At 46.3% G+C, this 72089-nt stretch overlaps 1 pseudogene; it reads left to right on the top strand.

The window, feature by feature from the left end:
- The first annotated feature begins 30111 nt into the window (after positions 1-30111).
- LOC146785607 (homeobox protein Nkx-6.1 pseudogene) lies at positions 30112-66537 on the top strand (annotated as a pseudogene).
- Positions 66538-72089: the final 5552 nt, after the last annotated feature.

Below are 72089 nucleotides of genomic sequence, written 5' to 3'. Positions count from 1 at the left end.
AGGAATTAATTCCCCAACTTACAACTGGCCAGGGGGCGCGTTTGCAGAGTGCTGCAAGGAGGGGGCGTGGCCTCTGGCGTGATGCCGGTCTTTTATTTATTTTATTTTTTTAAGAAGGAGGGCTGTGTGGCCCCCATTCTTTTTCTAATTTATTGGCCCTAGGGACCCCATTCCCCAGGGCCTGCCCCCTAATTTTTTTCTTGGGAAAAAAAAAATTGGTAAGTGGGCCACGTGGCCCCCCTCCCAAGGCCTTAATCGGCCCCGGGGACCCCAACCCCCGGGGCATGGCCTTTTTAAAAAAAAGAAATCTTTAGGAGGGGGCTACGTTGTCACCCCTCCTCAGGCCACTTATGGCCCCGGGGACCCCATCCCCCGGGGTGGACCTTTGTTTTTTATTATTTTTAAAATATATATATTTATAGAAACACCTAGGACATGCTGGACAAACCGTATGTACCTATCACCATGACGATTTGTGTGATATTCATTAAAAGGCGACTATGCATACAATGAATCCACGTGGAATGTATTTACACGGCTAGTGAAGCTCTGACGTGTCTGACGCCTTACCGTGCCTAATCCCGGCGCCCCCGGTGGTGGGTACTCTCCAAGTAGACACACTTATCATTTATTTATACAAACATGGCTATTGACGGGCACATTTAATACACATGCACACCAAGCCATTCAAAGGGGATTCGACAAAAATTAGACCAAAACTATGCAAGAAACCCCCCTCACGGTTAATAAAACACACATCCACCACCGGATGTGTAATACTTTTTATTTTACTCTCTGGAAAGGAGACAAACCTCACTTGAGAGTCATAGTGCGCTCCTGGCTGAGCCCAATGCTGTGTTACACCCACCAGTGCCCACCGAGTGCCACACACCTCTGTGTTGTATTCCACCAGCTAGTGCGTATGCTATGACACTCTCTAGCCCATGTGCACTGTAACACCACCCCGTGAATATGTCATGCCACACTTGCCTTCGCATGGGTTATATTGCCCCATCTAACGTGCCTTCCTCGATGCCTATGTTATAACGCACAGCGCTATGCCATACATATTACAATCTGGGATCCATATCTTTGTCACAGTGCATATGCAACGTTACACTCCCCAGCACATATTTTATATTACAACTTTAGAAGACTAGTTAGGTTACACAACACTGCCCTGTGCATATTACACTCCAAGGCACATATCGCATAGCAAGCTGCTAGTGCCTGTGCTATCTCGCACTCTCCAATGAATCTGTCACTGCGCACAATGTATTGAATATTATATTTCACGCCCTGGTTCATCTTATATCACACTTTTTGGTGCATAGATTATACCATACACTATATCTAGTTTTCATTTTCAATCGTGCTCTCACCTACCCTTTTCATGGGCATTACATTTTGCGATGGGGGTGGAGAGACAGGGGTTGTTTCTGCCAAGTGAGCCCGGAGTCACAGTCACAAACGTCCTCTTCTTCCTGAATAAAAGTGAGATTATGCTGCATACTTGTTCATATTTTAAGTAGTTCGCACAGACACACATTTTGAAAAGAATAAAGTTCCTAATACCCACCTTCTCTTAACAGTTAGCTTGCTGCCCCATCCACCTCCTCCCTATCCTCTGTTGTCTGAATCCATGGACTAGCCTCCTCCCTCCTACCATGCATGGTCTGATGTGCTGCCACTGCCCTCCATTTAGCATGATGTACCAGTTCACTCCTACTGCCCTCCATTGCCAAATTCTATGCCCCATCATTGACCTCCTGCTTAGCCTCTGTGCTTAGCTTGCTGCCCCTATTCTCCTTCCCCCTGCCCTCCGATGTCTTTGTGCATGCCCCTGCTCCCTCCTTTTTGCCCACCATGATCCATGGACCTGCCACTCCTATCTACTCTGAGTGTTCTGTTGAGCTGCCACTCCCCTCCCACCTGCCTAGCATTGTCAGATGACTGTAACCTGTCCCTGCCACCTCCACCCTGCCTGTCCACATGCCATGCCCCTATCCCCTTCCTCATGTCCTCCATGGTCCATTTTACTGCCACACCCTTCTGCCCTCCCTGGTCTATTGTGCTGCAACTGCTCCTCCTGCCTGCCACGCGTGATCTATTGTGAGGCCCCTTCCCCTGAACTCTATTGTCTGTGCCCAGGTCCTGACCCTCCCTTCTATCCTCCATGGTCCTTTGTGCATGCCCCTGCACCCTCCTTCTTGCCCATCATCGCCATTGTGCTGCCACTAACCCTCCTGCTTGCCATGCATGGTCTTCTGTGCTGCCACTGCCCCTCCCACCTTCCCTGTGTGGTCAGCTAGCTGCCGCTGAGCCCCTCCCACCTTCCCTGCATGGTCTGTGTGTATGCCATCATAGTCTCACTGTTGCTCTCCATGGTGTGTCTTGTTTCTAGTGCCCATCCTGCCTGACCTCCATGGTCATCTTGGTGCTCTGGCCCTGCCCCTTGCCCCCAGCCCTCTGTTTCCATGTGCAGACCACTTTTCCCTCCCTCCTGGCTTGTCTGTTCCATTGTAATGCCCCTGATCCGTCCTTCCTGCCCTTTATGGTCTGTTATTCTGCAGCTTTCTCTCCTGTCTGTCCATTATGGTCAGCTAGCTACCATTGCCTCTTTCCACTCAGTTCTCTGTTGTCCATGTGCATGGTCCTGTCCCCCCCCCCTATTGCTTTCTATGGATTGTTGTGCTGTACTCCCGTCCTGCATGCCCTGTGAGGTGTATTGTGCTGCTGCAAACCCTGATGCCTGCCCTCTAGGGTCAGTTTGGTGCACCTCTCCATGTCCCTCCTCTCCTCTGTTATTGAAGTCCATGTCCCTACCCCAATTCCTCCTGCCTTCCATGAACCAATGTACCATACTTGCGAACATTTTGAACTTGGTAAGAGGGAGATTTTGAAAAAAACTGGGGTATTGATTTTCCCCTTTGAGTTACATTGAAAAAGAGGAGATTGTAGACAGGAGACAGATCAAATAAAGCCCATTTGAGCTTAAAAACATTGGACGTTGGGGGAAAACATGGCGGCCAGCTAGAGAGACTGGTCGGGAGTGCGGGGAAAGGTGGCGTGCTGGATGATCGATAAAACTCGTGTTTAGCGGAAAGAAGGACTGCGGAATACCTGAATCGACTCCCTTTTTGCGTCGCGTGCATTTCCTTGTCCTCTGTTTCTCATTTCAGGCAGATTTGTTGTGTTGTATGGAGGCGAAAATCACGGAGGAAATTTTGCAGCAGAAGGCGGCGTTATCGGAGGAGGGGCCTCCAGAGAAACTGTTGGAGTCGTCGGTGGAGCTCACTGCTGTGGTAGGAACGGCAGGAACAGAGCGCTGGAGCCGGGCTGCGGTGGAGAGAGGTAGAGGGAGGCGGGCGGTTTCCAGAATTCAATTCAGTGCGGGTGGGGCAGTTGGGAGGGGTACCGCCAGCAAGCAGGGAACTAGACTCACATCTTTTGATAAAAGCAAAGCCCCTCTGCAGAGTTTTGGATCTATGTCTACATGGAAGCAAAAAGTAGAGAGGTGGTCACCTGCCTTAAAATAAAAGCAAAATTACCGCCGAAAATAAATAAAGGATATGCACTGAGAAGTGCAAGTTTAAGCGCAAGTGCAAGTTCAGGGAAATCAGTGGGGGAGGAAAGTGCCGATACACGACAGATGAGTATAATTCACAGCAAATTAAGGAAGCATACTAGGCTAGCTCACACGTCGGGGGTATTAGGCAAGAAATTAACTGTCAACCCCTCTTTAAATGCATATTTCAAACCTGTTCCTAAGATACTTACACTCTCAAGAGGGTGTGCCCCAACAGATATGGCGTGTGGTGAGTCTGAGGAAAACGGGTTAAAGTTAGCAGATCCATTAATTGAATCTAACAGCAGTTTGGGGGTTTGGGCAGACCATTTGAGCCCAAACAGATATAAAATTTTGGAGATGGAAGCAGAAAATCAATTGGGTGACCATGCAGGCAGTCTTGAGCAGGGGGGCCCCTCTTTCACGGTTGAGCAATTAGAATGCAAGGGGGTTTTAGCGAGTAAGGGTGCTGAGAATAAAGTTCTGTTGGATACAGCTGAGTCGGATAGTGTGGGTATTGCCCTGTTAAAAAAATTAGATTTAGATATGCATAGGGGGTTTGAGGAATCTAAAGTAAAGCAAGATGGAATTAGGGAGGCAGTAGGGCTGTTGGAAGCTAAGTTTGCTGAGCTAAATCTACGCACAGAAACACTTGAGCTGGAGGTCAAAGCGATCCAAGGCAAGGTTGACGACAACAGCAAGGAGCTAGAGCAGGTCAGATGTAGGGAGAAGGCCTATGAGGAACGCTTGGAAAAACTGGAAAATATGTAGCGGAGGAATATTTAAAAAATTTGAAACTTCCAGAGGGGAAGGAAGGGGATGATTTAAAGGGCTTCATTGTTCACTTACTAAAATCTGAGTTACAGTTAGAAGAAACGAATGAGGAGATTTCTGCAGATATTCAGAGGATACATCGAGACCCTTTTAAATTGAATCCAAATCGCTTGAAACCTAGAAGGATTTTGATAAATTTCTTATCATATGGTTTAAAAGAAAAAATCTTAGCGGCTGCACTAAAGAAGGGCTTATTAACTGCTGGAGAAGCAAAAATTGAGGTTAGGTCGGATCTCTCTGTGGTAACTGCCAACAGACAGTGGGAGATGGGTAAAAGAATTGAACCTCTGAGAAGGTTGGGAGCTACGGTTCAGTTGAAATTTCCAGCGTTTTTAAAAGTAATGTGGAACCATAAGATGCATACTTTTAGAGCGGTGGAAGATGTTGTCAGTTTTTTGGACTATTGTCGTGATGGAGGTATAAAGTATTTAGTATATACTCGGTGGTTTCACGGGTCATCTATGTGAAAATAAGATTAAGGTAGAATCAGCACGTCTGCCGGAACCGACACTCGACAGGCCTAGGTTGGGCCTAATGTCACTGGTTGGGTTTTCCCAGGAGGGGGGCGGGGTAAGAAAGGGAGGGGGTGTGGGTTGGCAGGGTTCAGGGAGGGAGGAGGGCGAAAAAATATTAAAATCATTCTCATGGGCTACATTTTCACCTGGGTGGTAGATAGTATGAAATGGCTTGGTGATGGTGGAGGGTAGGGTGTCGACGGTGACTTGGTTGTCCTGGAATGTAAATGGTTTAAGGTTTAAAGCAAGGAGAGATCTTGAAATATTTGAGAGATTTCCCAGCTAGTATCATGATTCTTCAAGAGTCCCATTTAACTGAGAAAGAGAGCAAGAACTTTTTAGGTTCACTCCGGTGGTTAAATCTTGCTTTTTTTACGCCACAGACGTTGGTAACAAAAGGCATTGCTCTGTTGGTCAGAAAAGGTTTAGATTGCATGGTTGAAGGTAAGAAGGCAGACATTAAGGGTATATGGTTAATAGTGAATTTGAAGATAGGTGGCCTTATGTATAATGTTGGTCCAAATCAGGATGATGTGGGTCTGCTGGATGAACTAGTTAAAGAGATGATGGGTCTTACGGGGTTTATAGTTTTTGCTGGAGATTTCAATACAGTTTTGGACCCCAAGCTAGATAGATCTGCGGGCAGTAGAGCTCAGGTAAATAGCAAAATGGCATCTAGATTAAAGGGTTTGATGGATCAGTTTGGATTGTGTGATATTTGGAGGCAGAGGGCAGGTAAGGATGAAGGCTACACTTTTTACAATAAAAAATACCGCCACAAATCTAGAATCGATTACTTCTTAATAGATGTTAGATTAGTGAATAAGGTAAAACGTATTATGCATGTGGGAGTACATCTATCTGACCATTCAGCGGTTACTTTAGAACTTTCGGTTGGGACTTGCGACATGGACTCAGTATGGCGATTGGATCGCACGATTTTGTATGATCATGAGGCAATGCAGCCTCTACAGCAGGAACTTATAGCATTTATCGAGCATAATGTGGGTTCGGCTAGGATAGATATTGTATGGGAGACGGCAAAGGCTTTCCTTCGGGGTAGATTAGGCGTGATCGGGGCAAGCAGAAGAAGGGATTATTTTTATGAAGTAAAATGCCTAGAACTTGAAATTAGGAAGGGAGAAGCAGCTATTGTAAATAGGGCAAGTGCCCCGAAGGACGAGACTGTTAAAAAATTGGTAGAATTGAAAGAGAAATTAGCTATCGTAATTGATAAAAGGGTAAAAGAAAAATGGGAGGCCAGTAAACTGGCCCATTTTGAATATGGGGAGGCCACAAGCAAACTATTAGCCTGGAAAGCTAGAAAAGATCGGATAAGGAACACGATTAAAGAAGTGAAGGCAGGTGACACAGGAAATACCGCGACAGAAACTAAAGATATTGTGGAGGCTTTTTATAGATACTTTGAGGAGATGTATAGGGAGGACTTGGTCCCGAAGATGCAGCAGATTGAAGATTGGTTAAGGTTTTAAAGCCTTTAACCGATGATCTTCAGAATTTTTTGGACCAAGAGATCACTCAGGGAGAAATAGAGGAAACTATTAGACAAGTTAAGTCAGGTAAGGCTCCAGGCCCAGATGGCCTTCCTGTAGAAGTGTATACAACTTTGTCTGAGAGCCTGTCACCGTTATTAGTTAAGGTGTTTAACAGAGTTCTTTTTGGCACAATAGAACTTCCTGCATCTTGGAATCAGGCGAATATAATTGTTATTCCAAAACCTGGGAAATCACCTAAATATATGGAGTCGTACAGGCCTATCTCACTTTTAAATAGTGACTATAAACTGTTTGCAAAGATCATGGCAGATAGGCTGGCTAAGGTGATCCCTTGTATTATCCATGAGGACCAAAATGGGTTTATTAAAGGCAGGCATCTAAAGGAATTAACGTTTTCCCTGATAGCCAGTATTGATGTTGCAGTAGATCAGAAACTTCCTCTGGCAGTGGTTGCTCTTGATGCCGCCAAGGCTTTCGATCGTGTAAACTGGATCTTTTTGAAAGCTTTAATAACGCATTTGCAATTGGGAAGAAAATATTGTCAAGCTTTAATATCACTTTACCAGTCTCCCACTTCTAGAGTATTAGTTAACGGAGTATTAACCAAGCACATAAAGATAATGAGGGGTACCAGGCAGGGATGACCTTTATCCCCGCTTTTATTTGATCTCTATATCGAACCATTGGCCTGCAAGATTAGGCAGGCGGATACTATTCCTCCTTTTCGATTTCAGGGATGGATCAGAAAGATCGGCCTCTATGCAGATGATATAGTCATTTTAACATCGGACTTGGATCAAACTTTGGTATCGATAGATACTATTACAAAAAGTTTTGGCGAAGTTTCAGGGTATTGTTTAAACATGGACAAAACTGAAATTATGTCCTTGAACTTGGCAACAGAGGCCGCAATTCTTAAAAAACAGATCAGATACTTGGGGGTCCAAATCACTCAAGATATAAAGCAACTTGCCACAACTAATTTTGTCAAAACTAGGAAAGATATCTCAAAGTTAATGAGGGGTTGGAGTCATCTTCCTTTAACTATTCTTGGTCGTGTTAACTTGGTAAAGATGATGGTGTTGCCGAAGTTAACTTTTTTATTTGACTCTATCCCGTTTATGTTCGACAAGGACGGACTGGCAAAGCTGCAGAGTGAGATAGGTTCATTCATTTGGTCATTCAAGGGTTCACAATTATCTTGGAAAAAAATCAGGAGAAAATGCATTAAGGGAGGTCTTGCAGCCCCGGATTTTCAGATTTATTCTTGGTCTTTTTTGCTCAAAAACTGTAGAATGCTTTTAGGTACTCCAGGGAATTCGGCTATCGGGGAATTATTCTCGGCCTTGTTGAGAACTGAGAAGATTAAACAGGCGGGCTTTATGTATAAATTCGCGGACCCAAAATACTTTAAAAAAGTAAGACTGAAGGTCTTAAGAGATTTGGCTACTGTTTGGTATCGGGTCAGGAGGGCCACAAAAATTCCATATTTCAGTGCCGGAGCACCAATACGGGAAGCTCCGGGCACCCCAAGTTGGACGGAAGACGCACTGGCAAAGGCATTAAAATCGGAAGGCCCTCAGAAATGGGGCGAGCTATTTGTAGATGGAAGTCTATTGTTGTGGTCTGTCTGCGAGTCATACTGGGGTGCTAAGTTTTCTAAATTTAAATATCTTCAGATTCAAAGCTGGGCAGCTGGGAAAGAACATCTGATTGGGCATCATAATGACTTTGAGAAAAAATTGGCATCGGATGTCAATATGAAGAAAGAGGTGGCGTTGTGGTACTGGGCTATCATTGAGATGGAAGATGGCCTTTTTCAATTGCCAGAGACCCTGTGGGGAGAGTGCTTGCCGAGGATCGCGACAGAAGAACAATGGCAAGTAATCAATTGTTTACTCTCCACAGGGCTTACTGGACTCCAAAGAGGCTGGCTTAATTTAAAGACGGCGGAAATGTAAGATGCCCTAAATGCAACAGCCTAAATGAGGATGATATCCATATGTTTGTTACTTGCCCGGCTATCAAGGACTTCTGGGATGCTGTAAGTAATTGCTTGTCAGTGGTGCTAATGCGAAGTATTAAGGTAAGCCCTGAAGCGATCATTATAGGAAGACTGAACTTACAAGGTAAGGGCCTGGATGATGTAACAAAGTTGGTTTTTTATGCTATCTTGTTGGCCCGAAGGGAAATTTGTAAAACTTGGGTTTTTCCTGATCCTCCGACTGATCTGTCTTGGATTAGAGCTATGAGAACTATAGGCAAACTGGACATGGCAGGTCATTATAAAAAGAAGCATGGATTTTGGACTTTATTTTTGAAGCACTATGGGTGATGGGCAGGGATATAAGATATTTAAAAGGGGAATAAGGTCTTCTGTTAGGATGAAAAGCAAAGGTCCTATGATTAAGCTGCTTTGAATCTCTTGGAGAAAATTTGCTTTGGAAGGATTGGGTAGGGCGCCACAACCTTTCTTTTTCCCTCTGCCTTCTAGTAAGCAAGAATTTTTCTTCATAAATGAGATGAATACACCCTAGGGTGCTACAAAGAATGAAAGGGTGAAAAGTGGCAGATGAGGACAAAAAAAAAAATATATTGGACGTTTCCTGGCTCAATCGGGTCTGTTGGCATGTATGGTTGTACTGCCACTGCCTCTTACTTCTGCCCACAATGGTCTATTATATTGCCACAGCCTCTCTTGCCAGTCCTGTATTGTTGGTTTGTTGCCCCTGCCCCCCTTTCCACTGCCCTCCATAGTCTGTTGTGCTGCCACTGCCCTTCCTGCCTGCCCAGTGTGGTCAAATTGTTGCCTCTGCACCCTCCTACCTGCCTTCAATTTTCAAAGTCCGTGCCCCTGGCTTCTGCCTCTCAACAGTATCCTAATGAACAACTAGATTGCTAACATTCTATATTATTACAAAAGTGTGGAACGCCTGACGTCATCTTGTTGTAATCAAAACTGTAATACCTAGAGCATTTCCTTTAGAAATTACATATATGAGAGGGTCTTATTTGCATCAAAATTATGGTTAGTGCTCTAAAAAACTAAAATGAGGACATATTTTCTGAGTTTTCAAATAGCGACAAAGCACTTTTAAATTATTTGTTATATTTATGTTTTTTTATCCAGTTGACCACTTGATTAAATATTGCACTTAGGGGAGAGGATGTGGTGTTACTTCCAGAGCTGAAGACTTTGCAACTGGGGAACCAGGTTGGAGTTTCTGCTTCAGCTCAACATTCTGTGATTCTGGTCAAATCACTTAATCTCCCCTGCACTATATAAAACTGCAAAAACACAAAAAATAACTGTTTTGCACACTTCTGTCATTGGGCTACATGTGGGCTACATCTGGGTGATATTTGTGCTGCATTTAGGCTCTTTTGTCACTGGTGGCCATCTTAGGAGATTTATTTGTTATGAAGTTTCCTAATTTCCTCATTTACTGCAGTCTCCTCAGTAGGAAATGCTTTCAGTTTTTTACTTTGATTCCATCAAGAAGGTATTCAGATATGTCACACATTTGCCATAAATTCTGAATGTTAGCACTCTAGTTGCTCATTAGATCACTATAGTAAAGCTACTGCTCACCACGGAAGTCTGCTGCTGGTATTAAAAGTGCATGTTTCAGTCTGCATGTCAGAATTTTTTGATGAAATAGAAGACGATTTGAGAAGTTGCTCAAAATGTGCCCTAATTTTTCTTTCTTCAGCACTAATCATAATTTCTATGGCAAAATGAACCCCCTCATTGTGTTCCTTTGCACATTAAATGTTTTAAGTGTTACCAGTTTATTTCAATCAAGATGGCTTCAGGTGTGCCATACTTTGTCATAAGTAAGACAGTAAGCGCTCTAGTTGTTCTTAAGTATATGGGACTACTACAACCAGCATGCCATTGTACACGCCCACTGGGGCAGGGACTTCTTTTTGAATAAAATCAGCTGTTCTTACATTGCCCCTTCTTCCTGCTTCATGCCGCCAGTGATCAAGAGCTAAGGAAAGCTCGAAACGCGTATGGCTTCAGGGAATGCGAGCAGTCCTGTGAATGCGCTGCCACTTGCGTGATGGTGTGCTTTTCCCCGATGTGTGTGGCAATCTCAAGTGGGCACCTTTGTTTTTGAATTCATAGCGGCTAGCCTGGCCGCGAGATTGCCCCGATGCTTTGTGGATCCTGAGCACCCGTAACAACGAGTGCTTTGAGGGCAGAGGGGTGCCTCACACGCTTGGAGACTTGGCAACGAGAGATCAGTACTGTTGCTGCCCTACGGAATATATTTGTTTTGAGGTGGGAAACGGCATCCACTTGGTTAATGAACTAAGTCATGATGGCAGTATATGGGACTACTACAACCAGCATGCCATTGTATACGCCCACTGGGGCGGGGACGTCATTTTGAATAAAATCAGCTGTACTTACATTGCCGCTTCTTCCTGCTTCATGCCGCCAGTGATCAAGAGCTAAGGAAAGCTCGAAACGCGTATGGCTTCAGGGAATGCGAGTAGTCCTGTGAATGCGCTGCCACTTGCGTGATGGTGTGCTTTTCCCCGATGTTTGTGGCAATCTCAAGTGGGCACCTTTGTTTTTGAATTCATAGCAGCTAGCCTGGCCGCGAGATTGCCCCGACGCTTTGCGGATCCTGAGCACCCGTAACCACGAGTGCTTTGAGGGCAGAGGGGTGCCTCACACGCTTAGAGACTTGGCAACGAGAGATCAGTACTGTTGCTGCCCTACGGAATATATTTGTTTTGAGGTGGGAAATGGCATCCACTTGGTTAACCCCTTCAGCGCTGCGCGGATTCCCCCGCGGTGCTGAAGGGTTCGAGCGCGGGCGGGGCCATGACGGAACGGTTCCGTCATGAGCACAGCTCAGCCGATGCTCATGACGGAACCGTTCCGTCATGAGCATGGAAGGGGTTAATGAACTAAGTCATGATGGCAGTATATGGGACTACTACAACCAGCATGCCATTGTACACGCCCACTGGGGCGGGGACTTAATTTTGAATAAAATCAGCTGTTCTTACATTGCCGCTTCTTCCTGCTTCATGCCGCCAGTGATCAAGAGCTAAGGAAAGCTCGAAACGCGTATGGCTTCAGGGAATGCGAGCAGTCCTGTGAATGCGCTGCCACTTGTGTGATGGTGTGCTTTTCCCCGATGTGTGTGGCAATCTCAAGTGGGCACCTTTGTTTTTGAATATATATATATATATATATATATATATATATATATATATATATATATTCAATGAAAAAACCAAAGGTTTCACACATGTTATAGTTAGCTGGACATTTCACTCGTAAAAAACCAATGAAATTCCCCCGTTATAGTTAGTTCAGCTAACTATAACTCGCGCGCCCGCAATGCACTACTGATGACGTCACATATTACATCACTCATGACATGGTCACTGACATCACTCATGACATCACTGATGACATCTCAAATGACATCACTGATGACATCACTGATGACATCATCCAGTGAATGTGTGTATTTCTGAAAATTAAATATGTTAAATATATGTATATCTCAAGGTCAATGAAAGAAAAAAGGGTATATAAGTGTCTAAATGGATGCTTTGTTTTTGAAAAATTTATTGTGTATCTGACTGATTAAGTGTATCATACTGAATACATGGCTTACTGAGTAATGTTTAAATATGAAAATATCTGTATCAGTCTCTCACTTTGTGTATAAGTGGCTGCATGGGTTGGTGAGTAGCTTCTTGGGTGTCTATATAGGTTATTAGTTGTTTTTTTGAGTATCAGTCTGAGTGTCTGTATGGTTCGGTGGGGGGTATTATGTAGTGCATAGGTGCATGAATGAGTGATTCACTCTTTGTATGTGTTGAAGACAGCATGTGTGCAGGACTGTATGGGTGTATGAGTGTGTGTATGGGTGTGTTAGTGAGTGAATGACTGTCTGAATAGTGTCTTTATGAGTAACTACATATCTATTAAACTAGTATATGTGACTATTGGTGTATATAAGTGCGTATATGTGAGAGTGAGAGATTGAAAGAGTTCCTGTATGAATAAGTATGTGTTTCTATAAGTGATTGTTTATAAGACTAAGTATGTGTAATTTTCCGTAGAAGTAAGTGTGGTGGTGTGTGTATAACTGTATAAGCTAATAAATGTATGTTTGTTTCTTTATTAGCATGAGTGAGTATGTGTGAGTAACTCTATGGATGAGTGGCATTGTGTAACAGGATGTATAGGTGTATGAGTACATATGATGAGTGAGTGCATGTATGAGTGACTGTATAGGACTGTTGGTGAATGAGTGGATGTGTATGTGGTTCTTAGAATTACTTAAGAGGTTCTTGTAACTGGTATTGGTATGTCCATTGTTTTAAAAATTTTAGTCTCTATTTTTGAATGTGTGTATCAAAGGATATATTAGGGGAAGAGGAGGTCTGCCACTCTATCACAAGGAAGATGTCATCAGTGATGTCATCAGTGATGTCATTTGAGATGTCATGAGTGATGTCATGAGTGATGTCAGTGACCATGTCATGAGTGATGTAATATGTGACGTCATCAGTAGTGCATTGCGGGCGCGCGAGTTATAGTTAGCTGAACTAACTATAACGGGAGAATTTCATTGGTTTTTTACGAGTGAAATGTCCAGCTAACTATAACATGTGTGAAACCTTTGGTTTTTTCATTGAATTTGCAAGGTTTTTTAAATGCTAATTCCTAACTATAACGTGTGTGAAACCCATGGTTTTTTCAGTGAATTTGCAAGGTTTTTTAAATGCTAATTCCTAACTATAACGTGTGTGAAACCCATGGTTTTTTCAGTGAATTTGCAAGGTTTTTTAAATGCTAATTCTTTTTTTTTTTTTTTCAATTTTTTTAACATATTTGTATTTTAATTTTCTATCCTTTTTTAAAGACTATGGTTACATTTTACAATATATTTTTTTTTACCATTTTTTTAAACTAAACAGGTAAGATTTATTAGTATAACATAGTGTTTTTTTTTCCCCTTTTTTTTTTTTTTATTATTTTTTTAACGTGCGCGTACGGTAAGCGCACGTTTTGCTTTCATTACGTTCGATTTCTACGCTGTTTGCGTTCGTTTACGCAATTTGCGTAGACGTACGTCACGCGCGTGCAGCGCGTAACGCGTACGCTGCACGCGCATGTTACGCGGAAGTGAAGGGGCATGCCTGTTTTGCGCATGCTCGCGTGCGCGTGTCTTTTTTACGCGCATGCATACTTTTACCGTAAGCGCTCCGTAAGCGTAACGTACGCGCACGGTGGGTCATGTGATCATGAAACACAACTTTTGATTGGTTGAAACTACTTTCAGTTCTAGAACTCTCCTACACCACACCCATTCCCCTCATTTCTGCTTGTGATCCCTTAGGAGAAGGAGCTGAGTTGTCTTTGTGATACGATGGCAGAACAGCAGAACTCTTCTGAGAGTGAGGCTAGCAGCACTATCTTGAGGCAGAGAAGGAGGAAACAAAAGAGCTCTTTCATATGGGAGTATTTTTCTTTTCCAGAGGACAAGAAAAAGGTAAATGCACCCTTAGTGACTTGTAAGCTTTGTGGCCGTGTACTTTCAAGAGGGAATCGCAACAAGAAGTATTCCTTCGGGAATCACACCATGTTGAGACACCTTCAAGATGTACACGGTAGGACACATGCTCGACATACTGAAGGTAACCCTTCAGTAAGTCAACCAAGCACATCCACAGCAGCTCAGCCTGGTCCATCATCTGCAGGGCCGAGTCCATCTTCGGTAGGTCAGCTGAGCCCTTCATCTGTGGGGGGAGCATCTCCTTTTTCTCGTCCTCTGGAAACCAACCATCGGTTTGCGAGGGTTTTAATTCGGTGCGCCACTTGTCATGATCTAATTTGTCATAGGGAGACCAGTGTTGCCCTAGTGAACAATTTAATAGATCAGCACATTTGTCGTACCGACTAATATTCCCATTCTTTCTTTCCTCTGTCCCTGCATGAAGACAACGGCTCTTTTAAGAGCCAACCTTACCTTTTAACTTTTTTTTATATATTTTTTTAAACTTTTTTTTATTTATTTTTTACCGTACGCGTACGGTACGCGTAATTTTTTTTTTTTTTTTTTAAAAACACTAAAAATCAATTATCACATTACAAGGTCCTTGAGAGACTACAATGATAAACTGAAAATGTGATTGTGGAGAAGTGGAAAAAAGGGACCATGAAATTTTTGACTTACCATACCCACTCAAAAAATTATTTATTAATTAAAATTTAATTTTAATTGCTTTAAAAATGGTTCAAGTTTTTGAAAATTTTCTATCTCAATCTGAAAAAAAAGAAAAAAGTATTAATATTTAATAAAACATTTTATAATACAGTACACATATTTACATATTTTCCCCAAAAAATGTTTGCCTTTTTTTTGCTGTTTTCAGAATATATTGCATTTCACTATAAATTGTGAAAGCAATTGCATTCATCATTTAACAGCGGGCAAAAAAAAAATAACAATCTCAAAGATTGTTTAAAAAAAGCCCAGAATCTCTTCTCACTAAAACATAACATTATAGAAATGCAAAATATTCAAAAAAAATTTAATCTAATAACAATAACTATTTCTTTAAAATACCGTCTGACAATTTTGTTACAGAGTCATGGTTTAATATTAGGCAGAAAACGAAATTTCTTTGCCATTTTGAAAGCACACTTACTACTCATTTTTTGGCAAGTGATAAGTACTTTTACTGTCTGACACATTTTCAATCCACTTTTCAGAATCTGAAAACAGCACATGTCCAAACAGCTTTTTGAGACCAGGAACATGTGTAACCTGGGTGAATGACTACACTCCAGCACAGGCAACCAGCCTTAGTGTTGTTGAATGTTTTTGCATTACTCACTGCAACCTCAAACACCACTCGGTTGTGAATACTATGCATGATTCTACAGGATAAGCAGCTGGGTGTGTGCTCAGAGTCTGCTTCTGCAGAAAAATAGCTGCCCCTTTCCTACTAATGCCAATCTAAAATTACCAGAGTAATACACAATAAAACTCTTTCAACAATTCCTCTTTGCACATGGTGAAAACATAGTCCATAATATTTTACATGTTCCTTACATTTAAATTTCTCCCAAAACACAAATTGAAAAACACAACTTCAACAAAAGGAATTCCAATTCTATTATTCATTTCTTAATTTACCATATACATCCCCTCTCAAACTCATAACTCACCTTTAAAATTAGTTAGTTGTGAAAGAAATGTGGCACTCAAACAGCAGATTATCAGAGCCAGGATCTCTGTTCTGTACACCTCTCTCCTCTCAGCAGAACCAGATAATGGCAATGTTTCCCTCTCTTTTTCCACACATATACATGTTAATTTCAAATCTCAGTGCTTCCCCCTTTTTTTCAAATGTAATCACACATTTCTATTGGTTGAAAACCAACCCTTTTCCAAAAGTACCCTTCCCCCAACTTGACTTCAGCCTAGTACCCTTCCCCCAACTTGACTTCTGCCTGCTACCATAGCAACAGCTCATGGAACACTGCTGTGTGGAGTTAGGTCAGAAGTTCGCCACACAATGTTTCATTTCCAAAGAGCAGGAGTGCTTGACTTTTCAAACCTAACAGCAAATCCATAGTACTGTTCTTTGGTAACACATTTTTCTGTACCAATACAAAACATGCTTCTATAAATTTACACATACAGCCTAGTTTTTATTCTAGAATGGTATGAAACAGCCAATCAGTTCTTTTTTTTATAAAAAAAATATGTATGCCTCCATTTCCAAACTGTCTTTCATTTCTTTTTACCATTCTACTGAATTACACCTCCTGAGTGCATCCAGTTCTCCTTTGAAGATGTTCACAGTGTGGATTGTAGGGCACAGCTATGTCTTCTGGAGTGAAAAGTATGCAGAGAAAACAGATATGGTGAGAGACCTTGCTTTGCCAAATGTAGACATTAAATGGATTGGTCAGAGAGGGTTAAAGTGACACCAATTGATGCCATTGGTGAAATCCTTCATGCAAATCCAACACCCTGACCTCATAATAGTGCACTGTGGTGGCAATGACCTAGGCACTTTGACTGGGGTAGGTCTGGAAATGCTTATGAAGGAGACCTTTGCACAACTGTTTTCACTTTTCCCTAAAACTGCCTTTGTGTTTTCTAACATATGCCAAAGGCAAAAATGGAACTGGTCCAATCATTTTTGTCCACAGATTGACAAAGCAAGAAAGCACGTCAACAAATCTGTTTCTGCTTTCCTCCGTGACTATGGTATGGGTTCCATTTACCACAACAACTTGCGTTACGACATGCAAGACATTTATAGAGGAGATGGTGTACACTTCACTGATGAAGGGAACAGAGTCTTCCTCTTGAACCTTAGACTCTGCATCGGTACTTACTTGTAGGTACCAATAAAAAATCACTTCATAAACACAACGGCTCTTTTTAGAGCCCCCTAATATCTAAACACTTAAATCTGCATTTCATTTCATTTTTTTTTTTTTACCGTACGCGTACGGTAAGCTTACCGTACGCGTACCCCGCGATTTTTTTTAAAATCAATAAATGTTTTCTTTGTACTTTTCTGTCCTTCTTTGACCCCCTTACAAATGTTAGGGGGTCTGTAACTCTCTTCCTTGCCCCCTTTTCAAGTTATCACCCTTTTTTTTCTGAGTGAAATACACAAAATGGCGGCCGCCGCTTCCTGGTTTCGACCGATTCGAATGTTTACTAAGATCTAAGAGCCAATCAGAATCGCGCTCGCGCACGTCACCGTACGCGTACGGTAAGCGCACCGTAAGCGCACCGTAAGCTGGCTCAGATATATATATTGATTTAAAGGCTATTTTCTCAGAATCTACTGAACAGATTTACACCAAACCTACAAAAGGCACTTCCTTGACCTGAGGACTACCTCTCTGCCAAATTTCAAGTAATTCTGTTCAGCCGTTCGGGCTGTAGCTGTGTCTAAAGGTCCTATGGAAAAATGCATGGGAAAAACGCGTTTTGGGACCCCCCTTTTATCTCAGCCCCCGCTTGACAAATCCCCCCGAGACTTTCAGGGTAGGAGCGGAGCGTAGCGCCCCACCTATTTTGAAAATTTCGCGAGGATTCGTCGACCGGCGCCAAAGTTATTCCAAATAGAATGTTGCGGATTTCCTATGGAAACAGGGTCCTAACTATAACTACCTACTGGCGACCGCCAGTAGGTAATATATATATATATATATATATATATATATATATATGCCAAAGTGGCACATTTTACAGTACTAAAATTAAACACCCCATTTAAAACTTTCAGGGCGCTTCCCACCTTTGCCTCCATCTTCCCACTTTAGAAGTAGGAAATTGGGTGGCGAAAAAGATGACAATGCAATTCCACACCCACCATAGTGGGGATCACAAGTGTGAGTTTGCCAACAAATCTTTGGTGCTTGAAAGTTCATCAGCCAGGAGAGAGCTTAGTGATTACGTTTTCCAAACTTTAGAGAACCTGCACCTGCCACTCTGATAAAACAGGCTAGAGATAAACCTCTAGGATTACTTGAGATCCGAGGAGGTAGACAAGAATTGATATCAGTTCCTGGAGACCTGGATAGGTTTGAGAGGACCTTTCACATTGTGCATATCTTGATCTGGTATGGACTAATCATGGCGATTCTCTCATGTGATTGCTACTTTATGACATGTACAGTGTACTCCTTAGAGTTGCAGAATACTACATCAACAGGTAAACATTAGTCATCAAAAACACTCTGCAGAGCATGCACAGAAGTATGAAGGGATGCCAAGGATTCCTGGCCCATTGTGTGTCCACCATGGTGGTCCCAAATTGACAGATTGAAAACCCACATTCATTTAGTTTTTTGACATGTGCACTTTATACCTAATTAAAAGTGGCCTCTTAATTACGATGGTGCCTATAACATCAGTTACTCGTCCTATCAGAATTATATGTTTTTTGCTTTCTCACAAAGATTTTGTTTGCTGAAACCAGTCAATGCACAATTGCTGATTTCCAGGTAATTATTAATTTCTTAGTAGACCATCATGGTCCAACTCATGATGGGACAGAGTTTGCCATTCATGGAATCATCAGTACCCTCAGAATTGTTAAATCTGTGACAGGTAAAATCCAACCCATTTTATGGGTCATTCCTAATGTGGGCCTTAAAGGGCAAGTGCAACAGAATGGAGGATTCCCCTTTACTATATTGATGGGTTCACTGCCTCTCCACAGTCTGATTACCTGGATACCACTACATCCACAATCAGAATGATTGCTCTGCTCCTACCATGCTCAATCTTTTTCCCTTTGGTGTCTGACCTAGAGGTAGGGACCAGGGCAATGATACTGCCAAGATGACAAAAATATACTGCCATGAGATTGACAGCAGGCTCAAGGTGGAGTGATAGCAAGGTCCCCAGCAATTCCGACAATAGCTTTGACTTCCTAATTGTAAGGTAATATGGGAAAACCACCCATGTGCTATGGGGAAATCTATGGGATTATCTGATATAATGGAAGAGACAGAAGTGGACATTTCCCAAGGTGAAATGGGCTATCCCTAGAAATAGCCTCATCATGGTACACATATGATTCCTACCTGCAGGAGTTTAGGGGAATCCAGAACAGCATGGGGACTTGTGACTTGTATAGTGAGACTTTAGAGATAGCACAAGTCCACATTGCAAAGAATTGGGTGGGTACAGGCAGTTACTAAACTCAACAAGATTATTTTCATGTTCATTCCTGTTGTGGCACATATCAGAGGGTTCAGGAGGTTTGCCTGATGGATCTAGGCAATATCATATATGCAGAACACCCACAAATCGACTATTCGCACATAAATTGCAGTGTTGATTAAAAAGTATAGTTAGATTGTCCATATTTGTGGCAAAATGGAGGCTCCAAGGCCCCAATCGTAAAGGATCTCAAAGACTAAAGGGCATATTTAGAAGAACTCAATGCCGCTGTGACGTCAATATATAGATGTTACGGTGGCTTTTTTATCGCCTCATTTACCAAATCCCACTAACTACAGTTAGCAGCACTTTTCCGGCGTAAACATGGATTTTTTAGATCGCTACTTCTGTTAGTGGGACTTAACCAAAATGAGATGCAAGGTGGGTGTTCCAGTGCAAAAACTTCAGCTAACCCCACTTCATTATACTTACAATGAAATTTCCATACGGTGATAACCCTGCAAAACTGCAGATAAGTCCAGTTAGAGGCAGCTTTTAAGACCTGAAAATAGCTGGTCTTAAAATTGGTGCAAACATTTGGGTCCACATAGATGTTTGGGTGCTGGACAGCACTGCAAGGAACATTGCTGCACTGCCCTGAGCCAAAACGAAAGGACAGGGGTGCGCCCTATCAATAAGATAGGGCGCATTCCTGGGCCCCATTCATGAAAAGTGTTGCATCGCTGTGACAAAACAGTGTTGCGAGAATTTTCACTGTGCCCTCCTTGAGACACCATGGATACGCCACATTCAATGTACCGGTCCTAGGATGCTTGTTTCCAGTCCAGGGAGGACCTGGCCTGGCAGTTCGGGCTGGACTGTTCCCATTGGGTGCAGGGTCAAGACTGATTTGCATATGGCTGGGTCCAAACTGGAATGGCAAGGTGAGCAACAAAACGATGGATTTAGGCCCAGATCTCTGTACTGGGGTGAATGAATGACATTGTTCTGCATTCTGTCCATCAATTGTTGTTTATGCATTCATTGTACAGCGCTCCATGTCGCAATCAATGACAGATACGTCTGAAATCCTGACTTATCTGGCAGCGCTAAATTCATACATTTCTACAGTTGTGTTGCAAGCATTGTGCAACTCAAGCAATGCATGGAGACAGCATATCGCTATAGCACTGCATCACCCTTACGCCAGCCATGAGGCAGGCATAAGGTTTTGACGCAGTGGGGTCCTAGAGTTGTCAGTGTGAAATCTGAGAGACTTCCCTGCGCTAATCCTACAAGGCTTTGTTGCGTGGGAACGCCTGTCCGGCATACATCGTACCTGACGCAGGTATAATGTGGCACAGTGCTTCACAATGTCACGGATATGCCTAAATGCGCCACTTGGTAAATATGGTGCAACGTGGTGCAAGATTCACGCTGCAAGTATGTCAAGAAAATGAAGCACCGGTGGCATAAAACTGCCAGAAGGGGCTTAGGATTAAGCCCCTCTGTCTTTTTCCCCTATGATGGTGCACAATGGCTGCCATGCACCAGCAGGAACTCTAGGGCCATGGTGCAAGGGTGACTGTGTTGCGGAGTTGATTGATGTTGTGGCTCCATCTCTACTCAAGGCATCTGCAGGTGTGTCTAGACTAGTGGAGGCCGGGAGTGAACCAGTTGGCCTTCTTGGAGTGCTGTTTGCATGGTCTTTTCTTAAGGGGTGCCAGGGTGTCGGTGCAGTTGGAGATCCATTGGTGGAGGTTACGTGCTGAGGTGTTGGCATCTGTAAGCATTGTTGGAGTGGGGGTTCTTTGGTGGCCTTGATCCAGCTGTGATGGGGCGATGATGGCTGTGGTGTACGGTGGGCGTGTTGAAGGTGTGATGTATACAATGATGGTCAGTCCAAGAGAGTTCTGTGGTGTGGCTGTAATTAAAGTTCCCGCAGGCAGAGAAGACAGGCTTGAGTGTGTGTCTGGCTATGTGGGTTGGTGACTAGCTGCTTGAGTCCGATGTTGGCGAGGTTTCCCAGAAGGGGGGTTGTTCTGGTCACTGGGGTTGTCCAGGTGGAACTTGAGGTCTCCGAGTAGGATGTAGTTGGTGGATGGGAGAGTGTGGTGATGGGGTTGGTCCCGATCAGGAAGCGGAGGTGTTCCATGGTCACTGTTGGGTCATTAGAGTGCGTGGTCAGTCGGAGTGTGCTTTTATAGACAATGGCAATGCCTACTCTTGGACAGTCAGGGCGGTCCTTGGGGGTGATTTTGTAGCTGTCGGTGATTGTGATGGCGAGGCTGGTCTGGAACAGAGGTTGGTCCAGGTTTCAGTGAAGAAGGTGATGTCTGAAGAGGTGGCATTGAGGAGGTTCCATATTTCTGTGTCGTATTTGTGGAGGGATAGCACGTTGAGGAGGATGCAGTTGAGCCAGTCGGTTGAGCTGTTGGTCAGCTGGACGGCAAGAGGCGCTGGTGTGCTTATGTGGCACAAGGTGTGTTTGCAGTTTCGGCAGGCGCAGGGTGCAAGGGTATTCTTCAGTGATGCTAGCTGACAAGTGGCATGGACTCCAGGGTTAAGGGCGAGGAGGGTGCTGGGGTCGTAGTGGTGGAGTGCCTGAGAGGCAGGGTCACTGGTGCTGGGCACAGTAGAGGAGTGGATGGATGCAAAAGGGCTTGCCTTTGTCTTGCATTCGGCGCACCAGTGGCTCAACAGTGGCACACTCACTGCGCATGGCCACACAGTGTCCCCCATTAGGTAGTTCTGCCGGGGAATGGACAGCTGGGAAGCGGGAAACGCAGGAAAAACACTGGAGGGGGAGGGACACGGGGAACACAGCGGCGACAATGGAGCGGATAGGGAAATAGGAACTGCAAAAAATCACAGGAAAACAAAGGCCTAAAAGCAAATACAAAAAAAAGAAAAATGTAGAAAAGCAACAGAGAAGAGCAGACAGATGAACAGGAACAGCAGAAAAGACTGACAGGATGGCAGTCAAGCTGCAGAGCAGTGACGTTCTACCACTGGACCACCAGGGATGAGGCATAGGCAGGAGTCTGCGGGTGGAGGAGGGACTCAAACACCTGACCTCCGGGTCAAAGGAACCAGCAGCAGCAGAAGGAGACATCAGCAGTAGCAACCAGATGGCACAGTGCTGTGGGAAGAGGAAGTCAACTAAGGGTGTTCCCGTACACCCAAAAGCAAACTAACAGGGGGTAAGGAAAGGCAGCACTACCCGGTTGTTTCTTCCGATCTAACAGTGGTGACCAGATTCTGTGTTCCAGAGCGAGTAACAGTGGATCAAGCTGGATACCCAAGGGCCTGGGCCAGAACCAGCCTCTGTGCCCTTGGCACCCACTGCCACCAATGGCTGATCTCAGCAACTTGAGCCAGTTAGTGGAGTCCCCGCCAGTCTTTTGCGGTGCCCTGGGTGATGTAGGTCAGCCACAGTGCAGGGATTGCTCAGGGCACGGTGTGCGTCATCCACAAACGTTAGGCCTGGGTCTCACCTTCTCCTCCCCTCGACATTGACACAGGAGATCAATGCGCTGCACTCTCTCTAAATCTGGGACACAGCCAGCAGGAACCTTAGCCAGGTGTTATTTCAGAAGCCTGGTTACAGCTGTCGCTGCCAAGTCTGCTTAGGAATCTCCTGAAGCAGATGATGCAGCAGGGCCCCCTTAGGTGTGAAGTTGCAGCGCTCCTGCCACACATGTTTGGCCCATCTCAGGGGCCTCACCCTCCACAGCGTCTGCCCAGGACAACATCCTACGTCCTGTGATGCCCACCATTGGTAATCTCCTCCGTGTACTCCGGTGTAGTGTTGGCGCCTGGTATGCGATGCAAACTTCCTTACGTTGGTATGCAGGAGCACCTCTACCATTCACAGCTCCATGGGGTTTAAGGCGGTCTTCTCACACAGGTCCGCAATATGTCTCCATGCGACCTGCCAAACTTCAACACCAGGTAAGGGTAATCACCGATGCCTCAATGTCTACCGCGATGGCCCAGCAACTCCACAGCACCTCTGCCTCCCACTCCCGGTCACAGACACAGGCCCAGTGAGGCCTCCGGGGACTGTCCCTACTTTCAAGGTTTTGGCTGCCATGGTGTTGCAAGGAGGGCGCTATGAGAAGTTTTTCCCAGCGATGTGCCTCGTTTCATAACTGTAACCCTGAATCTGCTTTTTCTCTTCCCTTGGGACTCTGGCTAGTCATCCTGGCTGTTCATATGGCTGCTCCATTCTGCATTCCATTGGTTTTATTTCCTATTTTTCATTGGAGGTGGACTTACAGGTTATTTTTGCCTCTAGAGGCAAAAAAAGTCACGTTGGGCTGACAAATTTGAGTTTTTTTGCCACTAATGGGCCTTTCGTCACTTTTCTCTTGCTAACGTCAAAATTGTTATGGCCTTGACGCTAGTGTTAGCAGCAGTTTTCACCACGGCTAGCTGTCACTATCACCATGTGGCAGCGTATTGTAAATACATCGCTAACAGGATGATAGATTATGGTGATAGGCTGCGTTAAGAAAACTGTTGCTAACTAATGCTAACACTAGTTAGCGGCAGTTCTTGTACATATACTCTTAAGTGGCTTATTTACATGCCCCTTGTGCCACCGGTGTGTCACTCTTAACATGGGAAAAAATGACATACTGACGACGCAAGGGGCTTGTAAGTAAGCCTCTAAATTGCTGAAAAGAGCATTATGGAGATTTGACAGGCAGGAAATTGTCTAGTGTTTTATGCTAAAGATCAATTTTTGACAGGTTCAGTTTGCGCATATAAAAAAACCATTCTTTGAAAATTTCCAGCTGTAATACAGTGGGTGTCCTTTGCTAAGATGATGATGCCTGGGCATTTTGAAAATCAAACGCCATTTTAATTAACATTGGCACAAGTTATGAGTGCTGATGAGTGTGATACTTATGAAAATGGATTTCCACGAGAAAGACCCCTGGACGCTTCAGAAGGAGGGTGATGTCCGCCATTGAGGCGGAGAGACAGCGCATATGGACAGAAAGGACCCCGAACTCTTTAATTCGCCAGTGGAGACCTCTACCTCACAGTAATGTACAAATTAATAGAAAATAAAAAGTAAATTATTAAAAACAAATGAATCACTTCACAGCCCGCCTACACAGTTCCACTCAGGTATAAGAGGGAAAAGATTACTACTAACAGGGTTCTTCTGAATACGTATGGAGGGCCAAATATAGGTAAAAACAGCCTCTGCAGACCGTAGTTGTTGCAGATATGTAAGAGTGGGTCTGTATTGTCAAAAGTGACATTTTCATAAAAATAATTCAATATAAATTGATCTGGGAACAATAAGAAAAACGGACAAAAAAACATAAAGTGCTGAGTGTTTTGTTTAGACAAACCATGACACAGGCAGTTTGCAAATTGTCTTGACTAATCATTTTGATGTGGAAATATCACTATGAATTTAAGTTTAGTCTAAATCTCATAAAAACAAACTTCTGTGGAATATTTATCAGTTGGTCCAGGTAAAGTTGTAGACCATCTTCTGTAGACAGATTAGTACATGAGATGACACTGACCCGAACACTGCTCTTCAGAGGGACTTCTAGTCTGTGTAATATACTCGTAGAATAACAAATGAAATAAATGAAAGCTCTGCAGTCATGATTCGATGAGGAGTATATAAGGCGGACACACACTTTTGGTAAGGTGTGAAGGGTATGCCTGAATGAGTGTAAGAAGAGGCAGGTGAGAGCACGAGCCTGGAGAACGATGTGAGAGCAGGAGCCTAGAGAGAGAGTTCTCCTTTTTTACAAGAAGCCAGGCAGATTACAGAAGTACTTCGGGATACAGCCACCTGAACTGAAGCTAAGCAGAAAAGGACGATACCTGATGGAAAGGCCACACAATCAGAAGCTTGGAGACATCACACATGCAGAGTGCAATCTGGGTGGCGGAAGGCTGTTAATTTGGAAAATGTGCACTTGTAGCAGAACACTTTGGGCGGATTTGAGAGGTGAAAGTCCCCTGCTCTGGGGAGGGGAAATACGTGACACCGAGAAAGGGGGAAAGCTTACCTTAACATTTGGAAGCATTGGATATATATCCTAAACCCGATTTTTGAAAGGATAGGTTAAACAGTATGCTGAAACTGGACACTGAAAAGGGTGCATACTTCTAACATGAGGATGCTGCGAAACGGTTGCATTTTTATAGCGCCCTATAGTACATACATTTTATAGAGCTTCTTGACGAGGTGCCAAAGGCTTCCAGGAGGTCTAGTAAAGGGCTAATCTGTTTGTTGCCTATGGGTAATAAAGTATATAGATTTCAAAGTGGCCTATATGGTAACTGCGTGGTACACAAAAAGATAGTCACAGTGGAAATTATTCACATTGTATTGACAACCAACATATGGAGAAATTTGAGAGAATATGACAAAACCAATATATATATCATACAATAAAGGTTACTGATTTAATCGATTTGAAAGATATTTGTCAACAGATCAAGGATTTAATGCAAACATTTGTATTTTAGACAATCAACAAATATGAGACAATATAGGTGCAAATAACGTGGGGTGACAATGGTGAGGAGTAGGATAAGTGCAAGTGGATCTGCAGTGGAAAGGTGGCGTACGTATAAACCTCGACATACAATAGTAAGAACCTATCCAACCAGATTTCTGGTATAGACAATAAATGCAAAATCATAAACAGAGCGATGCAGATAATGATACACTGTCATCAAGTTTGATATGATCTGAGGGAACAAGTCGACGTTTCGATCCCTAAGCGAACCATCAAACTGTGTGTCTTGAGGACGGGGTCTTCATCAGGACGGTGGGGTGGTTGGTTGCAACTAGAGATAATGATAAGCGATTACGGGGGGATGTCTGAAGAAGTGACGTAAAAAGCGTATTCTGAAAAAGAAGAAGAATTACCGGCATCATCAAGATCCCTTCCTGCTGGAAATTAATGGTACATGGGCGTGTACGGCTCCTATGGGATAAAGGAGACAGAAACGGAAAGGAATAGCTAACATCAAAAATACCAATGGTTGGTATGTATATTACAAACGGTCGAGAGTCAAGTATTCACAAGGGTTAAAAGCCTTAGGTCCAAAGATCACTAGAGGTACTGTTGCGTCAATGCGTTGGCACTAGGTTCATGAAAGACCTGTGCTGGGGAGCATGGGGGAGGGTGAAAAAATGAATTAGAACATTAATTAATTAATTAAAATAGCGGATGGACGTGCATGAATTAAAATAAGTGAGAAATGGCTGCACTGGTGGCTGAGGGATTGCGGCTGCTGGTAAACGCTTGATTCAGATCCTAGAGATCGTGAGCGGTGTTAGTAGACGGGCCTGCGTTCCCGATATTACAATGATCAGAAATGGTGTCAAAACATGGTGTTGCCATAACAACACTCATCTACATGATGCTGCCGATCTGTGGCGTGCGAGTGCAACAAAGCGCGTGGATAGCGGTAACTGATTGCGTGTTGTTTGACACAAGTACAGATTCAGTAATTGTATAAAATATAAAATAAATTTAAGTAGAATTAGGAGGTAACTTTACGCATCAATAGTGCACCAGCAAAAAGCCTGGATTGCTAAGGAACAGCGGATTTACGGAGGGTAGCTGTGACATACCTGATCGGGAAGCGTCGGTGATTCTGACTGCTAACCCCATTCGGTGCCGTGTTACTGCTTAAGTATCCAATGTGGTCCAGAGATTCCTGTAATACTGGGGACCGTGTGCAAATTACGCACATGTACAGTATTCCGTTGTGGCTCAAAGGATCGGGTGTAAAGGCATGGGCTCATACAAAGGTGTAAATGCGGCATGATGGAAGTTGCATTCATCGATAATGGATTTAAAAAGATAAAAGCATATGTTTGGAAATGCGCATTCACACATGGTGTCTGTCTGGCCAATTTAGCGCACAATCTCATGATTCACTAAAACAAAGTCCTTGACAAGGCAAAATTCATCTACAACAGCACATTTGGTATTTAAAATTTAAAAGTATGTTTTAATCAACGCACAATCTTAATGTTTATAAATTCAGTGCAGAGAGGTTGCGTGGTCCCATAGGGTTGATGTGTATGTGTAATTTATGGCTGGAGTTCACGGTTCTCTAAACCACAGTCTTGAACAAGCAAAGTGCGCATTTGATGGCCGTATAGTAGCGTACAATCTCATTGTTATAATTTACATTAAAAGCAGAGTGTTTATGTGCCCCCACAAGGTAGACCATGGGGATATCTGAATTAAATAAATACTTGACAATGGCTGTGTCAGCGTGTGTCAGTGTATTTGCCATTCTGTCATGGATACGAATGTGTGGTTAAGGGCCACTAAGTGGGGACAATTGGGCATATGTGGCATCTACTTCATTTAGGCCATTCTGTACAGATTTGAAGCGATCCATCCATTTGCATTCTCTGGTATTAAGAATCAAGCCCAGATCTCCACCCCTGACGCCAAGTGCGACTGCTTCAATGATCAGCCATTTGATGGATTTTGGGGGATGTTTAAGTGTCTGGAAATGGTCCACCATGGGAGCTCCCATGGTTCCACATCTAATTCTACTACAATGTTGTAGTATCCTGCACTTAATCTTTTGGGTTGTCTGTCACACGTATATTTTGGCGCAGGGCACACGATTGCATAGATCACTTTTTTTGTGTTGCAGTTTGTGAACGTTTTGAGATCCACCGTACAGTTGTTATGATTAAATGTGGTGGTTTCAATCGTCAGGCGGCAGGCCTTGCATTTACCACACTTGAAATGGCCCACTATGTCAGGAAGATGCCACATTGTGTGGATGGTGGGCTGCGGCGGTGGTGCCAAGAGAGATTTAACCACATGGTCACGGACATTTTTGCCCTTCTTGAAGGAGTGCATAGGGGGTTCTAGGAGTTGTAGTTCTCTTGCGACCAGATGCCAGTGTTTGTTGACAATTTGTCTAATTTCGTTGCTCCGTGTAGTGAACGTTGTGACACAGATTAATCTGTCCAGTTGTTGGGGACGGTCCTTCGGAGTGAGGAGCGTCTCCCTCTGGTTGTCCCAAGCTCCCTTCCTGGACCGTTTGACCAGGCGTTTGGGGTATCCACGTTCTACCAAACGATGGATTAGTTCATCTGATTCCCTAAAGAAATCCTCCTTCTGGGTGCAGTTTCTCCTGATTCTTAGGAACTGACCAAAGGGTACGTTGTCACGAAGGCTCCTAGGGTGATGACTTCCGTATCTCAGTAATGTATTCCTTTCTGCAGGTTTGCGGTACAGAGTAGTGTACAGACATTCGCCAGTAGCTTTGATGGATATGTCAAGAAAGTCAATAGTAGATTTATCCTGATGGATGGTAAACTGAATATCCAATGATCTCAGATTTAGCCAGACAAAGAAGTTCTGAAGTTCCCGGCCGCTTCCTGTCCAGACCATAAAAACGTCATCTATGTAACATTTCCAACAAGAAATATTGTCTCTGAAAGGATTCGATGTGTTGTAAATGAAGTTCTGCTCACAATCATCCATATAGAGTATTGCCAGATCCGGTGCGAAGCCAGCCCCCATAGCCACGCCCTTGGTTTGCATGAAGAAATCTCCCTGAATGTAAAAGAAATTCTGTGTCATGGCGATCTCTAGTAGTTGAGTAATGAACTCGGTCGGAACATGAACCGGAGATATCCTGGTGTCCAGATATTTTGTCATCACTTGTAATGCATGCTGTTGAGGGATGCTCGTGTATAACGACACAATGTCCATTGTGACGAGAATTTGTGTATTGGGGTCAAATGGCATGTCATCAACAATGTTGATCACTTCCAGGGTGTCACATAGATATGACTCAGTTTGTTCCGCCAATGGTTTCAAGAAAAAGTCAATGTATTTACACAAGGGCTCAAGGACCGATCCACAACCTGAAACAATCGGGCGGCCAGGGGGTTGTTCCAAATTTTTGTGAACGGTGGGGTGTATATAGCTGGCATCTGTGGCTGCTTCTGATTGAGGTACTGGAATTCCGAGTTGGACAGGTATCCCTTTTTCTTGCCTTTTTCAGTAGTACGTAATATCACAGTACTAATCTTCTTGGTGAGGTTGGTGGTCAATTTGGTGTAACTAACTTCATCATTCAATTGTAAGTAGAGTTCCTTCTTGTAGTTGTCAACATCCTGGACCACAATGGCAGCGCCCTTGTCGGCTGGTTTGATTACAATCGAACAATTGTTCTGTATGCTTTCCAAAGCTTTGCGTTCAGCACTGGTAATGTTGTGCTTAACGTACTTCTTTGTTGAGCAGGTCTTCATAGCTTCCTGGAGGACCATACTCTCATAGGTAAGGATCCGATGGGAAACCATCTGGGATGATGGTGTAAAAGTTGACGGAACTCGTAGTCCTGTGCAGGATGGGGTGTTCTTGGAGGGTGAACGCCTGAAATAATGTCTCAGGCGTTTTTTGCAAAAGAAGCGATGTAGCTCACTCTGGATATTGAATTTGTTAGGATATGCTATTGGAACATACGATAATCCCTTTTCCAGGATGGTGCATTCATCCTTGGTCAGCTGGTAAGTAGACAAGTTAATGATCGGGTCCTTTGGGTTAGTTACCAGTGGTATACCCAACGTCTCGTTTGGATCTCTCCATGCTGTTCCTGGAGTAACCTCACTTGCTTCTGTGCTTGATTCTGGCCCTGTTGGCGGCCTCTGTCCCATCCTGGGCCATGAGGAGTTTGGGCGCGCATGCGGCCCCTGTTCAAATTCCAGTGTGTTCCTCTGCCTCGCGGTGGTCGCCATTGGTTTTCCTCTAAAAAAGGTCCTGGTTGGGGGTAATACCATCCGTCCTGATAGTCGTACCCCGAGCTGGTTCCTTGTTGGTCCCCTTCACTTCCAGTTGATCCAGAGGATTCAGAAAAAGTTGTGAACCTGCGGTTACCTCTGAAATTTCCTCTTCCCCTGTTGGTGAAGCGTCCCTGTTGATCCTGCTTGTAAAAATCGTCTTGTAGGTATGGGTAAGTCTGTTTCTTATCGTAGAAGCATATATCCTTAGAGAGCTTGTCCAACTTCTTAGCTTGGGTGTTGATGTCAAACTCCTGGATCGTTTTCTCAAGGCATTCTAAGGCTCCTTTGCATTTGACAGAGCGTTGTCAGTTGAGATTTCACGTTTGAGATCCGCAATTTCCTTCATACGTTTTTCAACTTGTTCAAGAGCAGTTTCCACACCCAAAACCATCCAGTGGCGTGAACAATTGTTTGCCACGAAACTGAAACCCTCTTTAAATTTTGGTTGGTCAACAAATATAGCCGGCTCATTCCTGACCTGAAGACCTACAGGGATGATGTTTGCCTGTAAGTATTTGGTCAAGAGACGCCCATGTAGCCTGGTTCTGACTAGTTTCTTCTCCAACCTCTCTAATTTGATGATCTTCTCATTAAGGGATTGTTAGACCTGTCAGCCCTTTGGGTGGTCCCTCCTCATCATTATTTATTTTGTCCCACTTTTGCCTCAAACCCTGTTTGAATTTTTCCTTTTTGGGAACCACCAGACTTTTTAGTGTTGCTGCAGATTCAGGGAGCCATTTTAGCTACCCCTGAAACTTCTGTCTGAGGGCCTGGAGCACAAAATGGTGGCCACCTGTGACATCACCAGCATCCACTGGAACCTGCTAGCACCTTCCAGAACATTCCAGAACCCTGTGACAGTTGGAGGCGGTTTAGAATGTTGGGAAGCTAAGACAGAGAGTTGGCAGTTGGAGCTGGCAGTTGGCACCTGACTGGTGAAGAGTGAGCAGCAGAAACTTGAAGGAGGAAGGAGTGAAGCAGCAGGGGTGGAAACTTGTGCCTGGAGTGGGGTCCATAAACCCACCCTTGATACTAGTCCCTACTGACTGAGCCCAGCCTGGAGCTCTGTGTGGGAAGAAGCAAGAAAAACCATCCTAAGGACCTGGACAGCAGGAACAGGCCTTAGAAACAGAGAACAGCAAGATCCTGACCTGGAAACTGGTTTCCCTGGAGTCCGACGTCGAGTAGCCTGAGACCTGGAGCCCGAGGTGGAGAAGCGGCGCTGACTGGAAAAGCAGACGTCGTACCCGGAGCCGCCAGAGGTCGAGAGAGGGCGCCATCAGAGGTCGTGAGGAGTACCAGAGGTCGAGGAGGAAGTCACCCGAGGTCGAGTGAGCGGCGTCATCGGAGGAGTGAAGTCCGCCCTCCGGAGTCGTCGGAGACCAAGGTGAAGTGTACCGGAGGTCGGGAGTGAGGATCGCACTCCGGAGTCGCCGGAACCTGAGAGAATCGTGCCGGAGGTCGGGAGTGGAGGTCGCACTCCGGAGTCGCCGGAAACCTAAGGAGAGGAGCACCGGAGGTCGGGAGTGAGGATCGCACTCCGGAGCCGCCGGAAGTCGACGTCGAGTCAAGGCCGGCCGACGTCATCGAAGTTGAGGTCGCCATCGGACCGGAGCCGCCCGAAGTCGACATCGAGTAAAGACTGCCCGACGCCATCGAATCGGAGGTGGAGATCGAACCGAGGCCGCCGACATCGAAACCGGAACCGCCTACCGGCGTCGTCAGGAACTGACATTGTGCCGAGGCCGCCGACATCGAACCGGAACCGCCTCACGGCGTCGACACGACTCCAGCGGCGTCGGAGCATCAGAAAAAGGGCAGTAAGTGGAGTAGAGGGCGCCTAAGGCCCTGTGGAGACCTGAGAGACTGCTCTAAGGGGCTAGGGAGGTGCTGGAACCAACCTGACTGTGCCAGGGGGTGAGTTGAGACTAATTTAGAGGGGTTGTGTGGAGGGAGAGAGCCAGGTCTCTGGTATTCCCCCCTTGATCTACCTCAGTTTAGGCCTCAGCCTTGTCCAAGCCAGGGAGTAGACACCCTCAAGCCTTCCACATCCCTACAAGCTGTGCCTGGGCCAAATCAGCCCTTAGGAATTCAAATGTGATCTGATTCTATGAGTGTCACTGTCAGCTTTTAAGTATTTATTAGGGGCACTGTATTTATTGTATTTAACCTATTTATTGCTTCACTGTATTTATTGGTCCACAGTATGTATTGATGCACAATATTTATTGGTTTACAGTATTTATTGCCTCAGAATATTTAATTGCCTGTATGTATTGCCCTTATATTTATGCCTTCATTATTTATGATCACCCCTATTTATTGAATCATTAAGCCAGTATTTATTTGTCCTGCACTATTTAAAAAGTTTGTATATTGTGATTGTTATTTATTTATCCAATCAGCAACTAAGAGAAAAAGAAGATAAACAGATATTTTCCTAATTTTTACGGTGTAGAGTCGTTTTTGGAACGGATGCACGCATGGTTATTGTTTGGGTATGTCGTATGCTTAGCACGGAGCCTGATTCCTGACCACTCGAGCCAAGCTACCACAGTGTGTCCGGAAGACCACCACCACCCTTTCAGAGTGGGAGTGTGGTTTTCCAACATTAATTGGTGTTCAGTGGTGGGATTGAGCTGTGCCTACGTATACTCAACAATAACTGTGGGTAGTCCATAGGCCTACACCGGGAGTTTTCTCAAAGCGGCCTTCCTAATTGTGGGTTTTTGTTTTTTCCAAATTTACTCTGGTGGTGGGAGGAGGTATTATTAAAGGTACCCCCCTGCATAGTTACTGCACAAAACCTGTCCTCTAACTTGAGTGGGCGAGATGGAGTTTGTACTAGAAAATCTAGAAACGTACACTGTGGCCCAACTCAGGGAGTTTTGCCAGCGGGAGGGGGTGTACTGTCCCCCAGGAGCAAAGAAGGGTGCACTCCAAACCAGCTTAAGGGCTTGGGGGGAGGCACGACGGGAAAGCAAGGCTGAGGAGGAAGACAGGGATGGAGAGCCTGACACCGAGGGGGCTGAGATGTACCAACCTGAGGTGGGGAACCTGTCAGCGGGGCCCAGAACCATTTCCAGGAAGGGCAGCAGTGCCTCTAGCGGTGGCTTGTCTGAAGTGGAGTTAACAGACCGGAGGGAGAAAAGGCAGCTCACATGGGACTTAGCAAGGCTGGAAAAAGAGAAGGAGGAACAGAGGATGGCTCATGAGATAAGGCTGAAAGAAATAGATCTTCAGATCCTGAGAATCGGGGCACACCCTGTACCTAACGGTGGCAGCAAAGACCAAGAACGAGAGTACACCAGGGAACCCAAACCCTACCTGCCAAAGGACATAGTAGCTAGCTATGGGGTGGGTGATGATATCGCCAAGTGGCTAGCGGCCTATGAGGTCTCGTTGAGGGCCCATGGGGTTCCAGAGAAGTACTGGGGAGGGGGATTGTACAAGTACATGCCTCCAGCTGGTAGGGATGCTTTATTGGCCCTCGAAGAGGATGAGCAGACCCACTACCCCACCATGAAACTGGCGCTCATAAGGAAGTTTGGACTAACACCCGAAAAGTACAGACAGAAGTTCAGGGGTAGTCACAAACTGGGCACACAGAATTGGGTGGACTTCCTGGACTATGCAAAGAAGGCACTTGAGGGTTGGATTCAGGGCAGTGAAGTGAGGAACTACGAGGGGTTGTTTGACCTAGTACTGAAGGAACACCTGCTCGAGAAATGTTTCCCTGAACTGCGGCAACACCTGGTGGATAGCAAGCTGACCAGTCCCCGGAAGCTTGCTGAGGAGGCGGACATTTGGGCTAGTACCCGGGTGTCCACAAGGGGGACTGGAGGGGATACTCAAAAGGCCGGACAGGGCGCCCCCCAGAAGAAAGAGGGAGGGGAAAAGAAAAAGGAGTTCTCCAAAGGCCCCCAAAATAACTTCCAAGGGAAGGGAACAGGGTTCACCCCTAGGGCTAACCCACCCAGAAACCCTAATCCTGGCCAGAGTCAGCAGCCAAGGGTTGTCCATTGCTATGAGTGCGGTGGCGTTGGACACTATAAAGGAGATCCGAAGTGCTTGAAACGACCACCCCCTCCCACTGGAGGAAAGACCCCCGGAGTAGCTAGTGTAGTGCTCGGGGAGGAGATGCCCTTAACTAAGGGAAGGGAGTGGGCGGGTGTCACTTTAGTGTCCCTGGGAGAACGGGAGATGGTTCCCAAGATCCAGGTGCCTGCAAATACCGCAAAGTATGGGCAGTGGGTCACCATCAACGGCCAAAGAGGGGAGGCTCTGAGAGACACAGGAGCCAGTATGACTATGGTGCGTAGCCAACTGGTGTCTCCAGAGCAGGTAATTCCCGATGTACTCCACCCAGCCGCGATGGCTGACGGCAGAACAGGCCGCTATCCCATGGCCGAGGTTCCCTTTGAATGGGGGGGGGTTGCAGGTTCACTTCGAGTTGCCGTAAGCCCTGCCGTGCCAGTCGATTGTCTGCTGGGGAATGACATGGAGCACAACGCTTGGAAGGAGGTGGAATACCGGACTCACACCGAGATGCTGGGTACACCTGACTGGGCCTGTGTTAGCATAAGGTCCGCGACTACCCGAAGAGGGAGTTCATTTCGGCTGGAGCCTGGAACAAAGGCCCAGCCAGCTGCCAGTCAAGGGAAGAACCGAGGACAGGAGGAGCCTGCCTCGGCGTCCCCACCCCGTAGGACGGATAGGCCACCGGAGGTGGTGGACCAGGAGTCTGCGGTGGGGGACGTTACCAACCTGGAGGACCTACCCATCCCGGCCGAGTGGCACGTGGAGGGAGGCCCGTCCAGGGAGGAATTCTGCCAGGGCCAGAGGGAGTGCCCTACCCTTGAGGGGCTGAGGCGACAGGCCGAAGCCCAGGCAGCAGGGAACGTTGAAGGGAACTACAGTGTTTACTGGGAGGATGGCCTCCTCTACAGTGAACCCAAGGCACCCCTACATGGATCGTCACGAGCCTTGGTAGTTCCTCAACGTTATCGAGCCTTCCTTCTGGAGTTGGCTCACAAGATACCATTGGCAGGACACCTGGGGCAAGACAAGACCTTCGCCCGTCTTGTCCCACACTTTTATTGGCCTCAGATGAAAGTGTCGTCCGATACCTACTGCCGGACATGTGTGTCTTGCCAAGCCAGTGGGAAAACAGGGGTGAAGCTGAAAGCTCCCCTGGAACCACTTCCTGTCGTTAGCACCCCCTTTGAAAGGGTGGGCATCGACATTGTGGGTCCGTTAGATCCGCCGACTACAGCTGGTCACAGGTTTATCCTGGTTCTGGTGGATCATGCCACACGGTACCCAGAGGCAATACCTCTGAGGACCATAACAGCACCTGTTGTGGCTAGGGCCCTGATGGGAATCTTTACCCGAGTGGGTTTTCCCAAGGAAGTTGTGTCCGACAGGGGGACCAACTTCATGTCAGCGTATATGCGGGCAATGTGGAAGGAGTGTGGAGTGACATACCGGTTCACCACTCCTTACCACCCCCAGACAAATGGTCTGGTGGAGAGGTTTAACAAAACCTTGAAGGGCATGATCCGAAGTCTGCCTGAAAGCCTGCGGAGGAAATGGGACGTCCTCCTACCCTGTTTACTTTTTTCCTACAGGGAAGTGCCACAGAAGGGAGTGGGCTTCAGCCCCTTCGAGCTTTTGTATGGGCACCCTGTACGTGGACCTCTCAACCTGGTGAGAGACGGATGGGAAAGAACTCCCAGAAAGCTTCCCCAGGATGTGGTGAGCTACATGCTGGCCTTCCGGAGCCAAATGGCTAAGTTGTGGAAGCAAGCTTCTGACAACTTGGAAGCCAGCCAAGCAGTGATGAAGGCGTGGTATGACCACAATGCTCACCCGGTGGAGTTGGAGCCTGGCCAGAAGGTGTGGGTGATCGAACCGGGAGAGCTTAGTGCCCTCCAGGATCGCTGGTCAGGACCCTTTGAGGTGTTGGAGAAGAAGTGTAAGGCTACCTACTTGGTGGACCTGAAGACCCCTCGTCAGCCCCTGCGGGTGCTGCATGCCAACCGCCTCAAACCCCACCACGAGAGGCCCGAAGTCATCTTGATGATGGTGACTGACGGAGGAGAGGACGTGGAAAGCGAGCCTCTCCCTGATCTGTTTGCGTCTCAAGAGAAGGATGGGTCGGTGGAGGGAGTGATTCTCTCCCCATCTCTAACTCCTGAACAGCAGGAGGACTGTCGCCAGGTCCTGGGGCAGTACTCCTCGTTGTTCGCCCTTGTCCCGGGTAGGACTCACCTGTGCGTCCATGACGTGGACACAGGAGACAGCCCACCTGTGAAGTCCAAGATCTACCGGATGTCAGACAAGGTGAAGGCCAGCATTCATAGTGAAGTCACTAAGATGCTGGAGCTAGGAGTGATCGAACCTTCTAGCAGCCCCTGGTCCAGTCCGGTGGTGTTAGTACCAAAAGCTGCACCACCGGGTGCCCAACCAGAACTGAGGTTCTGTGTGGACTATCGGGGACTGAATTCAGTGACCAAAACTGAAGCTCATCCGATCCCTAGGGCGGATGAATTGATTGACCGGCTGGGAGCTGCCCAATATCTAAGTACCTTTGACCTTACTTCAGGGTACTGGCAGATCTCTTTGACTGATGGAGCAAGGGAAAGGTCAGCCTTCTCCACGCCCAATGGCCACTACCAGTTCTGTGTGATGCCCTTTGGGCTCAAGAACGCACCTGCCACGTTTCAGCGCCTGGTAAACCAGACCCTCACCGGTATGGAGAGTTTCTCTGCTGCTTATCTGGATGACATAGCCGTCTTCAGTAACAGCTGGGAGGATCACTTGCGTCACCTGCAAGCTGTTCTCCAGGCCCTGAGACAAGCTGGATTGACGATCAAGGCCAGCAAGTGCCAGATCGGGCAGGGGTCGGTAGTGTACCTTGGACACTTGGTGGGTAGGGGAGCGGTGCAACCCCTCCAGGCGAAGATCGAGGCCATCATGGCCTGGGAACCCCCCAAGACACAGACTGAGGTCCGAGCATTTTTGGGCCTCACGGGATACTACCGCCGCTTCGTGAAGGGGTACGGAACCATCGTAGCCCCCCTCACGGAGTTCACGTCCAAGAAACAACCTCGACGGGTAGTCTGGACGGAGGCTTGTCAGCAGGCCTTTGTGAGATTGAAGAAAGCAATGTGCGAGGCCCCGGTCTTAAGGGCCCCAGACTTTTCCAAGGAGTTCATTGTCCAGACAGATGCATCAGAACATGGCATTGGGGCAGTGTTATCGCAACTCAACGAAGAGGGTCTGGATCAACCCGTGGTCTTCCTATCCCGGAGACTACTTCCCAGGGAACAGAAGTGGAGTGCAATAGAGCGTGAAGCCTTTGCAGTGGTATGGGCTCTGAAGAAGTTGCGGCCATACCTGTTTGGCTCGCACTTCCTGGTTCAGACCGACCACAGACCCCTTCGTTGGCTGATGCAAATGAAGGGGGAGAATCCCAAGTTGTTTAGGTGGTCTATTTCCCTACAGGGAATGGACTTTCAGGTGGAACATCGGCCTGGAGTGGACCACGCCAATGCAGACGGTCTCTCAAGGTATTTCCGCCTTAGTGATGAGAACTCCCAAGGGGTTGGGTAGCTCTCCCCACTTTCAGCTGGGGGGGACGCGTGTTAGACCTGTCAGCCCTTTGGGTGGTCCCTCCTCATCATTATTTATTTTGTCCCACTTTTGCCTCAAACCCTGTTTGAATTTTTCCTTTTTGGGAACCACCAGACTTTTTAGTGTTGCTGCAGATTCAGGGAGCCATTTTAGCTACCCCTGAAACTTCTGTCTGAGGGCCTGGAGCACAAAATGGTGGCCACCTGTGACATCACCAGCATCCACTGGAACCTGCTAGCACCTTCCAGAACATTCCAGAACCCTGTGACAGTTGGAGGCGGTTTAGAATGTTGGGAAGCTAAGACAGAGAGTTGGCAGTTGGAGCTGGCAGTTGGCACCTGACTGGTGAAGAGTGAGCAGCAGAAACTTGAAGGAGGAAGGAGTGAAGCAGCAGGGGTGGAAACTTGTGCCTGGAGTGGGGTCCATAAACCCACCCTTGATACTAGTCCCTACTGACTGAGCCCAGCATGGAGCCCTGTGTGGGAAGAAGCAAGAAAAACCATCCTAAGGACCTGGACAGCAGGAACAGGCCTTAGAAACAGAGAACAGCAAGATCCTGACCTGGAAACTGGTTTCCCTGGAGTCCGACGTCGAGTAGCTTGAGACCTGGAGCCCGAGGTGGAGAAGCGGCGCTGACTGGAAAAGCAGACGTCGTACCCGGAGCCGCCAGAGGTCGAGAGAGGGCGCCGTCAGAGGTCGTGAGGAGTACCAGAGGTCGAGGAGGAAGTCACCCGAGGTCGAGTGAGCGGCGTCATCGGAGGAGTGAAGTCCGCCCTCCGGAGTCGTCGGAGACCAAGGTGAAGTGTACCGGAGGTCGGGAGTGAGGATCGCACTCCGGAGTCGCCGGAACCTGAGAGAATCGTGCCGGAGGTCGGGAGTGGAGGTCGCACTCCGGAGTCGCTGGAAACCTAAGGAGAGGAGCACCGGAGGTCGGGAGTGAGGATCGCACTCCGGAGCCGCCGGAAGTCGACGTCGAGTCAAGGCCGGCCGACGTCATCGAAGTTGAGGTCGCCATCGGACCGGAGCCGCCCGAAGTCGACATCGAGTAAAGACTGCCCGACGCCATCGAATCGGAGGTGGAGATCGAACCGAGGCCGCCGACATCGAAACCGGAACTGCCTACCGGCGTCGTCAGGAACTGACATTGTGCCGAGGCCGCCGACATCGAACCGGAACCGCCTCACGGCGTCGACACGACTCCAGCGGCGTCGGAGCATCAGAAAAAGGGCAGTAAGTGGAGTAGAGGGCGCCTAAGGCCCTGTGGAGACCTGAGAGACTGCTCTAAGGGGCTAGGGAGGTGCTGGAACCAACCTGACTGTGCCAGGGGGTGAGTTGAGACTAATTTAGAGGGGTTGTGTGGAGGGAGAGAGCCAGGTCTCTGGTATTCCCCCCTTGATCTACCTCAGTTTAGGCCTCAGCCTTGTCCAAGCCAGGGAGTAGACACCCTCAAGCCTTCCACATCCCTACAAGCTGTGCCTGGGCCAAATCAGCCCTTAGGAATTCAAATGTGATCTGATTCTATGAGTGTCACTGTCAGCTTTTAAGTATTTATTAGGGGCACTGTATTTATTGTATTTAACCTATTTATTGCTTCACTGTATTTATTGGTCCACAGTATGTATTGATGCACAATATTTATTGGTTTACAGTATTTATTGCCTCAGAATATTTAATTGCCTGTATGTATTGCCCTTATATTTATGCCTTCATTATTTATGATCACCCCTATTTATTGAATCATTAAGCCAGTATTTATTTGTCCTGCACTATTTAAAAAGTTTGTATATTGTGATTGTTATTTATTTATCCAATCAGCAACTAAGAGAAAAAGAAGATAAACAGATATTTTCCTAATTTTTACGGTGTAGAGTCGTTTTTGGAACGGATGCACGCATGGTTATTGTTTGGGTTTGTCGTATGCTTAGCACGGAGCCTGATTCCTGACCACTCGAGCCAAGCTACCACAGTGTGTCCGGAAGACCACCACAACCCTTTCAGAGTGGGAGTGTGGTTTTCCAACAGGGATACATCAATGTTTAGAGTATTAGTGGTTGTAAAGAGGTTGTTAGAAGGGTCTTGTATCAAGTTAGCAATGTACTCCTCAGTGTACCAAAGTGTCTCGCGTTCCGTCATACTATATAAGTGGGAAATTTAAAAAGTACCCTCGCAAGCAACAGCCTGCACTTTAAAGAGTTATGTATCAATGGGGTAACCCGATAGACCACTGGACTCGGGTAAATAGTGGTACACAAAACGATAGTCACAGTGGAAATTATTCACATTGTACTGACAACCAACATATGGAGAAATGTGAGAGAATATGACAACACCAATATATATATCATACAATAAAGGTTACTGATTTAATCGATTCGAAAGATATTTGTCAACAGATCAAGAATTTAATGCAAACATTTGTATTTTAGACAATCAACAAATATGAGACAATATAGGTGCAAATAACGTGGAGTGACAATGGTGAGGAGTAGGATAAGTGCAAGTGGTGGTGCAGTGGAAAGGTGGCGTACGTATAAACATCAACATACAATAGTAGGAACCTAAGTTTGATATGATCTGAGGGAACAAGTTGACGTTTCGACCCCTAAGCGAACCATCAAACTGTGTGTCTTGAGGACGGGGTCTTCATCAGGACGGTGGGGTGGTTGGGGGGGTTGGTTGCACCTAGAGATAATGATAAGCGATTACGGAGGTGTGTCTGAAGAAGTGACGTAAAAAGCATATTCTGAATGGTGGACCATTCCCAGATCCTTAAACATCCCCCAAAATCCATCAAATGGCTGATCATTGAAGCAGTCGCACTTGGCGTCAGGGGCGGGGATCTGGGCTTGATTCCTAATACCAGAGAATGCAAATGGATGGATCGCTTCAAATCGGTACAGAATGGCCTAAATGAAGTAGATGCCACATATGCCCAATAGTCCCTACTTAGTGGCCTTTAACCACACATTCGTATCCATGACAGAATGGCAAATACACTGACACACGCTCCCAACAGCCATTGTCAAGTATTACGCACACACTAATTCAGATATCCCCATGGTCTACCTTGTGGGGGCACATAAACACTCTGCTTTAAATGTAAATCATAACAATGAGATTGTACGCTATTATACGGCCATCAAATGGTGTACATTGCTTGTTCAAGACTGTGGTTTAGAGAACCGTGAACTCCGGGCATAAATTACACATACACATCAACCCTATGGGACCACGCAACCTCTCTGCTCTGAATTTATAAACATTAAGATTGTGCGTTGATTAAAACATACTTTTAAATTTTAAATACCAAATGTGCTGTTGTAGATTAATTTTGCCTTGTCAACGACTTTGTTTTAGTGAATCATGAGATTGTGCGCTAAATTGGCCAGACAGACACCATGTGTGAATGCGCATTTCCAAACGTTGTTTTACCTTTTTAAATCCATTATCGATGAATGCAATTTCCATCATGCCGCATTTACACCTTTGTATGAGCCCATGCCTTTACACCCGATCCCTTGAGCCACAACGGAATACTGTATATGTGCGTAATTTGCACACGGTCCCAAGTATTACAGGAATCTCTGGAAATTTGCATGAAGTGCACTTCCACATTGGATACTTAAACAGCGACACGGCACCGAACGGGGTTAGCAGTCAGAATCACCGACGCTTCCCGATCAGGTATGTCACAGTTACCCTCCATAAATCCGCTGTTCCTTAGCAATCCAGGCTTTTTGCTGGTGCACTTTTGATGCATAAAGTTACCTCCCCATTCTACTTAAATGTATTTTATATTTTATACAATTACCGAATCTGTACATGTGTCAAACAACACGCGATCAGTTACCGCTATCCACGCGCTTTGTTGCACTCGCACGCCACAGATCGGCAGCATCATGTAGATGAGTGTTGTTATGACAACACCGTGTTTTTACACCATTTCTGATCATTGTAATATCGGGAACGCAGGCCCGTCTACTAACACCGCTCATGATCTATAGGGTCTGAATCACGCGTTTACCAGCAGCTGCAATCCCTCAGCCACCAGTGCAGCCATTTCTCACTGTTTTGAATTCATGCGCGTCCATCCACTATTTTAATTAATTAATTAATGCTCTATTTCGTTTTTTTACCCCTCCCCATGCTCCCCAGCACAGGTCATTCAGGAACCTAGTGCCAACGCATTGACGTAACAGTACCTCTAGTGATCTTTGGACCTAAGGCTTTTAACCCTTGTGAGTACTTGACTCTTGACCCTTTGTAATATATGTACTAACCATTGGTATTTTTGATGTTAGCTATTCCTTTCCGTTTCTGTCTCCTTTATCCCGTAGGAGCCGTACAGGCCCACGTACCATTAATTTCCAGCAGCAAGGGATCTTGCTCATGCCGGTAATTCTTCTTCTTTTTCAGAATACGCTTTTTACGTCACTTCTTCAGACACACCCCCGTAATCGCTTATCATTATCTCTAGGTGCAAACAACCACCCCACCGTACTGATGAAGACCTCGTCCTCAAGACACACTGTGTGATGGTTTGCTTAGGGGTCGAAACGTCGACTTGTTCCCTCAGATCATATCAAACTTGATGACAGTGAATCATTAACTGCAGCGCTCTGTTTATGATTTTGCATTTATTGTCTATGCCAGAAATCTGGTTGGATAGGTTCCTACTATTGTATGTTGATGTTTATATGTACGCCACCTTTCCACTGCACAACCACTTGCACTTATCCTACTCCTCACCATTGTCACCCCACATTATTTGCACCTATATTGTCTCATATTTGTTGATTGTCTAAAATACAATTTTTTGCATTAAATCCTTGATCTGTTGACAAACAGATTTCGAATCGATTAAATCAGTAACCTTCATTGTATGATATATATATTGGTGTTGTCATATTCTCTCACATTTCTCCATATGTTGGTTGTCAATACAATGTGAATAATTTCCACTGTGACTATCTTTTTGTATACCACTATTTACGCAAGTCCAGTAGTCTATCGGGTTACCCCATTGATACATAACTCTATGTGGTAACTGCATTATTTCTTTCTGGAAGGGGGAGGGGGGGCACCTGAATGTTGGGCTGGTCTTCGGAGTGACCAGATGCTATCAGTCTAGCTGATTCAATCCTCCCAGCTGCTTCCCTCGCACATAAAGGCGCATGTTTTAGAAGAAACAAAAGCAATGTGTCGACTATTGGATTCGTGCGCAAGAAGCCAAAAAACACCTCATAAAGCGCTAGACAGTAATATCAACAGTTGAAATCATTACACAAATCACTATATAAAATGCTTGGCTCCACGCAAATATCTGATAGCGCTATACGACTGCCAATAATACAGAAGCTTTTATACAAAATTCAAAAAAGAAAATGAAGCAGAAAGTCTGCAGAGCGAGCTGCAAGACTCCTTATGTGTAGTGGACCAATCACCGGAGGCGTACACAGCTGAGAGCGTTACCTGGGGTTGAAGAGGCGAGGCTGAAACCGGTCTGGGGCTCCTCCAGTCTTCGGGACACTAGGTTCCTGGTGAGGCTGCATGGAGAAGGAGCGGGGCAGCCCTTTCGGTTTTGAGCGCACCTTTCGGCGAAACGCTGATGTCCTGCTGGGCGGCCCCGCTCTCCAGCAGTGACGTGGCTGAACGGAATCCCTGTTCCTAGGAAACGCCTGGCTTATCAAACAAGTCAAACAAGGAGCGAGGGGAGGGTGGTGGTGGGAGGTGCTACACCGCGAAAAGTGGTGCGAGCATATTAAACGTATGCGTGAACCAGGCGCCATGTCAAAAAAACAATAAAGTAGTCTCTACAGTAAAAGATACCCCCCTGCAGCGAAAGTTAACTGTAGTTGGTCGATGCTGCTTTCTCCAGAAATGGAAGAAAACGGAAGTGACATATCAGACCACCAGCCAACAACAAGCAAGATAACAACAGCAATGGCAGATTTCACCAATGGCAAGCGACAAAACAAAGAGAAATGCCATGGGTGGAGTTTGACTAGTAATACTCATTACTTGATGCCTCGTAGAGGCAGCGCATGCGCTGCCTATGCGAGACCTAAAAATGTACTTGCCTGCTTAACCTCAACATTCTTCACACTGAAATGAAAGGAGGTGGCAGCCAAGTATGCTCAAAGTCTTACTCAGATTCACTCTGATATCCATGTCACCCATGAATGTGACAAAGTTATCCAAGAGTAATCGAAGGCTATTTGGCATGCCACCCATGAGGACCACATTGTCTGTACAGAGAAGGACGTGGAAAAGATAGTGTCCTATCCAGAGCATGTCCCTCCATCTCTCAACCAGCAACCTCTCCAAGTTGTTAATATAAAGAGATAAGAGAAGGGCACAATGACACGCCCCTGCCTGTACCTCCTTGCCATGCAGTTCCGTTCTGACCGTATTTAACCCTGGCTGTTGTTGGGGAAAACATTTCCCTCAAAATATTAATGATAGCCCTGGTGCTCCCATGTCAGCTATCAAGTGCCAAAGTTTGTAAGGAGAAACACAATCAAAGGCACTTGACAGGTCAATGAAGGCCAGGTAACGAGCTCCTTTTGTTGCTACTGTATATTTGCTAATAAGTTCAGATGATGACATTTGTTAGACCTGGCACCATTGGCGTGGGTCACCCTTCCATTTTTGTCTGTGCCTCAATGTGTTTTTGTGTTGGTGTTAGCTGCTCAGGGCGCTGTGCCACTGCCATCCAGTGCCACAGTGCAAGTGCTCCCTATGGTAAAATGTATTATGTGAATTGACTTCCACGTTTGGTTTATTTGGTTTACTATCAGTCCCTAGTAGAGTGCACCAGGGGTGCCAAGGGCTCGTATATCCAAATGCTGCTAGTGGGCTTGCAGCACTGGTTGTGCCACCCACCGAAGCAGCGGGGTAAAATGTGTCTAGGGTCTGCCACTGCAGAACCTGCGCGCGGTCTGGTACCGTCGCGCTGACTGAGCAAGTGTCCCCACTTACCAGTCCCTAAACCTTCCCTTAACTACATGTTAGTCACCCCTCTGGTAGGCCTGAGCGCAGGGTGCATTGTAGGAGTAAGGTAGGACATGCCCTGATGTGTGTGGCATGTCTTAATAGTGAATTACAGCCATTTTCGTTTTTCACTATTGAAGGCTACCTGCTCTCCATAGGCCAGAATGGGCTGCTGGGATCGCTACACGCGGTGACCCCAGTGGACTCAGAGAGCATGGTAGAAAGTCATGTTTAGTATGCCTGAACTCAGGATAATAAAATACGTCTTTTAGTAAAGGTTATTTTAATATCCTGGGTTTGCAAATGCTACTTTTAGAAAGTTAGCCTTTGTGTGCCTAACCATCTCAGTCTGCCTCTGCTGTGTGTGTGTGTTCTGCCTAGCAACAGTACAGGAGCAGGGCTGGGGGATTCCAGGAGACAGGTTGGCTGCCAGGTGGTGGGTAGGGAGATTACCCCAGGATGGGTGGGAGGAGTGCACCCTGACTCTTGAATAGACCTGTGCTCTGCCCCCACAAAGCCGGCGCCGCCCCCTGTGGAGCGGCTGATGTCTCTGCCCTGCTGCTGAAAGGAACAAGCCGAGTCACCACAACAGAGTGCTCCAAAACTGGACTGAGCCAGGCCCAGGCCCCCTGGCGCTAAAGAACAAAAGAATCCCTGTATAAAAGTAGGAGCCTGGCTCCTAAGAAATCAGATCCAGATTGAACCACGAAGGAACTCTGCCCGACTAGAAGGACCTGGAAGAAGCTGAAGGAGGAGTAACTTTCCCTGACCTGAGGGACTGGCCTGCAGTAGGTGCCTTGCTAAGGAAGGAGAGGAAAAAGATTGAAAGAGACTTTTGCACTTTGTTCTTCAACTATCTCCAAGGGCTTGGAAGAAGAGCTTGCCCCCTGAACTGAACCCCAGGACCAGTGGGTTCACCGTGTCTCCGCTCGTCTGAGAATTCGAGCCGTGTGCTTTCTCCCGCCGGAGTGCCCTGCGCACCTTCGCATCCCTCCTAGGGCCGTGACACCCAGAAGCCTGGCCGCCTCCACTCGCCGAGAGCCCCGCTCTACCTGAGTCGCTCTGGACCCATCGAGTCTGGCCGTCCCGCTTCCCTGTCACCTGCCTGCTACTGGAGCGCGCTTGGTGCCCTTTCGCCCTCCCGCCGGATTTCTAGTGGGGAAGTGAAATCCAGCCTCGGACGGCCGCCCGTACGTCGTAACGTATCCGGCCGCCCCGCTTCACCTCCCAGCCTGAGTCTGACCGTGCCGCCCTCCGCAGTGACCTCCCGCACAGTCCGTGTCGGAGGCCCTGGGCCGCACCTGTCTACCGAGAGCCGCCCGCTGAATTCTTGATCCGGAAGACCCACGAGGTGCAGAACCTGCATCTCTCCTGAAGACTCGTCCAAGCACATCGCACGTTCCCAGGTACAGTGAACTCTCTATCGGACTCGGGGTCCGCAACGTTCTGATTTCCCCGTATCACTGTACCCTGGGTGCACTGCGCATCATCGTGGCTGGACCGACTCAACCGAGCCCTGTGAAGCGCTCGTGATCGAATAAGTTACCAAAGACAAGAACAGTGCCTAATTATCATCTTGTGGCTTCCATTTCGTAACCGTTATTGATGGTCTTGTACATGCCTGCGTAACAAAGAATTTTTTATATAAAGCATCCGTATTTTTGATACAACTTACGCCTGGTGTCCATTTGTGGGGGATCGTTGTGATTTACTGTGTGTTATCATAAATGCTTAACTGACTAGCGCCCTGAAGTTTAGCCCTGACTGCTCGCGCCACACTACCTATAGGGTGAGCAGGGGTTGTTCTGAAGGGGTAATTCCCTCGCCCTGAATAGAAGAAGGGACCGCTGCTTGTCACAAGTACCTACCTGTGCCAACCAGAGGTTCCCCATTCTAACATTGGTGGCAGCGGTGGGATTTCGAATTTGCATTTATGATTTACATACAGTGAATTATTGATCACCACGTAGAGCAGACCTAGAACGCAGCCACAGATTGAGTGACAGTTGTTGCTAAAGAAAATCTCCACCTTAAGGAACCATGCCTAGCTCAGTCAACGGAGGCGGAGCGCCCTCTGTATTCTCTGGAGTAGATGACATCGATTGGGAGCCCGAGGCACTGAGGAAGTGCACAAATGATGTCCTGAAGGGATATCTCTCCAAGTACAGAATCAAGCAAAGTGGACTAAGCAACAAGGATCAGTACGTGACCGCACTGAGAGCCTGGCACGAATCAAAGTTCCCAGAGAATGCCCGGGAGGTGATACCCCCCGAAGGTGTGTTTGAGCCTAGCAGAGGCCTGTCGCCAGAGGAGTTGGCCGACAGGAGTGCCGCCCGAGCACACGAGGTGGAGATGGCAAAACTGCAAATGGAGAGAGAAAGGCAGAAACTGGCCATGGAGCATGAGGTAAAAATGAGGGAGTTGGATCTCAAGGCCAGGAGTTTAGACAACTCACCCTCTGGTGGCAGCAATTCAACAGAGTCAAGGGTGCACATTCCTAAAGATGTAGTCAAAGAATATTATAAGCAGGATGATATTGGGCAGTGGTTTAGGGCCTATGAAGTAGCCATGTCCTCCCACCGGGTCCCTGAGAAGGATTGGGGAGCGGGGTTGTGGGGAAGGTTCCTGAGTGAGGGGCGGGACACACTGCTAGACCTCCCCTCTGATGTCCACACATCCTATCCACACATGAAGGAGGCTCTTATGACAAGGTATGGGTTGACTCCTGAATTGTACAGACAGAGATTTAGGGATTGCACCAAAAAAACCTGGTACCACTTATGTAGAATATGTGACCTTTTTTTGCAGAGCGCTGGATGGTTGGGTGAAGGGTAGCAAGGTGGATGATTACCAAGGGCTGTTTGATTTAATCGCATGGGAGCACTTGTCGGATAATTGTTTTCCTGAGCTACGCCAACACCTGATCGATAGCAAGCTGTCCAACCCGAGGAAGCTTGCTGAGGAGGCGGACCGCTGGATCAGCACCAGGGTCCACAAGGGTCCCGTGGGAGGCCCCGCCAAGGGTGTTCAGGGTCCCCAGCAGAAGAGTGGGGGGGACAAGGGTAAACAGAGGGAGTTCTACCAAGGGCCCCAACGTAATTCCCAAGGGAACCAAGGGAAAGGTTCTCAGCCACCCCCACCCCCGAAGCAGACCGGGGCCCCGACAGGTAACCCTGTTCAAAGAGGGCCCCTCAGATGTTACAAGTGTAACAACCTGGGGCACATTTCCGTGGATCCCAAGTGCCCCCTGTATGGTAAACCAGCACCCTCTGGTGCTCCACCCCCCAAGCAGGTGAATAGTGTAGCCTTGGGGAGGGAGATAGACGTCCAAGGGGCGGGGGATCCCGTACAGATGACCCTAGTCTCATTAGGAGACCGTGAGATGGTCGCTGAGGCCCAGCTGCCCCCCAATACTCAAAAGTATGGGCAGTGGGTGACCATAAATGGCAAAAGGGTGGGGGCTCTTAGAGATACTGGAGCCAGTGTGACTGCTGTCAAGCAGCACCTGGTGTCTCAAGAGCAGGTTGTCCCGCACGCATTCTGCCGTGTTGTCAACGCTGACAACACAGAGAGTCAGTGTCCAATGGCTCAGGTTCCCTTTGAGTGGGGGGGGGTCTCTGGTACTCTGCAAGTGGCTGTGAGAGAGGCCATGCCTGTTGATTGTCTCCTAGGTAACGATTTGGAGAGCTCCCCTTGGGAAAAGGTGGAGAAGACGACTCACCTGCGGATGGTGGGCTTGCCTGATTGGGCGTGTGTGACCACCCGGTCGATGGCAGCCGGTAGGGGTGTTGAAGGAACCCTGGAGCCTGAGGGAGAGGCCCAGGAACCGGCCTTAGAGAGAGGGCAAGGGAGGCACGGGAATCCGGCTCCTGACGTTCCCACGGCCCAGGAGGAAGCAGACCTTGAGGGGGATGCCCTGGAGCCTACCGGGGAACAGATAGCCGAACTGGGGGACCTGCCTGAGCTGACCCATTGGCAGCAAGAAGGAGGCCCCACCAGGGAGGAATTCTGCAGGGAGCAGAAAGAGTGCCCCTCTCTAGAGGGTATGCGGCAGCAGGCTGCAGCCCAGGCCAATGGTGATCAGTCCGGAACTCACTTGATCTACTGGGAGAACGACCTCCTATACTCCGAGCCTAAGGTTGCTGAACCTGGGTCAGCCCGTGCGCTGGTGGTACCCCAGAAGTTCAGAGCCTTCCTACTGGGGCTGGCTCACGACGTACCGTTAGCAGGACATTTGGGGCAGGACAAGACCTTTGAAAGGCTTGTCACCCACTTTTATTGGCCCCAAATGCGCAGGAGTTCTGACACTCACTGCAGGACATGCCAGACTTGCCAGGCAAGTGGCAAGAGTGGAAGGAAGCTGAAAGCTCCACTCCAACCTTTCCCTGTGGTCAGTACCCCATTCCAGCGGGTGGGGATTGACATTGTGGGGCCCCTGGACCCCAAGACAGCCATGGGCAACAGGTTTATCCTGGTCTTGGTGGACCATGCCACCCGGTACCCTGAAGCCATCCCTCTGAGGACAGTGACGGCCCCCGTGGTGGGACGGGCACTGATGGGAATTTTCTCACGAGTAGGATTCCCTCTAGAGGTGGTGTCTGACAGGGGGACCAACTTCATATCGAAATATATGAAGTCCCTTTGGCAAGAGTGTGGTGTAACCTACAAGTTCACCACACCTTACCATCCCCAAGGAAACGGGTTGGTTGAGCGCTTCAACCGAACCCTGAAGGGCATGATTATGGGTCTCGAGGAACCCATGAGGCGTAAGTGGGACGTCCTCTTACCATGCCTTCTCTTTGCGTACCGCGAGGTGCCACAAAAGTCTCTAGGGTTCAGTCCCTTTGAGCTTTTGTATGGCCACCCAGTACGAGGACCTCTTAGTCTGGTCAAGGAAGGCTGGGAGCAATCTCCCAGGAAACCTCCCCAGAATGTATACAGCTACATGCTGGCTTTCCGGAACCAGACTAGGCGTTTCAGGCAACTTGCTGAGGCAAACCTGGAAGCCGGCCAGGAGGAAATGAAGCGGTGGTACGACCAGAATGCCACTCTGGTTGAGCTTCAACCTGGCCAAAAAGTGTGGGTCCTGGCCCCTGTGGAGCCTTGTGCACTCCAGGACAAGTGGACAGGACCCTTTGAGATTGTGGAGCGCAAGAGTTCTGTCACCTACTTGGTGGACTTGCGGTCTCCGAGGAACCCCTTAAGGGTCCTACATGTCAATCGACTGAAGCCCCACTTGGAGAGGTCCGAGGTGGGCATGCTCTTGGCCACCGATGATGGGATGGAAGAGGAGTCCGAGCCTCTTCCTGACCTCTTGGTAGCCTCAGAGCGAGACGGGTCAGTGGATGGAGTTAACCTCTCACCCACCCTGACCCCTGAGCAACAGGGTGACTGCCGCCAGCTGCTGGGGCAGTTTCCCGACCTGTTCTCCCTGGTTCCCGGTATCACAAATTGGTGCGTCCATGACGTGGATACGGGAGACAGCTTACCTGTGAAGCACAAGGCCTACCGGGTAACTGACAGGGTCAGGGCCTGCATCAAAGAGGAGGTCTCGAAGATGCTTGCCCTAGGGGTGGTTGAGTCCTCCAGCAGTCCTTGGGCCAGCCCAGTGGTCTTGGTCCCAAAGGCTGCAGCGCCGGGTGCCACGCCCGAACTCCGGTTCTGTGTGGACTACCGAGGACTCAACTCAGTCACGAGGACTGACGCGCACCCCATCCCCAGAGCTGATGAGCTCATCGATCGGTTAGGGGCTGCACGGTACCTCAGCACGTTTGACTTAACGTCTGGGTACTGGCAGATCGCCTTGACTGATGGGGCCAAAGAGAGGTCCGCATTCTCTACGCCAGATGGGCATTACCAGTTCCGGGTGATGCCCTTTGGGATGAAGAATGCCCCTGCCACCTTCCAGAGGTTGGTCAACCAGGTGTTGGCTGGGCTGACCGAGTTCAGCGCCGCCTACCTGGACGACATCGCAGTGTTCAGCGGCACATGGGAAGAACACCTGCAACATCTCTGGGAAGTGTTGATGGCGCTGCGCAAAGCAGGCCTCACGATCAAGGCAAGCAAGTGTCAGATCGGGCAGGGGTCAGTGGTGTACTTGGGACACCAAGTGGGGAGCGGCCAGGTGGCGCCCCTCCAACCCAAAGTTGAAACCATCCTGGCTTGGGAGCCCCCAAAGACCCAGACGGAGGTGAGGGCCTTTTTAGGACTCACCGGGTACTACAGGAGGTTTGTCAAGGGGTATGGCAGCATCGTTGCCCCCTTGACAGAGCTGACTTCGAAGAAGCAGCCCAGAAAAGTGATATGGACTGACACCTGTCAGAAAGCCTTCGACACCCTGAAAACTGCCATGTGCACGGCGCCCGTGCTCTTGGCTCCTGACTTCTCCAAAGAGTTCCTGGTGCAGACGGATGCATCAGAGCATGGTGTAGGGGCTGTTCTCTCACAGATCACGGAGGAGGGCTTCGACCAACCCGTAGCCTTTATTAGCAGGAGGCTACTTCCCCGGGAACAAAGGTGGAGTGCGATAGAACGAGAAGCATTTGCTGTGGTCTGGGCGCTGAAGAAGCTAAGACCCTACTTGTTTGGGTCTCACTTCCGGGTTCAGACCGACCACAGGCCCCTCAGATGGTTGATGCAAATGAGGGGTGAGAACCCAAAACTGTTGAGGTGGTCCATCTCCCTACAGGGTATGGACTTTACGGTGGAGCATCGCCCTGGCACAGATCACGCCAATGCTGACGGTCTGTCCAGGTTTTTCCGCCTTAGTGATGCAGAACTCCCTGGGGTAGGGTAGTTCTCCCCACTTTTCAGCTGGAGGGGACACGTGTTAGACCTGGCACCATTGGCGTGGGTCACCCTTCCATTTTTGTCTGTGCCTCAATGTGTTTTTGTGTTGGTGTTAGCTGCTCAGGGCGCTGTGCCACTGCCATCCAGTGCCACAGTGCAAGTGCTCCCTATGGTAAAATGTATTATGTGAATTGACTTCCACGTTTGGTTTATTTGGTTTACTATCAGTCCCTAGTAGAGTGCACCAGGGGTGCCAAGGGCTCGTATATCCAAATGCTGCTAGTGGGCTTGCAGCACTGGTTGTGCCACCCACCGAAGCAGCGGGGTAAAATGTGTCTAGGGTCTGCCACTGCAGAACCTGCGCGCGGTCTGGTACCGTCGCGCTGACTGAGCAAGTGTCCCCACTTACCAGTCCCTAAACCTTCCCTTAACTACATGTTAGTCACCCCTCTGGTAGGCCTGAGCGCAGGGTGCATTGTAGGAGTAAGGTAGGACATGCCCTGATGTGTGTGGCATGTCTTAATAGTGAATTACAGCCATTTTCGTTTTTCACTATTGAAGGCTACCTGCTCTCCATAGGCCAGAATGGGCTGCTGGGATCGCTACACGCGGTGACCCCAGTGGACTCAGAGAGCATGGTAGAAAGTCATGTTTAGTATGCCTGAACTCAGGATAATAAAATACGTCTTTTAGTAAAGGTTATTTTAATATCCTGGGTTTGCAAATGCTACTTTTAGAAAGTTAGCCTTTGTGTGCCTAACCATCTCAGTCTGCCTCTGCTGTGTGTGTGTGTTCTGCCTAGCAACAGTACAGGAGCAGGGCTGGGGGATTCCAGGAGACAGGTTGGCTGCCAGGTGGTGGGTAGGGAGATTACCCCAGGATGGGTGGGAGGAGTGCACCCTGACTCTTGAATAGACCTGTGCTCTGCCCCCACAAAGCCGGCGCCGCCCCCTGTGGAGCGGCTGATGTCTCTGCCCTGCTGCTGAAAGGAACAAGCCGAGTCACCACAACAGAGTGCTCCAAAACTGGACTGAGCCAGGCCCAGGCCCCCTGGCGCTAAAGAACAAAAGAATCCCTGTATAAAAGTAGGAGCCTGGCTCCTAAGAAATCAGATCCAGATTGAACCACGAAGGAACTCTGCCCGACTAGAAGGACCTGGAAGAAGCTGAAGGAGGAGTAACTTTCCCTGACCTGAGGGACTGGCCTGCAGTAGGTGCCTTGCTAAGGAAGGAGAGGAAAAAGATTGAAAGAGACTTTTGCACTTTGTTCTTCAACTATCTCCAAGGGCTTGGAAGAAGAGCTTGCCCCCTGAACTGAACCCCAGGACCAGTGGGTTCACCGTGTCTCCGCTCGTCTGAGAATTCGAGCCGTGTGCTTTCTCCCGCCGGAGTGCCCTGCGCACCTTCGCATCCCTCCTAGGGCCGTGACACCCAGAAGCCTGGCCGCCTCCACTCGCCGAGAGCCCCGCTCTACCTGAGTCGCTCTGGACCCATCGAGTCTGGCCGTCCCGCTTCCCTGTCACCTGCCTGCTACTGGAGCGCGCTTGGTGCCCTTTCGCCCTCCCGCCGGATTTCTAGTGGGGAAGTGAAATCCAGCCTCGGACGGCCGCCCGTACGTCGTAACGTATCCGGCCGCCCCGCTTCACCTCCCAGCCTGAGTCTGACCGTGCCGCCCTCCGCAGTGACCTCCCGCACAGTCCGTGTCGGAGGCCCTGGGCCGCACCTGTCTACCGAGAGCCGCCCGCTGAATTCTTGATCCGGAAGACCCACGAGGTGCAGAACCTGCATCTCTCCTGAAGACTCGTCCAAGCACATCGCACGTTCCCAGGTACAGTGAACTCTCTATCGGACTCGGGGTCCGCAACGTTCTGATTTCCCCGTATCACTGTACCCTGGGTGCACTGCGCATCATCGTGGCTGGACCGACTCAACCGAGCCCTGTGAAGCGCTCGTGATCGAATAAGTTACCAAAGACAAGAACAGTGCCTAATTATCATCTTGTGGCTTCCATTTCGTAACCGTTATTGATGGTCTTGTACATGCCTGCGTAACAAAGAATTTTTTATATAAAGCATCCGTATTTTTGATACAACTTACGCCTGGTGTCCATTTGTGGGGGATCGTTGTGATTTACTGTGTGTTATCATAAATGCTTAACTGACTAGCGCCCTGAAGTTTAGCCCTGACTGCTCGCGCCACACTACCTATAGGGTGAGCAGGGGTTGTTCTGAAGGGGTAATTCCCTCGCCCTGAATAGAAGAAGGGACCGCTGCTTGTCACAAGTACCTACCTGTGCCAACCAGAGGTTCCCCATTCTAACAACATTATTCTATTGTCACAGTACCCCTCCAGAAACTATATCAGTTGTCAGTTAATATGGTACCCAAGACCTTAACAAGAGCATCCAAAAGCGTTGATGGGCCAGAACAGCTAGGACCAGCATGATAACCTTTTTTAAACATTGAGACAATGGATGGTTCTAACCATGTATTCAGCTTGCCATATTACAAACTGACCTCAAAACATTGATAAGGAAGGGGCCCCAAAACTCTACGTTCGACTTGAACAGGTCCAACAGATACAGGGCCAGGTGCTTTGGTATTGGGACTTTTGAGAATTGCACAGGTAACTTCATGTCACAAAATATGAAGTAGTTGTTCTGTGAGGGCCTGAATAAATACTACTGAGATGGGCAACCCATTCATGAGCAGGTATGGAGGCTTTTAAATTCAGGGCACCCAACTCCTTAAAAAGAAAGGTATGTTTGTCATCTTCCAGAATGCAGTGTTGTCATTTTTCCTCAAACATCGCACCTTAATAAAGGGTTTACTCTTACATAGCACTTATTTGTATCTTCTGCTGCATTGAGAAACACCTGACTGTGATCTATTATTTGTATTAAGAATCACCTTTAGATCAACATGGGCTTTGGAACACATGTGCTTAAAGCAACCCTTTGGCTTTGGACACTTACCTGAGGGAGGTCTCACAAGGTCTTGCTTTATTGCTCTGCAAATTTCCACAAAAGCCCTCCTAATTTTCCCATCTCTTGCTGTGTCATTCAGTAAATATCAAAGAGGGGTTTACTGGACACAATTAGTTCAAAAAGGAATCTCTCCTGGTTGACCTAATCTACCTAATATATTGAGCATTGGTTCTGGTAACTTTAATATCTTGAACTAATTCTGTGGGTGAGGCAATTCACCCCATTCAGAGGCATTAAGCCTTAAACATTATGGATTATGATCATTAAAGTAGTTGGAGTAGTTGTGAAATTCATCAACATAAGGGCTGAGGTTTTCGGACACTAGCATAAATAAGTCTGCCCATTTCCATCTATATCTTAGAATCCACATACCTCTTGTGTTGGTAGTTGGCATAGATGTACGTTGAAATTCCTTCCCAGGATAATATATGCTTCTAGCCCACGTATATCCGTTAGCCCTTTATCTAGCCTGTTTAGTACCACCGTCTTGTGTGAGCTAAAAATATAATTACACTTTTTTTTATTGCTAATCTGATATGTCTTTGTCTGTCGAGCAACAGAATTTAACAAAAAAAACGGGTTCCTGCAATGTACTTTACACCCACTCTGGCACCGGGGTGGAGAAAAGTAATGACAAACTATGTCTAGCTCTTCCGTGATTAGACCCAATTGCTGGCAGATGATACATGGTATTACCATTAATGTTTGGGCTCTCAGTGGCCCAAGTCTCCTACAGACAAAGAATCTGAAATCTAAGCATAAAATTGTACCAATCTTCATTAATAATATTACTTTTGAGGCCCTCCAAATTCCAAACTAAAAAAACAATTTTAGCCATATTGTGCTCAGATTAAATTTGGACCCCCAACTTCTTTGGGCTTTGCAGACTGGAACCTTTTACAGCATATCTCTTTGCTGAGAGCTGGGAACCAGCTGGCAGAGAGAGACCCCCTGTCAGTACTAAAGGTTGCTCTTCTGCAATACAACTGACTGATCTCCGATGGAGCCAATCCATGCACAAAACCTGGCCTGGAGTCTGCAATAACTAAGTCTATTGAAACACCATCAGAGAGTCATTCTGGGCAGTTCAAAGCTTCCAATGGAAGAAAATGGTTTGAGGTAGAGATATTGAAATGATCCTGGAGATACATAGCAAAATATACCAAGTTTAGGGGCCTTGAATTCAGGTTCTACAAGTAGGGTTTATAAAAGAAAGGGATGTCTGCAGGACTAGGACATCTAAAATCCAAAACAGCATAATCTCCCTCACACATGTTTCACTCCTTTTCCCACCCAATTGCTTCTTCTTCAGTTCCCTTTAATGTCACTGAAATGTTTATTTGTGAGTCTGACCTTTTTCCCTACAAAATGAATTGCCTTTTTCTTAAGCTCTACCCAACTCTAACTCTGTGTGTGATCTAAGGGCTGTAAGTTGATTAAAACCAAAACGTAAGAGGTGGCATCAGGGGTAGCTCTAAAAAGGGCATATGGCTGCTTGCAAAGTTTCCAGTACTGTGCCCATTGAAAGAAGAAATTAGTTGATTTGACTCAACAACCCAGATTGGACTTCATGAGCTCCTCAACAGATGTTCTGATATCAGATTTGAAGATGGTAGTTCCAACTATCTTACATTGGGTGTTCTTTTAAATTGGGGCTCCCTACGCATACCTCATGCTGATACATGATCGGCTCTAGGGGGAGCATCATGAGCGTGAGGAGGGTCAGGGGAAAACTAGAGTGGGCAGGGGTTAAGAGTTTTACAGTGACCAGGCAGTTCTCAACCATTCTTTCTAGCTCCTTTAAATGAGTACACAGATTATCCAGTGAGTCTTTCTCATGGGCTTCCAGAACTAAGAATACTGCTAGGACTTTAGTTATGATGGCAACCCGAACATGCAAAATATCTTCTTTCAGAAGAGTGTCTCTTAGTAGCCCAGTACATCTAAGGCACTAGCATTATTTTTGTGAACAATCTGAGTACAGGGGAAACAGACCATGATGGGCTTCTTTTTGGAGGGCAGATAGTAGTCCCACATTTACAACATTAACACAAACTACCAACTACTTTTTGGTGTGTTTTTTTTGTATTACAGATTCTGCTTTAATTTCTCATGTCAGCACTAATACTATCATTTTCATTTGAAACACCCAAAGAATTAAACAAAATTGTGAGAATAATGAGGGTGTAACCATGTATTAAATAGAATGCAATTCCCTCAGACTTAGACTATTGCAAGTCACCTCAGAGTTCCAAGAGATTTTAGGAGCATGGCTACCGTCTCATTGCTCTCCACAGTCAAGGTACTCCCCGGAGACTTGCAATACTCTCATAAATTACAGCCAGAATACTTTATCCTGTTTAGTACAGTTGAACAGCTAAGTCATTTTCTTATTACAAGGCACCACATATTTCACATCTCAACCTTAGTAGGGAAATAAGGGCTTTTATATGAGCATTGCAGTTTCCATTTGTATTAAAAAATGTTTTCAAAATATTACATTTGTTATGTGGCATTATGTGACAACACTCCTCCACTGGGCTGGTATGGAAAGCAGGGATATGTTGCATGTGGTGAGGCGAGACACTTGACATAGGCCAACTCCACCTCTGTGATAATGCATGGACATGTGCTATTCATGTGGATTCATCCTCAGGGAGAAGCCTACCATTTAGAGTTAACCCCATTGTCAACATGCATCTTTTTTCAGGAGGAAGATCCATAGGGTGAGTGTGTGGAATATTCCTTAGAACAAACCTTAACTTTGCAAAATTTGTCACAATTGCTTGGAAAAGTAGAAGCAGTTGTGGATGGGTCACTTGGAAACACAAACCAATTCATAATTCAGATGGAGCTGTGCTCAACATGTGGGGCAGGATCTCCCCAACGACAGGTCAGGCCAAAGGGATGCTAAGCACTCAACCCCGGTAATGAATATCTTGCTTCATCTGCTTTTCTGTAGTTTCTTTTACTTTACTGTATCTATTTACAATCAGAATGCTGGAGATTCATCACAATCTACATACACACACATGCTTTGGCAAAGTAATAAATAGCTAAACAATTCTGTTATCTCGAACCAGCTGCAAAAACACCCTAACCTTTCAGTCATTTATACCTTTTCTGACAGGATTTGATGAAGAAATTCTGTATTAGCATTTTAAAAATCAGGTGCCATATTGCAGTAAGAGCTCTCTGTCCCACTTTGCACTGCAACATATGTGCATATGTTAATTATGTGCGCCGGGTGCAAACAGGAACAGTGAGCTCCATTATTGATGATTCATTGCCCGCGAGGCAGCCGCTGACTTACGCTGCTCTGGGGGTAGCGTATTAGTGAGGCTCAATCAATCAATCAGGGAATTGTAAGTGCGCTACTCACCCGTGAGGGTCTCAACGCACAGACCTGCTGATTGAAGCAGCTGCTTCATCTTTCTCAGTGCAGACAACACCTGGCCTGTTATTGAGAGGGGGACAGAAATCCCCCACAGGTGAGTGCTTTAAGTGACTCCGTCACCTGCAGGCAGATGTCCTATGGGATCCACTTTACTGGTTCCAGATGGCTGCCATCAGGGGCACGCTGACTGTGCAACCAGGGCATTTACTGACAGTCTCTTTGCCTCTACACCCCTATCCACAAACCCTGAGGGCACAGAGGCAACGTGTTTCTCTCATCATGCAAATGAGGGAATGCAACCTTAAGATAGTACTACCCCACCTTCTTTATTCCCAAAGTGCCGCAAGGCACAGAAAGCGAGATCACATGCCGCTTGTGACCCTGGGGCTCTTTATCTGGTATGGACCCTGAAAGTTACAGCAGGAAGGGTCCCAGCCACTATTCCTGCTATTACATTTGGACAGTACTTAAGATCAACGTCCCCTCTATTACAACCTTGTACTGCATTGGGTAACTGAATCCTTCTCATCGTGAAAACAAATAATGTACCCATGGTACATTATTAGTTCAAATTAAATGTTGAAGACAAATTTAACTTTCCTTTGTTAAACAGCGCTTGGACACAAACATGCTCTGCAGTTTACAGCTAATGGCTGACCTTGGATTCACTCATGGAGGAGGAATTCTATTTGGAAATAAATAAAATATTCAATAGAGGAATATAGCACTTGTGTTCATTATACTGTGGAGTGCAGTGAATAAATACTGCAACATGCCCAGATCCCTGGCTTTTCTATGAAGAAAGAAAACTCTGGTGATATGCAAGAACCATTAGCGAAAACCCGATTTCCTTCAACAAAAGTTGTTTTTTTATTCTAATGTGTGTTAATGTAAATTTTCCATTTCTGCAAATGGTTATTTTACCACGTGAGGAATAAGAGCTGCAAAATGCTAAGTAATTAAGCTGTGTGAAGCAAGGAAACATAACAATCACGTTTTTCAAGTTAATGTAAAGGTGACTCACTTCTTTTAAAAGAACATGTAGGCTTCATGCAAGTGTGAAAGCTATTTGGCATAGAACGACTTTGCAGCCTCACCAAGTATATGCAAGTTTCCATATCTGGACAGTTTACATTTTTGGAAGCTTTTTAGCACTGCTATATTATTTGCAGTTTCGGACATATAGTCATTGTCTGAAAAAGAAGTAAAGCAAATGGGCATCGCTTATCCTACAACTTATACATATGAGGGTTGACATCAAAAAGGTGAACATTGGTATACATAAGATTGCTAACTGTTTTTGCCCCAAGGACAACACCAGTAGTCAATATCGGGCTAATCCTTAATTGCTGGAGAAAACATAATTATATAAAACAGTACCCCGGTCAAAGGTATTCTTTTTATTTAATTACACTTACATTCATTTATGGTTTACAAATCTTCTCAATGCAAACCGATAAAGAAAAAAATTGCATTTTACTCTACTTGAAAAAATATCAGGCGTTCTTTAAATCTGTTATGAATACCCATACAAACAGAATGTATTTACTTGAGTAAAAGAAAATACTGTTTTAAATATTTTCTCCTTACACTCATCAGCTCAGGATAGCTACATTTAAAAAGTCCTATAGTTTTGATCTTGCCTTTACCTAATTTCCAAAGTTAATCAGCTGCATTAATGGCTCCCCAAAAACATTAAAAGTTCTTCCTGACCAGACACCTCACTCCTAAGTGTGTCTGTGACAAGTGTATTGTAGTCCTCTTTTCACTGACTGTTTTTTATTTGTGGGCAGATCCCCTGGCAGGCTTATTGTCTCATGATATATTTACCTTTTATATACTAGCGTGGGCGTCTCTAACCCAAAGAGAAGATCCAGAATATTTAAATTTTCAGTCCAAGATAATCAGCCACTAATGACAGACTGATGAAGCAAGTTGCTTACTTAAGCGACACACACACAAGTGGAAGTGAGGAGCTGACATATGGGTTCTAGGAGAAAATTCCACTTTTCTATTACAAAATATGAATTTTTACATGTAGATGGATTTATTCGCATGACATGTTCCCCACTATAGTGCATTTTTATATGTGCTGAAGGAACCTGAAAAAATGAGGAACAGGGATAAACTCAGAGGTTTACGGGTGTTCACAATATCTTTGTATTCAGTTTGCCATCCTGTGAATGGTCAGATATTTTTAGCTATTAAAGATAGGAGTGAGTCCTTTTTAGGTCTCGGCTAGTGTAGGCTGCGCACATGCGCAGTCTCGCTGGCGAGATTTAATGTTTTGAGGTCTTTTTAGTAAAAGGCTTTAAGCCCCGCCCCTCTTTCCCATTGGCTGGCGTCACCGTTTATGTTAAATGGAGGCCAGCCATTGGAACAGAGCAGTTCATGACGTATTTCCTCGGCTTTTTGAGCCGTCCCATTTGGACGGGCTTGTCTGCCTTCCGTGTGTCGTGAAAGCTTTCTTATCTTTATGGGGCCATGTGATTCAAACATATGGCCCCATAAAGACAAGAAAGCTTTCACGAGGGACGAAAGTGAAAGCAGACTGTGCTTGTTTTTTGTAGCATTTGAGGTCGCAGCGGCACTGCAGCTGGATGGAGGGAGCCGGTCTTCGGCTGCCTCTCGAGGTCTGCTCGCTTCCAGCCTTTGAAGAACTTTAATATGAGGGTCATGAAGGCAATGTTCGATACGACCAGAGCACCTTCCTCCTGGGCAGCCCTCCCCTGGCCGCCCTGCACAGCCTGGCCGAGATGAAGACCCCACTCTAGCCAGCCTACCCACTGCCTTGGCAGCCCGTCGCCCTCATCCTCCTCCTTGTTGCCTGCCTCCAGTACCGCCTCCTCCTCGCCGCCCCGGGGCCCCTCAAGCACAGGTCCCCGCACCACCCACCGCAGCAACCGGCAGACACAACACGCCACACTTTAAACGGCATCCTGAGCTGCCCCGCGCTCTCCTGCCTGTCCGCCCTGAGCCCGGGGGGACGCCGGCCCCGGGGGGCTGCTGGCCGGCCAGCCCCGCTTCGTCAGCCTCAGCCCCCACCGCCCTCCGGCCTCTACTTCAATCCCGGTGGCGTTGTGGCGGTGGCCTGCTATCGTGGCCCGCTATCCCAAGCCCTGGCTGAGCTGCCGGGAAGGACGCCCATCTACTGGCCCGGGGTGGTGCAGGGCCCGCCCTGGAGGGACACCAGACTTGCCTGCGCCCCACGTGAGTACCTTCTGCTATACAACGCCTGGAACCTAGGTACAGTGTGTGTCTGCGTGATGTGGCTGTCTGTGTGTGCTTGCTTCTGTGTTTGTTTGTGGACCTGCAGAAGTGTGTGTGTGGTATAGTTATGCGGTGTGTGTGGTTTTTGTTCTTTGTAGGACTGTTTATTTTCCTCTGTGTGATGTGTATATACGTGTGCCTGCGCCCTTCTGCGTGGGAGGGTGTGCGTGCCCCGCTTCGCCAGCCTCAGCCCCCTGCTGCTGCCCTCCCACCTCTACTTCAGTCCCGGTGGCGCTGTGGCGGTGGCATGCTATCCCAAGTCCCTGGCTGAGCTGCCGGGAAGGACGCCCATCTACTAGCCTGGGGTGGTGCAGGGCCCGCCTTGGATGGATGCCAGACTCGCCTGCACCCCCTGTGAGTACCTTCTGCTATACAACGCCTGGAAACTAGGTACAGTGTGTGTCTCCGTGATGTGGCTGTCTGTGTGTGCTTGCTTCTGTGTTTGTTTGTGGACCTGCAGCAGTGTTTGTGGTATAGTTATGCGGTGTGTGTGGTTTTTGTGCTTTGTAGAACTGCTTATTTTCCTCTGTGTGATGTGTATATACGTGTGCCGGCGCCCTCCTGCGTGGGAGGGTGTGCGTGCCCTGCTTCGCCAGCCTCAGCCCCCGCCGCCGCATTTGTGTATTCAATACATACCAACAGCATTTATGTTTGCTTGAGTCTGCATGTGTTAGCCCATTAAAGCCAGACTAGCTGGCTTGTTAATGCTTCTTTGAGTACTGTATTCATCTGTTCCTCTCTGACCACTGAGAATTTTTCTGGAAAATGTTTAAAAAACTGCATGTTTTAAACATGTTCAAACAAAACTAATTATAATTTAAGATTACTTTGAAGGCAGGGCTCCCAAAGGAAATATAAGTCAAATACATAAATAGAACAGCAGCCCTTGTCAAACCTGGATGACTTTTAAAGACAATATTAAAGGGCTCCCAATTGGGAACGCCGTATAAGGTTGCGGCGAATTGGAAATTAAAAACAGATTGCACCAGTAACATTTATCAATATTGGATAGAATTTAAACTGTAAATGGGATATAACATTCCCTAAAAACAGATTACCTTCTGCCTTTTACAGTAGTAAATGTTTGTAATCAACAAGGGGCACTACATACAAAAAGTGTGTGGACCCCCACACATTTGTGAGTTTGCATATGTTCACCAAGTTTTGCAGTCCTGGAATACCCATAATATCTACCATTGATATTTACTCATACTTATAATTAAGCCATGCCATTGTAAATGTACATGTGGGCAAATAAGAAAAACGTCACATGATAGAGTGATCAAAATGGTCCCTGTGTATAGAATATGGAAGCCTTGCATAGTTAGAGTTTGAGTTTATTTAACAGTTCGGCTCTCTGAGCATTTCATGTAACATATAAATCCAAATGATTAAACACAGTGAGCAAAAGAGAAAAAGAAAAGAAGGAAGGAAAAAAGAAAGAAGAGAGAAATAACTTACAACAATAAATACATTTTAGTATGCCTAAAGAAATGATTGTATCCATATGCAGAACCTTTTCAAATGCGTATTGTGTATTTAATTTGCCAGGGGGAAATAAGACAGACAGTTGGAAAGAATTTGTCACAGTGCATACTGGTCAATTAACATATAATATGACAAGCATTTGCAATGCAATAGGTCTCGCATTTACACTAGTTTGAGCTCTTGGCATTGTAAATGACAATGCCATTCATTTATGTTTTGTTTATTAAAACATAAATAAAAGGCATTGTCATTTACAATGTCAATAGCGTAAATGCGAGACCTATTGCATTGCAAATGTTTGCTTTAAGTAGCTCTGTTTTAACATTTCTTCAGTGACATTGAAGCCCAAGAGCACTTACAGTGTATCATGAAATTATAAGTCATTTCAGAACATCAATATTCATACATCATATACTTGCTCGTATAAATACCATTTCAAGCCCTCAGTTACAATAACATTTTTGAAACATCCCAATAAACTGACATGTTAAGTCCCCCACACTTGTCAATGCAATGGCCCATATGTGTTATTATTTTATAATGCGCAACAGCTGTCCCAGCAAAGGGGCGTCCCGGCGCTGGTAGGAAAGAACTGACATAACCGCACAGCCATCACAGACTAAATTGAAGGCAAAAGAAAGGTCTTGATGGCCTTCCTAAATTCTAAATAATTATTGAGGCCACAGATCTGCACAGGGAGTGTGTTCCATAAAGTGGCAGCTCTGTAGCGAAAGGAGCGGCCTCCGGCGCGAACTCTTCGTATCCGGGGAACCACTACCACATGCTGGCCCTGTGAGCGAAGGAGCCGCGATGGGGCATATGGCGATAGAAGGTTGGCCAGAATAGGAGGGGTGGCGGATTTCAAAACTTTAAAGGAAGTACATAGGGCTTTAAATTCAATACGCCTGGCCACAGGTAACCAATGAAGACGACGGATGGAGCTGGACACAGAGCAAAACTTGCGCAGACCTAGAAGTGTTCTTGCTGCTGCATTTTGTGCCCTTTGCAGCCTCAGGACCTCCGCCTTATGGGACCCTAAATAAAGGGAGCAGGCATAGTCAAGTCTGGACAAAACCATTGCCTGGATGATGACCTGGCGCGTAAAGGCGTCGAAGAAGCCCAGCAATGGTCTGAGCCCCCACAGAAGTCCAAAGCAGGTCCCTGCTGTTTTTTATGGTTTGGACTTGATAGTTTAAAGATGAGTCCAACCAGACCCCTAAATCTTTTACCGCTTGTTGGGGAGGGGGGGCTTGCCCAGGCTGGCAGGCCACCAGAGATCACTCCACAGACCATGGTCCCTACCTACTAACAGTACCTCTGACTTGTTGGAGTTCAGTTGGAGGCAGTTAGCGGTCATCCACTCAGCCACTGCTGCAAGGTCGCTCTGAAACTTAAAAGGCATCCTGCTCGATGTTATCAGAGAGTGCCACCACCAACTTAGTGCCAAAAGGTACAATCACAGAGAAAAGCAACCTCCGTTCCCAATTAATCGCGTGCATTCTGTCCCACTTGTATTATTTGCATCAAGCAACCCTTTTCCTTCAACCCATTCTTATAAGTATTTTAGTAATCCCTGGAGTTGTAACTGCTCCTCTGCAAGTCACTATGGCCAACGTTAGTCGGTAGTGGAGTGAATTATATTTCCTTATAGTCTGTCAGCATTAGCACACCCAGGGCAGGCTTTAGAACTGGTGGCGCCCTGTGCGAAATTGCTTGCTGGCACCCCCGCCTCCCACTCAATGACCACCTCGCCACGGATTCCCTCACTACCACCATTTGACAATCCCCCCCTGCAAGTCTCCAAAATCACTCTCTTCGATTCATTTTCTTTTATAGCGCCACTCATGCCAGTTTAAGGTGTCAGAACACTTTACATCACACATATGTTGCACAGAGACAATCATACGTATATAAATCAGTGTATAGGATATATTACAAACGACAGAGGCCTACAAGATATAGGAGTCACATGGCATCCTTACTGGTAGGCGCTATAGTTTAGTCCCGGCCAGGAGTTGGACTCCTAAAATCCTGCAGATGATTTCCCTTACACTTGCAAACTTGTTAAGGGCATGTAATGGCCTTTTCCCATCCGACAGTCCGGGCATTCCTACCTACAACAAGCTGGGCCAAACATCCATCATCGATTATATATTGGTAGATGTGGAATTGTGGCACAGAGTAGTGGATTTTGTAATAAATCCACACTGTGAGAGAGACCACAACCCGTTGGTGTTAGAAATAAAACTGCCGAAACTTGAGCAAGACCAAGGACTACCTACACAAGATATCCCAAATTTGGTAGCAATAGAAGGAGGCAGAAAAGTTTGTTGGGGAAATTTTGTACAGTCAATTGACAAAAAGGATACTCTCGATGAACAAATTATTCCCCATCTGGAACTTGCTTTTCAAACACTAACAAATGACCAACGCCCAGACTGCCTGCAGGAAATAGCTAAAAATCACCAGGAAATGTTTGCCAAAATTGCAGTGTTTTTCTATAATGTAGATTCTAAAAATAATACAGGCCCCAAAACAACCACTCCTAGTATAATAAAACATGCAGGGATGCTAAAAGTGCCCTGCTGTCAGCGGTTAAAGACAAGGATATTTCTCGTACTAAAGAAACCAGGGCAGTATACAAAAAAACTGTGGCTGAAGCAAAGTCAACATGGGAATTAGATAAATGGGAAGCAATTAAAACGGCCCTAGAGAATAGAGACACGAGAGGCTTTGGAACCTAGTGAGAACTGGGAAGTACGAAGGCAACTTGGCATTAGAACCGAACCTAGGGGAGGAAGTTTGGAGGATGCATTTTCAAACATTATACTCCAGACCTGTGGCTGGAGATGCACCTGCCAGGCACCTTATTGCGCATAATATCCCCTTGGATATTAACGCTCCCTTTTGCACTGTAAGGGAAGTTACCGCAGCATTGAGTAAAATGCTCCCAGGCAAAGCGCCAGGCTTGGATAAAATCCCTGGCGACTTATTCAAGAATGAAGGATTAGTGTGGGTACCCTATCTAAGGGTGTTATTTAAGGCTATCCTCCAAGGTATGGAGCTTCCTCCAACATGGGCAGGTGCGGAAATCATCCCTATCTACAAGAAGGGCTCCCCGCTTAACCCTGCTAATTACCGCCCAATAAGTTTAATCGACGTGACACAAAAGCTATTTGCTCACGTTCTCTTGGGTCAGTTGTAGTCATGGATTGACGAAAAAAACATCTTAACACCCCTTCAAGCGGGTTTTAGAAGCAAAATCTCAACAATTGACCAGTTGTTCAGACTACAACTGATCCATTGGAAAACAGTGACTTTGGAGGGTGGCAGCCTTTACCTAACCTTTGTGGATCTCAAATCCGCATTCGATATGGTGCAGCGCGACCAGCTTTGGGGCATCCTCTGGGATACGGGCGCTCCAGAATATTTATGCCATCTGTTGAAACGGTTGCACCAGGATACGTTTGCGAGAATTAGATATGGTAAAAAAAGGGGAATTGACAGCTCCCTTTCCAGTGGAGAAAGGAGTGAGACCGGGTTGTGTGCTTGCATCGACCCTAAATGGCTTAATAGAAACCCTGCTGGCAATACAAAATATAGATTCACCAAGGCTAGCGAATCATAAATACCCACGCTTATGTTCGCGGATGACACGCTGCTACTCTCTAAGTCACCAATGGGTATGCAATGGGTATTAGAGGAGTTCTGTAAATTTTGTAAGAAAAGGGATTTGGAAATAAATCTCCAAAAAACAAAATACATGGTACTCAACGCAAAAACTACAAACTGCCCACAGCCACAAATGGATGGCAAGCCCTTAGAAAGGGTTTCTACCTTTGATTACTTGGGTCTCACTAATAAATCCATGAAGAGGTGATAGTTCACAAGAAGCTTTAATGTCTTCAACCACCGACAGGTTCCTTTAACAGGTCCTCTCTCCAGTGTCTCCTTTACCAGAATGCCCATCTCATTCAGAACCATGAGATCCACATTCTGTCGCCAGGACAACTACAAAGTTCTAAGACATAACATATTAATCAAACAAGCAAATTACAACACATCCCCTTTACAACAAAACAAAAACTTACAGCATACCCAGCGCAAATGATACAACTATATGCAGAGGAAACAACATACCCATATTCCCACACAATCCTAACACTTTAGAAATTTAAGGTAATTAATGTTAATATAAAACATAATCCTCAAACTTTGAAGGTATGAACCTCTGTCTACATGACTTTGCAACACTACTACCACTTCCCTCCGGAACACAACTAGGAACATTGGCTGCACCCAGCTTCACACCATCGAACTTAACCAACCTAGACATACTCCAAGTACAACCATTATCCAAAGTTACAACATTTTTTTTTATCTTTGTGATGACAAAAGGACCAGAAAAATTGATCAACCCTTTATGGCAATGTTTCACTTTCTTCACCCAAACCCTATCACCCACATTCCACACCTTTTCCTTCACAGACCTTTTGTCATCATAACGCACTTTGTATCTTCTTTGATACTCAACAAGCTTAGTCTTCTTTTCTTCCGCACTCACACCCTTGCTCACCCACCTTGGAAGCCAAACAGGGTTTAATTTAGAACTAGCCAATCTTCCTCTCAACGCCTCAAAAGAAGACTTTTGAGAAATCACATTGGGAGCTGTACGATGTGCCCACCAGGTCTCCCTCAACACCTCTCCCAAAGGAACCTTAGTATCCAAAGCTCTCTGAACACAACTTTTGACCACCCTATTCATCCTTTCCGTGAGACCATTGGCTTGCGGGGAATATAACGCAGTCTTCTGATGCACTATGCCTAAACCCTCAAGAAAATCTTGCATCTCCTGGGAGACAAATTGTACCCCATTGTCAGTTACTAGGAACCTGGGTACACCTTCTGAAACAAAAACATCTTTCAGAAACTCGATCACCGTCTTAGAGTTTACTGTACCCATGCACTTAGTGACCACCCACTTAGAGGTATAGTCCACGAACAATACAACAAACCTCTCCTGGAATGGCATCAACTCCAAAGGGCCCATGATATCCAACCCCAACTTAGTCCACACTGCATCCGGAACTTCCACTGGCGACAGGGGAACTTGATTGGTCACGTGAGACTTGTCATTGATAGCACACAAGTGACAATCCTTCACCACTGACTCCACCATCCTATCCATCCCTGGCCACCAGTACCTTTCTCTGACCCTTGCTTTCGTGAGACTCCTACCAAGATGCCCTTCATGAGCCAAATTGATTACTTTATCTCTGAGGGTAACAGGCGGAACCAACCTATCACCCCTCAATAACTTACTTTCACAAAAAGTCAAGTCATCCCTTACACACCAAAACGGTTTCAATACAGGATCAAGATCTTGAAAATTAGGCCAACCTTTAGCTACAATCCCTCTCAAAAGCAGAAATACCTCATCTTGAGCAGCACTTGACAACCACTCTTCCTCAGAAATCGTCTCCTCCACCACCCAAGTCACACATACTGGCTCCTCCCAAACCTCTTCCTCACCTACCGGTAACCTAGACAAACAATCAGCTGACTTGTTGTTCAAACCCGGAATATAATGAACACGAAAATTGAATTCCTGTAACCCTTCACTCCACCTCTTAAGTCTAGGAGTCAAATGATCACTGTGATGACTAGAGTATATCTGAACAAGAAGACGATGATCACACTTCACCTCAAACGGAATCCCCCACAAATAAAACTTAAAATGGTGTATTGCCCAATATACACTCAACGCCTCCCTTTCAATACACGAATAGTTAGCCTCCGCATCCCTAAGGGCCCTGGAAGCAAATGCCACAACCTTCTCCTCCCCATTTTCCACCTGCGAAAGCACCGCTCCCAAACCCTTAAGACTGGCATCAGTGGTAAGAATGGTTTTTAATCTTGCATCAAAATGCCCCAAAGTCGGCATGGCTCCAATCTCTGACTTAACCAACTCAAAAGACTTGTCACACTCTGGCGACCAAACAAAATGCACTCCTTTCTTTAACAAAACCCTAATCGGCTCCACTACACTGGCAAACCCCTTCACAAACTTGGAGTAAAACTCTGCCATACCAAGAAAAGATCTGACCTGCTCCTTGTTCTCTGGAGCAGGAGCTTCATAATACTCTCAGCCAACTTAAACTTCGGTTGTATCCCATCACCAGAAATGACATGGCCTAGATACGTCACAGATTTCAATCCTACCCTACATTTATCCTTTTTGAGGGTGAGACCTCTTTCTCTCAGCTTACACAACACCAACCTCAACACTTTCTCATGCTCACTTCCACATTTCCCGTAGACCAAAATATCGTCTTGAAAGAACAAGACATTGGGAAGATCTCCTAGCACCATCTTCATAATCCTCTGAAAACAGGCCGCTGCCAAAGCTAGCCCAAAAGGCATCCGCAGAAACCGATAAGCCCCTAAAGGGGTAACAAAAGATGTTAGGTGTCTTGAACTTTCGTGAAGTTTGACTTGATGGTACGCAGACGACAAGTCCAACACACTAAAAATCTTTGCCCCCTTCAACAAACTAATACACTCAGAAATGTTTGGCAATGGCTGTCGATCCACCCAGATCCATTCATTTAATCCACGCAAGTCCACACACATCCTCACAGCAGACCCACCATCCTTGGATGCCAAAACTACCGGAGACAACCACTCCGATGCCTCAATCTCTTCAATCACTCCCAAATCCAGTAATCTCTTCAACTCTAACCTTAACGGTTCCACCATCAGGTTCGGTACTCTGCGCACCTTATGTACACAAGGTTTGGCCTCATTCTTCAAAATTATTCGGTGCTCAAAGCCACTCAAACAACCTAAGGCATCAGAAAACACATCCGGAAAATCCTTGATTAACTCCTCACTGACATCCCCACCATCAATCGACGAAATTTTCCCACATGAACACTCACACATCTCATCCATCAGCATGACTTGGTTCCTTGGATTGGTGGCATTGGGATTCAAAATTATTCCCAAATCACGTTGATGCCTCCACCCAAGTAAATTATCTCCCCTCACAGCAATATACACTTTTCCTGTTATTTCTCTCTGTTTAAAAGTGATCTTAGCAGTTGTATATCCTACAATGTCCACTCGAGAACCCCCTTAACTAAAAGGAGCAATATCCGGAGGTTGTAACCTTACACTTTCCAACCCAACTACCTCATCCCAAATTTTGTTTCCAATCAGTGTGAATGGAGAGCCAGAGTCAGCCATGACAGTGAAATTGTTATCATCAACCGAAATGTCACAAAAAGGCATACCACCTTTCCAGAATACACTTTGTCTTTCACCACTGAAATATTAGATATGACTAGGGTACGAATCACGTCTGAAGAATTTTCAACATTGTGACTTTTTCTTGAGGATTTACAAACCCTAGCATAATGTCCCTTGATTCCACAATTTAAACATACTGAGTCTCTGGCATAACAGTTAGGAAAATTTGAAGAATGCGAAAAACTTCCACATCTGTAACAGCGTACTCTCTTAACATCAGTGCTATTTTTCACCTCCCTATCAAAAACACGTTGTTGACGAGGATCACGTTCATTCCGCACTTGAGGATCCTTTTCTCTATGACTTGCGGTATGTGTATGAGTGTTCCTGAAGGCACCTTTATTCTTTGATCCTAATGACACTTTGGCAATGCTATCAGAAAAATCACTCTCATCATCACACCCCAACATGGAGTGTACGCTTCCTTGGGCTCTCTTCACATTCTCACTATGAGTTTGGTCAATGTCCTCCTTGTCTTTCCTGATCTCCTTCACCCACGAGGACGTATTTTCAACCTCTTCCACAATTGCGATTGCTTCAGCCAGTGAGGGGTTTTTAGACAACAACTTCCCTTGTACCCTTGAACTATTGGTGCATCTGACGAGTTGATCTCTTACCAAGGAATCCGACAATTCCCCAAAGTCACATGTACGTGCTAATGTCTTTAAAGAAGCAGCGTAAGTTCCAACTTTTTCAGTAGGACCCTGAACCCTTGTGAAGAACCTATGACGTTCCAAAACCACATTAATACGTGGTCCAAAATATTGTTCTAACATTGTCATGGACATTTCATAAACATCCGATGGTTCTCCGTCCCCACTACCAATAGTTAGAGGATCCATGCTGTCATAAGTGTTTCTGCCTTCAACACCTAAATTATGCAATAGTATTGCCTGCTTTCGTACAGCAGAGAATTTTTCTCCCCCAATGGCTACTAGATAAGAGTCAAATAAATGTCTCCATCTTTTCCAAGAAAGAAGCGGTTCCCCCTTGTCTGATAAAAATGCTGGAGGTTGAGACATGCTGGTGGAGGTTGCCATATTTTATCAAGTATTTAAAATGTTCCCCAACAAAAATCAATTCAATTGTCTCACCTTGAGTGTTCTTCACTATCACGATGCCAATTTTTTGATGTAAAGACCAACGAAATCACTTTACTATGGCAAAACGCGATGTAAAACTAGTAACCCAATCCAAGATGGCCGCCACGCTTAATGACGCTATGCATCAACATAGCCCAATCTAAGATGGCCGCCACACTTTATGACGCAGTGCGCAACGTAACGTGAGCGTCAGCATCACCATGTCACAACTTCAACACGATCCAGGCGTTCTTGAACGAGCCGCGTGAAGATCGTTACCATGGAGTCAGCAGCGCGCGTTGGTGCTCACGAAACTTTCAAAACGAGTAAGTGAACACCGGTTACTTATCGTATGTCCACAAAGTCCATGAAGCAAATTCCGATTAATATCCAATTTAGCTGAAATCGCTGTAATATCCTCGCGATAAGCAGTAAATCCAATGTTGTAGCTGAAAGTAGCTTCAAGGTTAAAACCATAAATCCATAGTGTCCATCAAATATGAGTTCACAGGGGAATCGGTGGTTGTAGCTTGTCCCCAATCAAGCAACTCGTCGCCAATAATAAATCCATGAAGAGGTGATAGTTCACAAGAAGCTTTAATGTCTTCAACCACCGACAGGTTCCTTTAACAGGTCATCTCTCCAGTGTCTCCTTTGCCAGAATGCCCATCTCATTCAGAACCTTGAGATCCACATTCTGTCGACAGGACAACTACAAAGTTCTAAGACATAACATATTAATCAAACAAGCAAATTACAACACACACCCTTAACGATAAGATGAATTGGGGAACCCAAATAAAGAAAGCACATTTAAAACTCACACAATCCATTGGGGGCATTCTTAAAGTTTAAAAAGTTGTTCCCAAAAAGCTGTAGGTCCGCAATCAGAAATCTATAAAATACAGGCTAGGGGAGCTTCTCTTTATGGTGTTGAACTCTGGGGCCCTTGCCATTCAAACGTCCTCGCCACAACAGAGAATTCCTTCCTTAGACAACTTTTGAGTTTACCGAAGATTACTCCCCTAATACCTTTGAGGATGGATCTGGGGAATGGCCCGAAAGTGAAATAATTGCTTTCCGCCTGCTTTTATTTTGGCACCGCTTTTGGAGCACACCCGAGCTATTAAATTATAGGGAGGAACTGAAGGATGTACTATCTGTTCTAGGAGCAGGGAATTTACCTTGGTT

This window comes from Triturus cristatus, chromosome 11, assembly GCF_964204655.1.
Source record: "Triturus cristatus chromosome 11, aTriCri1.1, whole genome shotgun sequence".
In the NCBI taxonomy this organism is placed as follows: domain Eukaryota; kingdom Metazoa; phylum Chordata; class Amphibia; order Caudata; family Salamandridae; genus Triturus; species Triturus cristatus.
Note: the sequence above shows the minus strand (reverse complement) of the source record. Positions and strands in the feature narration are given on the sequence as shown.